The following is a 68,069-nucleotide window of genomic DNA, read 5'->3' on the forward strand; positions in this document are numbered from 1 at the left end:
AGAACTTTTACCTTGATCTAAACGTGTTAACTTGTTGAGCAAAGTACGTTGGTAAGATGGTGGCACAAAACGAGTTCGCATGGCCCGTTTCAAAGCATCCCAAGTAGTGATTGGATTAGCAGCATTAAGACGACAATATTCAGTCCACCATATGGAAGCAAAACTAGTGAACTCACAAGTAGCAGCACTAACACATTTATCCTCGGGATAATTTAAACATGTAAAACGTTGTTGTACTTCTAATTCCCAAGAAAGGTATGCATCAGGATTATATCGACCATCAAACATGGGTATATTCAATTTCAGTTTTGCAACATGGTCATCATCACGTACCAGCGGGTGTGCGTTGCGAACGTAGGGGCGTGGACGGCCACGCGGTTGGTGTAGAACCTCCTCCTCGTTCTCGCGTTCGCCCTCGGAGTCGTCCGCCCCGTAATACTCATCAAGCTGCTCATCGTGGAACATGTCGGCCGTAGTCGAGGATTGGCCTTGGTGAAGGGGAACACTCTGTGCCCGCCCAGCGAACGCTTGCTGATGTGGATCCCGAGTTGTGGTTGGCTGCGGTAAATGCGCCATCAGCTCCCGGAATTTGGCGTCGAGCTGGGTGGTGAAAGATGCCTCGAGGCCCTCGACCCGTTCCATCATATCATTAAAACGTTTGTCAACATCCTGCATGTGGTCGCCCATGAGCTTGGTGAAGTTAGCTTGCAGTTCGGCGCTAGTGGGTTCCTTGGCATCGTCCACACCTATCATGATTAGTACTCAAAAGCACAGCTAGCTATATGGGTGTATATGCTCCAGGCAAGTGGTGGAACACGCGTAATCCTTCAAGCAAACTAAAATTCTTACCCGTTCTTACCCTGCAGAAGGTGGTGACTAGCAACCGTTGTGGTTAAATCTCAGGAAGATTGAGTAGAGCGATTGCCAGGCGGTGTCAACGCACGGTGTAGGAATATGTGGAGCTCTGGGTGCCTGTAATATCTGTAGCAACAATTCAAAACAGCAATGCCACAAGTTGAAAAATAGTTCAATGACGGTACCGTGCTGGTCCTAAGATAAACCGGCTAGAGACGCGAGCCTAGAACACCTACGAGTCACACCGCAGCACCAAAAACAACAGGTATATGATTGTGTTCTGGCTCTTGCTCATTGATAGGCTCAGCACTAGAGCAATGCTTCATAAAAAGAATTTTCATATGCCAGTATATGATTGTGTTCATTGTGATGGATGCCCTCTGGAAACCAGAGATCACCCCGTCTTCAATGTCCTTTTGCCATAATTTGCTGGAATTACATCTGCCCCAACTTCACTCTCTTGCAAAATGTGCACATAAATATTGATCTCCTCAAAAGTTAACTGAAAGTTCCATTCTTCATGGAAATCATCACACTGGTCACGTGGGGCATCTGGAAATCCATGAATAATTTCATCTTTAACCAAAGGAGGCCAAATCTCTATAGATGCAGGCAGATATTCAACGAAGAGCTAAACCTCGTCTTCCACAGGGCGAAAAGAAAGAGCTATTATGGATTTGCTGATTGGATAGAATCTTTTAGATAGTCTTTTTTGTAATCTGGCTCTCTTGCTGATAGGGTAAAGGTGGCCCTATCTTTCGATGAGGAGATAGCTATCGATTTGGGTGGAGGTCGACGTTGGCGAGCCGACTACAAATGTGCGAGACGTTGCGCCTTAGCGATCGCTACACCAACTTCCGAGGTTATTGACCACGCTGGAGCCAGATCAACCTGATCCCAAAGGATCAATTCCTGCAACCAACCAAAGAACCAACAAGAACAATAGATGCAATCAAGATATTGCGAATAAAGATGAAGCTTTATATGTGGGATTCTGCAAGTGCATAGTACAGGAGGTCGATTTGACTCTCGTGCCTATGGTGAAGATTAGCAATGGCTAAGTCTTAAACTAAACAAAATCCGAGTCTAAACGATGACCTAGAAGGGGTTTATATAGAGGGGTATGCGGCCAGCCTTTGGAAGTGGGCCGAACCCTCTATAGGTCGGTTTACATGGGCCTGGCCCAACTTGGGGTGACGCAGCACCATATCTTCACGTGGACGTAAATAGGAATTGGAAACTCTATATGTCGCCCACATCTTCATCTCTCCTTATGGTAGCTTCAAAGTTCTGAAATCTCCCGTTGCGGCATCATCTTGAATCCTCGTACGCTTGCCACCATCTTCTCCATGCGTGATCATGCTCCAGTGCTTGTCCCTCTCATCCATGCTAGGTCCATCATTCCTAAGTGTAACAAACACATCTGATTTAGGCAGCATCATATGCTCATGTATGGAAGGAATCGTTCCAAGAAACGAAAGTACCTGATAGTTAAGTTGGCGTGCACGAGCTCTTGTGAGATGTCCTTGTATTGTAGCTGTAGGTGCAGCGGTTGTATCAACATGGGGGATGTCCTCATCACTTGCCCCTTTGAAATTTTGTACAGTTGACACCATTTAATATATGTCTGTAGGCAGTTTGCCTACAGTCTTTTGCCCTCAAAAAAGTTGAGAAATGGGAGCATTTTAGTCCAAGATGTTGCAAAATAGGAAAATTAGTCCTAAAAGTTGAGGCGCGGGCGTATTTTAGTCCAATTGGTCCGAACTGGACACGTGGCAGCGACATGGGAGTCCCATCAGGCCCGTGGAAATTTCGCAAAAGGCCCCTCGGACTGGAACAATTTGGACATAGGTCCCCGGTACACGCCGAGAGTCCAGTGGGCTGCTCGGTTTCATTCGACTGGGACCGCACTGCCGTCCAGCGTCGTCCACCTCGCCAGTGCCGCCATCTCCTCTGAGGACAGCCTCCTCCAGGGCCTCCTCTTCTCCGAAGTCGATGTTGTTCGCTGATGGCGCCATCTTCTGGAACTTTCTTAATGCCTGGGCCGAGGTCGCGTGCACCGGCCGGCGCTTCCGGTGGAACTTCGCCAACCTCGTCTACGGCGTGAGCGCTGAGGCGGTGCGCGCGCCGAATCTGCTGGCCACGTCTCAGGAGGTCAGCAAGGCGTTTAAAAAAACACAAATTGTCTGGGCGAACTAAATAGGATACATGTCAACGCCTGATTGGTTTAATTGGAGCTCTAAGCAATCCGCATCTCAACTTTTAGGACTAGTTTTCTTCATTTTGCAACTTCTTGGACTAAATTGCTCCTACCTCAAGTTTTCAGGCAATGGTGCTATTAGCTCTTGTAACATCCCAAAATTTCAAACCTTTACATGTGCATTGCATCCATGAGCATCCTGACACAATTGCATGTTTGAATTCAAATTTTGAATCACAAAAGACTTTAAGAGATTTTGTTTACATCCCTGTAACCTTTGGATTTTCAAACCAATAGGGTTGAGGTATAAAAAGGGTTTTAATGCATATATAAGCTATCCCATAATTTTTGGTTAACTAATTGGAGTTGAAAAAGTATTTTATTCAAACAGATATATAGCCCTAAAGTCATTTATAGGGCAAATGTATTTTTATATATTTTATTTTGAAGAGAAACTACTTCCAAAAGTTGTATCATGGTAGAACATGATTTTACAAATTTTCGGGAATTTATTTGGACCAATTTGGAGTTCAAACACAAAAGATATCAAAGAAATGAGAAAAACAGAAAAAGAAAAGGCCTAAAAGAAAAAAAAAAGGGTAAACCGGACCGGCCCGGCCAAAATGGGCCGAACCGGCCCAGTCCGACCGCGCCCGACCGGTCCAGGCCGCCCGGTCCGCGCGCGCGCCCGCAGTCGCTGACAGGTGGGGTCCACCTGTCAGCTGCGTCTTCCCCGAAGGAAAGCGCCGCCGGTCACGCGCGCAAATTCCGGCCGCCGTCCCCGCGCGCCCGCCGTCGCAATCCGCTCCTCCGGCCTTCCATTTTCATGCCCGAGCACTCCTTTATAACCCCCGCGACCTCCTCTCTCTTTCCCCCATGTTTCCTCATCCGATCGCGCCGCCGGGCTGCCCCGATTTCTCGCCGGAACCGACCGCGCCGCCGCCCATCTTCGTCCTCGGCGCCGTCCCCGACCGCGCCCCGTCTCCGCCGTGCCGCGCCGCGCCTCCCCGTGCCTTCACCGTCGCGCCCACGTCGCCGGAGCGTCCCCGCGCCGCCGCGCCCGTGCCCGCGCCGCCGTCCGCCGACCGCACCGCCCGCTCGTCCCGTCCTAGGCGCCGACCCGCGCTGCCCGAGCCCGCGCCGACCGCGTCCCCGAGCTCGCCGTGCCGCGCCGCTCCGTCCCCGCGCCACCCCGTCACGCCAGCCCCGCCGGAGACCCCACCGCCGTCCCCGCCCGCGGCGCCGCCGCCGGAGTTTCCTCGCCGGAACCCTAGGTGAGCCCGAGAGTCCCCGTCCGTCCGATCGTGATCAACGGTCCAGATTAGATCCCGATTTTTTATTTTTTTTCATTTAACCGAACCGGTATGCACCAATGAGATTGCGACACGTGGCACCCGGTTTTATAAAATAAAATGTAATTTTAATCCCCCGGAAATAATAAAAGGCATTTTTGCAGATAGGCCCCTGTAACTTCAAATGATCATAACTTTAAATCTGTTTGGCCAAATTTAATGATCCACACCTTTTTGGAATCCTTAGAAAGTGTAGGATTTTATTAGTTGCATTGTCAGGATTTTTATTGTATCTATGCTAGCTATGATCTGTCCTAGTAGTATAGGATGCCTTTGCCATGACTTCACCATCAATTGCCATCGTAGTAGTAAGAGGCTATGCTATGATAATATACGAGGGTGGTATTGTTACAATGTGATACTGTTGAATTACAATATGATTTTCCTAGTGTATGGCAAAACAAGTAATTCAATGAACCGTCCTGAGTGGGCTGCTTTGAGTTTTCGGATGTCGTGACGTTAGGTCCATTTCTATGGGGCTCGCTGAGTCGTCTCTCCGTGTGATTCGGGAGCGTCCATGGTCGTCTCCCCGTGCGATTCGGGGAGCGCCTGCGTCACAATGTGGGATGCCATCCGGGGTAACCAGAGACTGGACTAGTTTCCTGTTTAGTAGCTTCCAGTACAACCACATGGTATTATGGGCTCTGCCAGGATGGATGTAAGAAATATGAACCCGGATCCGAGGTGACATCGGTATGTAGCAGTGTAGGTGGGGGCGCGTCCCTCAGGTGGTTTGGGGGAATATGTTCTGAAAATTCCTGTAATCGATGCCGTTGCTACTCCACCTGGAGGACAGCAAGGGATTAACACGTCGATTTCTTGTGGGTAAAGTGTACCACCTCTCGAGAGTGTCAAACTAAGTACTTAGCCGTGTCCCCGGTTACGGACAATTATGAGCAACTGGATATCGGAGCTGTAAGGAAAGTCTCACTCATTCCAATTTCTTAATAAAATGAATGGTTTGAACTGGGTAGGAGCATTGATGTTTCTACTCAATGTGCCTAGGTTAATAGGAGCATGGGTGTTTCTACCCCGTGTCCAATAGAATTCAAAACTATTTGTCTAAAAATGATAGGATTTGAATAATGATGCTTTTATGCAAAATAGCCAAACCCCACTTAACCAAACTATGCATGTACTTGGTAGGTCCTTTATAACTCTAGTGAGCTTGCCAATACATTCAAATGTATTGACCACGTAGTGGCTGCAATTAACAATGCAGGTGGATCCGACGATGAGTGAGGCTCGTCGTTTTGTCATGGGTCATGTGCTTACATTCCAACATGCTCTCTCCTCTGGGAGTAGATGAGGCCCTTTTACTCTACTTTTCCGCTGCAGCTTAATGATACATTGTTGTCATGGTTTTGAACATTATTTGTTTATGCTGGCCCAAGAGGTCATGCAAGTTTGTAAGTACAATTTAAGTTCTGGATGATACGATGTAATAAAGTACTTTTGACCTTTGTATCTTGGTATTACATCTTGAACTGTGTGTGCTAGTGAGTCGATCCAGGGACTAGCACAAGTAAGCACAGAGATCGAACCCTTGTGAAGGGGGATCGCTTCAGATGGTATCAGAGCAAAGTGTTGCCTGTAGGAACGTGACCCTAGTTTGGATTAAGATAAGACAAGACCAAAAACCAAACCTTAGGAAATGTTCTCATCCCTTTCTGTTCTATATCTATATACATACATTTTATTCCTTATCCCTATTCATCTAAATCTTTGCATTTATAACTTACATATGCATGACATGTTTATTGTTTTATTCCACATATACACCGAATAATATGTTTATTACCACATATGCATGCTTAATATATTTTACCACAGATGCATATTCGATTTTTACACCATACACCACTATAATCATGTTGCCATGTTGTTCACATGTTAGTATGCATCCAATTTTATATTTACATTTCCACCCTTGATATTAATGTTATCACTTGATTCCTACTCTACCACTTTTATTTTATTTTTACTTACATTCGACCATTTGATCATGTCACTGATACTCCCTTGTCTCCTTCTTTATTTTCTATAGATGGGAAGCCCAACACCGTTCGGCAATGTACCGCCGTTCACCCGCGTCTACTACCCTTCCACGGACGACGACCAGCTGTTCAGTGCCCCTTTGGCGGCACTGTGTGCTTTCCTCGACCTGCCACCACCCAGGTTCAGAGGCCGAGTTGAGATCGCCGCACCCGAGGGATGGCAGCCACGGTGGGAGATCGAGGCGAAGATCCGGGGGCGTGAGATCGCGCCAGCTACACCGGATATCACCTTCATCAGCCGCTACCCCACATTCGAGCAGGGCCTTCAGTTCGCCATGCAGTGCGCCTTCGCACAGGTGTGCCGGGACTATCGGCACGAGTTCCCCGAGGATTCCTCCTTCCTCCTCTTTGGAAGGCGGAACCATGCATGCTCGGCGGTGGCTACGACCAACGACGAGGATGCGACCCCAGTGACGACCCACTTCGAGAACATGGAGATAAACACCGTGGACTTGGAGTCTTGTCTCGAGCACGAGATGATCAGGGCCGACCTCGCCGAGGAGCAGGTTGGTAACCTGATGGGAGAGAAGACCCAGTGGCTTGAGGACAAGGCCGTGTTGGAGAACACTGTCCTCAACATGGGAGACGTCATCGAGCAGCTACAGTATGAGAGGGACCAGGCTCGCTACTACTGCGAGCAGTTCCAGGCGTTCATCACAGCAGCAGCCGCAGCAGCACCAGCTGCCGCACCGGCGCCAGACCAGGTCCCACCTCCACCACAGGATCAGGAGATGGAGGCTCAGGAGGAGGAGCCCCAGGAGGTCCACGAGATGGAAACCCCTGCTACAAACACCCGCTCCAAGATGAAGGCGAACGGGACCACACCGACAGCCACACTCCCTTAGATCTGTTGATGCCTACCAGACTTTATCTTGAAAAATAATTTGTTTTAATAGCCTAAGGGGCCCAAAAGCCATTTTATAGGCAAATGTATTTTTAAATATTTTATTTTGAGGAAATTCTTGTTCCAAAAGTTAGATCATATGAAAATATGATTTTACAAATTTTTGTTACATTTTATTTGGAGTGATTTGGAGCTTCGAATCAACTTTGAGGTTCAAAAACAGAAAATAGATAAAAGAAAAGGAAAAACCGAGAAAACCGGTCAAACTGGACCGAACTGGTCGGACCGGACCGGACCGGACTGAACCGGACCGGCCCGGCCCGAGCCGCCCAGACGCCCCACTGCCAGGCGGGCCCCACGCCCCCCTTTCTTCTCCAACTGCCTCCGCAGTCCATGCCACGCACGTCCGCGAAACCACCGCACGCCTCCACTCCAATTCCTTCGCGCTCGAGCCCCTATCCCCGAGTCCGTTCGCGTCACTCCGAAGCCCTCGAACTCCTCTTCCACTTCCCTCAAACCCCACGTCCATTTTCGCATCGGTTAGGATTTAATTTCTCACCGAAGTTCTTCACGGACGTCGCCGTTCTTCGCGTTTTGCCGTCGTTCCGGTGAGCTTCCGCCCGCGCCGACCCTCTCCCCTTCTTCCTCTCTCCAGCGCGAATGCCGTGACGCGCTCGGCTTCGTGTTTGGGCGCCGCCGGTCGCCGCGCCGCCGTCTTCCCCAAGGCCGGCCGCCACCCGCGATCGCACGCTCCGCGCCCGCGCCCGTGTGCCGCCGCCGCCCGCCTACACGCCGACCGCGCCGCCTGCCCGCGCCCCCGCGCTGCCCCGCGCACGCCGCCCACCGCCCGCGCCGCTCGCCCGCGCCGCCGCGCCGCCGGCCGGAACCCTAGGTCCCGGCCTATCCCGCGCTGCCACGTGGCGAGGTTTTAGTTTTATTTGTTTTATTTTATTTCGGCCGAATTGGATAATGCAATTTTGCAGAAAAGCCCCTACAACTTCAAAACCTTATATCTTTTAAACTGTTTGTCCAAAAATTGTGATCCGCACCTTTCTGGAATTGTCACAACGTGTAGAATATTTTGGCACTGTTTAAATTCAGTTTTGAACAACTTATACAGAAGATATTTACAGAATGGTTGATTATGGTTTAAATTTTAAATGAATTGTTTCAAAATAGTTTTGAACATGTTATCTTGCTGTAAAATTATTTAAACTTGTTCTCTGTCCATTAGGACTAGAAAAGAAATTATTTTGTGTATAATCATGGCATACAAGTTAAATATTGCTCTATGTTGCAAAAGGCGCACAATCTTTTGTTTTAAACTCTATCCATGTATCATGCATATTAATTACCACTTGATGTTGTATAATCTGTCCAAATCATTTGAAAAACTTTTCAAAACAGAAACAAAACTTGTACTTTAGAAGTAACCTTTGTGTGCATCATCATGGCATATGCGTCATGGCATGGCTTTTGTATTGAATGTTGTGTTTATTGTGTGTATGTTTCTTTTATTTTAGATTGTGTGGAGTGTAATTCCTTGTTCTTGTGAAGAGTGCGAGAACTATCACAACCTTGGACAAGGCAAGTTCACTTTGATCATATCCCATTATTATTGTTGTTTTAAAATACTTATGCATTAGTGTTGTTGGTAGAGATGCATTGATAGGACTATTACTCGTACCTCTATGCTAGCTATAAATCCCAGGTAGTATAGTTTACCCTCGCCATTACCTTGCTACCAAATTGCCATCGATTGTAGTTGAATGCTAAGCTATGGTAATATCGTGGGGGAAATAACTACATTATGATATTGTTATGCTTTTGGCGATATGAAATGTTTTGTTAGATGTAAGGCAAAACAATTAATTCAATGAACCGTTTTGGGTGGGCTGCTTTGAAGATTTTGAGGATTAGCGGCGTCATGTCCATTTCTATGGGTCCCTCTGAGTCGAGTTCCTGTGGATTCAGGAATGGATCGTCCATGGACGTCTCTCCCGTGGATTCGGGGAGCGCCTACCTTGCAAATGTGGAATGCCACCTGGGGTAACCGAGACTGGACTAGTTTCCTATTTAGAAGCTTCTAGTACAACCACAATGCTATATGGGCTCTGGTGAGACAAGAGTAAGTTGTATGAACCTAGATCCGAGGAATTGTATTGAGGTAGCCGTGTAGGGGGAGCGTGATTCTCTCGTGGTTTAGGGAATTACCTCTGAAAATCTCATAATCGATGCCGTTGCTATTCTACCTTGAGGACAGCAAGGGATTAACACGTCGGTTTCTTGTGGGGAATGTGTACAAACTCTCGAGAGCGTCAAAACTAAGTACTTAGCCGTGTCCCCGGCAACGGACAATTTGAGCAACTAGATGTGGAGCTGTAAGGAAAGTCTCACTCATTCCAATTTCTTAAATAAAATGAATGGTTTGAATAGGGTAGGAGCACTTGATGAATCCACTTCAATGTGCTCTAGGTTAATAGGAGCATGGGTGTGTCTACCCCGTGTCCAATAGTTAACATTATTATAACATTCCTTTGTAGTAGGCTAATTTATGTTCTGTTTCCACGCAAACAGCCTAAACTCCACCTTGCCAAATACTGCATATACTTGGTAGGTTTTATTATAACTCCTAGTGAATCTTGCCAATACATTCAATGTATTGACCCTAGTGGCTGCATCGTTTAATGATGCAGGAAGCTCCGACGACGAGTAAGATGTACGTTCTCCTTGTTTGGGTTACGGGCTTACATTCCAACACGCTCTCACCGTGGTGTTGATGTGCCCTTGTATCTTCCGTTTTCCGCTGCTAAACAATTGTTTTATTTCTAGCTAACCCGTGAGGTTATGCGAGTTGTAAGTACCCTTTTATATTCTGGATGATACGTTGTAATATTGAGACCTTTGTTCTATGATATTACATCTTGAAACTGTGTGTGCTAGTGAGTCGATCCAGGGACTAGCACTAAAGCACAGAGATCGAACCCGTATACGGGGGCGGTCGCTTCATCCAGCCGGCAGCAGCCCCAAGGGAGGCAAGCTGCAAGAGAGAGGGAGCCGCCTCCATGCCGCCCAAGCGCCGAAGAACTGCCACGCGCATGGCCAGACAGCCGCCACCGCCCGCAACCAGAGCACGCAGGCTGCCTCCGCCCGCACGCGCGCCCCCGTGCAGACCTCTGCCGCCACCAGGATGCGCCGCCCTGACGAGGTCCGGCCGCCGCCAGGGAGCGCCACGGAAACAAGTGACGCCTCGCCGGCCGAGCAGGGCCCCGCCACCGCCACACGGGCTTTGCCTGGTGGCGCGCTCAGGCGGCGGCGAGGGAGGGGATGACGGCGCTAGGGTTTCAAGGAGGGTCAGGCTGAGAGAGTCTCCCCCGGCGCTTTTGTGTGATTCATGGAAGGCAACAAGGAAACTTAGTTCGTAAAAATAAGGGGAAACTTAGCTTCTAAGTAGATGTTGCGCATTTATTTGTTTGACTCCAATATCTCAAGGAAAGAAATGCTGTTTTTTATTCATAGAATTGACACTGTACGTGGAACCACACATTTTTATAGTTTTTTAAGTAATAAGCAACTGATGTATTCAGTTGTCGAAAAAACACTATTGCATTCATTTAGCATGCGGGTCAACGCTTATGGTCATCCAGTTGCATTTTGCCATTTTCCCTTTGTTACAGAGCTTTTTACCAGCCAAGTTTTTCAAGAAAGCAGGCGTACCGGAGTTGATGTATGAACCTTTATGCTATCTTTTTTTAAACTGAATTTTATAATTATGACTAAAGTTTTGGGGGCATCCGCCCATTTAATTTGGCATAAGAAACACATAGGGAGCAAAGCTTCATTGCCTAGCTTTTCCATACGACACACAAAGTTGCTACCGTCACGTAACAAAATTTTCCACCTCCACAGAAATAAAGTTGTCACGTACGACGGGCAAGTTGTTACACAAAAAACGTGGCACGATCGCAGATACTTTTCACCATTGGACGAACAGCAGACCGTTCAATCTAGGAGACTAAAGGGCCCTTATCAATTCCGTTTGACATATTAGTTTCGTCATAAGTTTGGTTTCACTATGTTTATTATTTCAGGATGGACATCTAATGTATTACTATTGATTTCGTATTGCAGATGTCATTATTTTTCTAAACTTAGTCAAATTTTAAAATTTAACTTAGAGCAAATATATCTACTTTTAAGGAACAGAGGGAATATTTGTTAACAAGGACTCTAGTTGTGTCATTTTTTGAATTTTTGGCCATTCAGTGTGATTCATAGTTTCTTCTCCGGCGTGCCAATGGACAGGAGACTGGTATTATAAAATCTACTATTCTCCTCTTAAAAGAGCTAGACTACGCTCCTCCTCAGCTATTCTATCGTGTTGGGCGTCTACGCATCGTCCGATCAGTAGTCGCTGGTAATGCTGGCTGATCCAGAGCGTCTGTTGAGCTTTCTTTTTTGTTACTTCAGCCGGTCTGGTTAGGTGTGGCTGCAGGTGGCCTGGGGCACATGTGGGACGATTGTATCATTAGATGGACGGGCGGAAGTTGAGAGCTTTCTCTTTTTCCTGGTCACTCTCAGTACAATATCTTAAGTGACTAAGGCAGCAACGGCATGATGACAGTGGCGACGACGTGACGATGGTACGACGGCCTGTTGCGTGTCCGAGAGAGAGAGAGAGGAGGGAGGGAGGGAGGGAGGCTTTACCGTTCTCCATTCTCTCAGCGCGTCTCACATTCACTCGATTTTTCTCGCCAGCTTCTCTTACAGGTGTCTAGCGATGGCAATCGCGGCGGAAGACGACATGGGTGGGCGTTGCCGCCTGCCGGGACAGGCGTTCGAGGCCAAAGGTGTGGCGTGGGAGCGGCACACGCTCCGGCAAGCGGTTAGGTCGACCGCGACGCACAGGGTATGGATGGACGGTTGAGATGCACAGTCTCTCGGCACTTGGAGCGAAAAAGAAGCCACACAGGGCCCCTGTCTCCCAGGGCGATGCGATGAAAACTCTGACGGCCGGTGGCGGCGCCCAAGTGGTGGCAGGTATCCTCTTACGGAGCCCTATAAGCATAAACGTAGTTTCCGTACGGCAGATAAAATAGATTTTACAAAAATATAAATAAAAGGACAATTTATCCGCAGAAAAAACACGGATGTGGTGTTGCTATAGAGATCGAAGTTGACTGACTTTTAGTCAGAAAAAACACGGATGTTTTATCGGTGTTGCTATAGAGATCGAAGTTGACTGACTTTTAGTCAGAGATAAGCCGACGTGCTGACCGTTGAATCTTAATCCAACGGCATGATGTGAAGAAACTGGAGATAGATTGAGTGAGAATGATATCAATATTTTAATCCAACGGTTCTAGTGCGAACACCGAGATTTAAAGTTTTGCCGTAAATCAAGATAACACCAATATTTTATTAGTAATAAAAAAATGAAAATAGGTTGGAACTTGGAAGGCAGAAAAGCCTTCGCCCAAAAAGTCGCTCCCACGGTTTCCTCCATGGTATGCGCCGGAAGCTTGCGCTCCTGCTCGCCGCCGCCAATGGCGCCGCGCTCCCTCTCTCCCATACGAAGCAGATTCACGCGCGCCTCCTCCTCGTCTCCCCTTTCATCCCCGACGACGTACGCCTCTTTCTCCTCCGTTCCTATGCTGGGCGAGGGGACTTCGCGTCCGCGCACTGCCTGCTCGACGAAACACCCCGCCCGGTCTCGCCGCTGCTCTACAACGCTGTCATACGTGCCCACGCCCGCCGCCTAGACCTCCCCGCGGCGCTCGCGCTCTTCGCCAGAATGCGACGCTCCGCCACCCCGCCCGACGCCCACACCTTCGCCTGCGTCGTCCGCGCATGCGCAGACTGTTCAAGCCCGGACACAGCCAAGATCGTCCATGGCGTTGCATCTTCTTCCGGCATGTCCTCCCATCCCGTCGTTGGCAGTGCGCTGGTCAGTGCGTATTCAAAGTTTTTGCTCGTGGACAGTGCTCGCCATATGTTCGATGGATTGCCTGACCCGGACTTGGTTCTCTGGAACTCAATGTTGTCTGGGTATGGGTACCGGGAAATGTGGGTAGAAGGGCTTCAACTGTTTTCTGCAATGCGTAGAGCTGGGGAGGAGCCAGATGGATACTCCATGGTCAGCTTAGTCTCGTCCTTTCGGAATCCAGAGGCACTTGATTTTGGTCAAGCAGTTCATGGAGTGTGTATCAAGGGCGGTTATGATTCTGGACACCACGTGAGAAGCGCACTTGTTAGCATGTACTTCAGGTGTGGCTGCATGGAATCTGGCCAAACCTTGTTTGGTAATTTGCTGGATGCGGATTTGGTTACATGGTCTTCACTAATTACAGGGCAGTTGCAGACTGGGAAGTATGAGGAGTCATTCAATCTGTTCCGACAAATGTGCTACTCTGGCAGGAGGCCTGATAGCATATTGATCGCTAGTCTTCTTTCAGCATGTGCTTCTACAGCAACTGTCAGCTGTAGCAGGGAGATCCATTGTTATGCGATCAGGATTGGAGCTGATGCAGACGTTAAAGTCTCATCTTCACTAATGGATGCATATGCAAAATGTGGCTTTGCTGAGCTCGGATATTTGGTGTTCCGCCAAATGCCTAATAAGAACTCAGTCGTGTACAATATGGTCATATCAAACCTTGGTTCTCATGGGTTTGCATTGAAAGCCATTGAAGTCCATGATGAGATGATTTGTGACAAGTATAGGCCTGATGGTGCTACCTTCTCTGCTTTACTTGCTGCTTGTTGTCATGCAGGACTCTTAGACGAGGGATGGAAGTTGTTTAGGAGAATGCAAGATGAGTTTCACATTGTGGTTGAAATGGAGCATTATGTGTACATGGTAAGGCTTCTTGCAACATTTAACCAGCTGAAGGAGGCATATGATCTTATACAGACAATGCCAATGGCACCAGATTGTGGCGTGTGGGGTGCACTGCTTTGGGGGTGTTGTTTTCACCGCAATTCCAGCCTTGGTAGGGTAGTTTCTGAAAAGCTCTTTGAGATTTATCCAGACAAGGCTGCTTACGGGATCATGCTTTCAAACTTGTATGCATCGCAGGACATGTGGTGGGATGCTGAGGAGGTCAGGTCTGAGATATTGAAAGAAGGTATGCACAAGAACACAGGGATCAGTTGGGTTGGTGAAGTAAGAAAATGATGATTGTGTATCCATCATTGAAAACATTTCTGACAACCCTGTATTGTTATGGTCTGATAGAAATGAAATCTTTTGAAACTCCTTGAAACCTTTTTTGTTCAACTTACCTTTTGGCATGTATTATTTTCTTTCTTTTTTTGTCATTTACGTAGGATTATTTGCTGTGTATAGCATTGCTATTTTAGTATGCATCCATGAAATTTTGAGTTCCTAATCGTTATCGTAGTTGTTAATGACGTGGAGTAACATAAACTTCGGAACAGTAGTAATAGCAACAGTAGTAATAGCTGAAGCGCTCTTGATTTGAGTCTGTAGTAATTTTCTTGCTTTGTTCATGTGGCGGCACCCCTTGTTACCTCTATATAGCTGTCATGTTATAGAAGATCACTGATTCTCTGTATCATTGTTGCTTACAACTTCGGTAACCCTGACAGTTTTTAGTTTGCAAAATGTAGTAAAAAAGCATTTTTGGGTGAGGGAATACTCTTTTCTTTGACTTTGTATACTATATCGTTGTTATAATAGTAGAATTTTTAGAACTCTTGGGTGCAGCTTCACTGACAAATTCAAACAGGGTATTACAGTATTTTATCTGCGTCTATCAGTCCCAAATTTAATAATCATTCAACAGACAAAATGCTCTCAGTGTCTCAGAACAAGCAGTCTCTGTCAAGTTGTCCTTTTCGCTGTTATATTTTTTAGGTCTGGAAACATACAATCAAGCTCTAAACCTAGCGAAATAGGCCAAATGTTGCAAGCCAAAGACGAGCTTGGCTCCTCCTTAGCTGGCCAATATTTTAAATATTGGATCGGAGCTGGTGGACATTGTGAGAAGCACCCTGACCTGAATCTTCCATAGTCTATTGATGCCATTTTCCTATATTCCAAACCATTAGAGCTTTTGGGGAAGCGGATTAATCTAGGAACAACAGTACCAAGCTACGTACATCACAGCCGGCCTTGCCTGGCAATTGACATTTTCGCCTCCTAGCTAAGAATTGTCATACAAGCATTAGAAGCTGAAGTCTGGAGCACGGCAGATAAACTACTAGCTCTGCAACCGAATTCGAGTTGCCTCTCCTGTTGCTAGTTCCCCATGGCCAGACATAGTTCCCTCTTCTTCTTCTTCTTCCTTGCTTTGTTTGTGCAGCACCTTCACGCCGTTGTCTCTCTGCCCACTTTACCCAGAAGAAGCTTAGAACCAGCGGCGGAGCAATGGCAGCCCATGCAATGCGCCCCTCAATCCCTGATCCCTTCGTGCAACTCGTACCTCTATGTGACTCCTCAAGGACGCAGCCTGTCCGAGATAGCCTCCGACTTCAAAGGCAACGCGTCTCTCATCCAGCCCATCAAGAGGCTCTCAGGTTCGGAGGACCTGCTGATACCTGTGCCGTGCATGTGCGAGGCGATCAATGCCACCGTGAATGCTCTCTTCCATGACACCGGGTATGAGGCGATACAAAATGACATTTCTGACGACATCAACAGCAATAAGTTCAGTGGGCTTGCGTGGAACTTAACTGCTGGACTGAATAAGGGAGACACAATCACGGTTCACCTTCTATGCGGGTGTTCCTCCACGGCACCAGAGGGGGTGTTGTCATACACGGTCCAGCCGGAAGATACCCTGAGCAACATCGCAACACTGTTCAGTTCAGGCTCCAGGGAGATCCTAAGCTTGAATCCGGCGGTCAGAAATCCTGATTTTATTAAGCCAGGGTGGGTGTTGTTCATCCCGATGGGAGTTGCTGCTTCTTCTAACAAAAGTGAGTCACTTCTACTTATTTTGCATATTTTGAATTTTTTAAACTACATTAAAATGGATTATATAGAATGTTGGTGCCACTGGCATGCTATTACATTGCTAAAATGTGATATGCAGTATATCTTCTTTTGCGTCCAAATCTGCGTTGTTAAACATCATGAAAGTTCCAATGATCTGAAAACTATATTATGTTCCTTATGCTATTTTCCACTCTTTGTTAACTGACCGCTTGACTTTTTTTTTGTTCTTCTCCTTTCTTGATTCAAACATTTAGAGATTGGCGGTTTACCGATCATCATAGCAGTATCCATATCAGCTGCAGTTTCGCTTCTTTGTATGTCCATCATCATACTACGCCTGAAAAGGAGGTCTCCTCTGCCCAGTGTTGAAGCGCCAAAGAATAAGATGGAGAAAGTTCCCAGCAACACAAGCATTGCAATCCTCGAGAGCCGTTACTTTCCATCCAAGAGAATTGATGGTTGTTGTGCATGCTATGTGTAAAATATTTTCGATACGACATACATCATCTTATCTTATTACTCTGAATCAATTGGTTGCAGAAATCGATCCTTTCCAAACGGAGAGGCCTGTGATTTTCAGCTTGAAAGAGGTTGGAGATGCTACAGTTAATTTTGATGAGAAGAGGAAGATCGGTGAGGGAGGATATGGGATGGTCTACCTAGGTTTCATAGGGACACATGTAAGATATTTCTATACTTTCTTGGTTGACTGTAATCTTTTAGTAACATTAGATCCTTGTGATCTTGCACGCAGGAGATTGCAGTTAAGAAGATGAAAGCCAGCAAATCGAAGGAGTTCTTCGCTGAGCTGAAAGTCTTGTGCAAAGTACATCACATAAATGTGGTATGTACTTAGATTGTAGAATCTACCAGGAAACAAACATCAATGATTGCAGATGCAAAGAGAGTTCTTTCTTTTAAACATGTGCAATTAATCATATAGGTTGAGTTGATTGGCTATGCTGCTGGGGAGGATCACCTGTACCTTGTTTACGAGTATGTCCGGAATGGATCGCTTAGTGAGCATCTCCATGATCCTTTGCTGAAAGGTACGAGAAAGGAAGATGATTGTTCAATATTTATTTGCTTCTTTCCAACAGAAATGATATATGTTGCTTTACTGAAAGCTTGTGTAAAGTTTCAATTTCTACAAACTCATGAACCTAAACATTGCCTCGGGTTCATAACTTACAATTACTGAATATCATGAGGAATTTTTAGGCCATCAACCTCTCTCATGGACTGCAAGAACACAGATAGCAATGGATGCAGCACGGGGTATAGAGTACATCCATGACCATACAAAGGCCTGTTATGTGCACCGCGACATCAAAACGAGCAATATTCTGCTAGATGACGGACTAAGAGCTAAAGTGAGCCATTTTATGCCACAAAATTTCAAGTGTTACTTCTCAGATATTCCAATCTGATTATTTTCTGCATAACAGGTTGCGGATTTTGGGCTCGTGAAGCTTGTTGAGCGCAGCGATGAAGATGATTGCCTGGCAACTCGTTTGGTTGGAACACCAGGCTACCTTCCACCAGAGTTAGTTGTAGATTGGATTTGATTTATATTTTCTTCAGTGATGGAGTTTCACATGTAGTATGATATCCAAGCATTAACCCGGCCTGCAGGTCAGTTCTTGAGCTTCACATGACTACCAAGTCCGATGTCTATGCATTTGGAGTAGTTCTAGCAGAGCTAATTACTGGTCTGCATGCACTTGTGCGGGACAATAAGGAAGCTAATAAGACCAAGTCACTTATCTCAATCGTAAGAGCCCTTGAAACTGTTGAGAACTGCTCCATTCTTATAGTTCACATGTCGATGATGTCCACCAATGTTTTCATCACTCTTCAACCAAATCATTAAACATTTTTCCTGCTCTAAACAGATGAGGAGAGCTTTCAAATCAGAATATCTAGAGAGCTCACTGGAGAAAATCATAGATCCCTCCTTGAAAGACAACTACCCAATAGAAGAAGTGTGTAAGGTTAGTTGATTTGAACACCAGCACCCACTCATCGAAACATCTGTTAACTGAATACTGAATATATATTTATTTTCTATATGTAGCTCGCAAACATTTCGATGTGGTGCTTGAGTGAGGATCCGTTGGACCGGCCTGAGATTAGAGAGATTATGCCAGTGCTGTCCCAAATTCATATGACCTCCATAGAGTGGGAGGCGTCACTCGGAGGTGACACCGAAGTCTTTAGCGGAGTTTTCAATGGTAGATGATCACACCTTGTTGCATGCTTTGATCGATGTGGATAAGAAATATGTTCTCATGTTGATTTTATTTGAAGGAGGAGAATGGTTCTTGGTTTGCATTTTGTGAATTTATTTTTTGAGGCGATTGAAAATTTATCTACTTCCTTGCAAACAGGTAATTTGTAGTATGCGACTCTCTTACTCTTTGCCAGATTTGATAACTACAAGGAGTATTATTGACTTTTAGGACACGGCCAAGAAAGAGATGGCTAGCTTTATCTAAACTTGTGCGGCCTGAACTGGAGCTGCCATTTGCTGCTTGTTTGCAGCTATTTGTTCACTTCTCTTCGCGCAAAGAACACAGTACAGGCCTCCAACCATTATCATTCCACCTGTTACACTGCAGGAAAAACTATAAATTCAGCTAAAAAAGAACTCGAATCTTTTCAACAATATGAATGTAGTGAGCTGAACAGCAGGCGGCACCTTCCCAGGGAAACTGATTCTCCTAGGAGAAATGAGGAGAGTGCTATTGTGACAAGCAGAGTTATTGGCATTGTCATGGCCAGGAAGACTGGCCCGCTCTTGTCTATCACCCATACTTGCATGTAATAGCCAACTCCAGAAACAACTATACCCTGCATGCTATTTTGTGTTGGAAGAATGGCAGTGTAAACAAAACAAAAGGGACAATGTAGATGGGAACATATATTCTGCTGACTGGCAGGATAAACGGACGAAACTGTAACAACAAATTTCAATTAGTGTTCATTGTCAGATCAGGAAACCTAATACTAGAACACGCTTTGAAACTTAAGTAATGTACAGTTTCGACTATCGAACAGGACCTAAAATTTTTTCTGGAACTCTGACTTTACGATGTTGCATCACAAAAAGAAAAATAAGACAAATTTTTATCACCTAAACTCTGATGATAACAAGATTGTCGATACTTTATTCTCCTGAAGTAACCAAACAATCTGGACAGATGTCAAACTTACAGTGTAAAGCACAGCAACAAGACATGCATCTGGTCCCAACTTCCATCGTGAAAAATCTCTCTCAACTGCTAAAGCGATGAAGAAAGACTGAATGGTTGCAAAGATAATCTGGAGAGTTGTGTTGAGCAGTTTAGAGGGGTACGCCTCCAACATTGGCCCCTGGGAAGTACTATTCAGGTTAAATTGCATGACCAAGCCTATACCATTCGATTCAGCATTAACGTTTCAAACCGACTCTGCAAAAATTCATATATACCTGGAGTACTGTCCAGAGAGCCCAACATGATGTGGATAAAGTTGTCAAGAAAATTCCTAATACCCAACTTGTTGTAGGATGAGCAGCTACCCCATGATGGGTGGTACTTATGTGGTGAAATAGACGGTGATGGTTCAGAGATTTCAGTTGAGGTCCTTGGTAAAATGCAAGTACGATAACACCGGCAATGCAGAACAACACGCCAGAAACCTTTGCAATCCCGTAGAACCTTTTCAAGTTCAAAAACTCCACCCTGCAAGGTATACAACGAAGAATGTGAAATCTAACTAGCCTCCAAGTTCGTGCAAGAATTACAATCTACCAAATTTGTCCAATTGTGAAATTCCTGGGCTCCCTTAATTCCAGCTGTGTAGAGAGCGCGTTTGCATGGGTGTGTGGTGCTGTGTGAGTGTGTATACATCTCACTTATAATTGAAAAAAAAAAAAGAATGCTGGATGTAGTCCATCAGAATAGACAAATGTGACCACATGAACTTTCTATGAAATAATGCAAGTATAGAAACGAAAACCTTTACCCCAAAAGAAGAGCCAAAAAGAAAGCAACCACCGGTAGAAGGTTCAGTATTGCAGATGACGCTGTTGCTGAAGCATATTTGAGACCAAGGCAAGATATGTTAATCGCGCCAGAAATCCTATGAAAAATGAAAAGGTATATAAAATTATTAATCCAATGCTCTTCATAATAACTTATTTTCGACCAACCCTGCACAGAGGGATCACTATCAGTTAGAAATTGAACATAGGTTTATTTTTGGAACAGATCAACGCTGGATAGACGTTGCTGAAGCTAAGCAATTATGTACTTCACAGCAACAGAAAAAACACAGGAAGAACATGCCTTCTCTCCTGCATGGTTTGGAAAAAGAAAAGAAAAAAGAGGAACAAAAAATTGTGCCCTACACTTTGCCCCAGAAAAGAGAGACTATAACAATATATGGTGCTTTTTTACTTCGAAGAAGGAGAAATGGACAAACAACAGCATGACTGAATGCGGAGACTGAAGAACTAACTCCAAACATAGTTTGTTTCTTTTTTTTTAGCTGATAGATTGTTTGCTTCATAAGGACTTGACAACGAACATTGTGAACCTGAGAAACAAGAATAGCTTCGGTGGTCAGCTAGCGAGGTATGTTGACAGCCCACTAGAGTTCGATCTTCGAAGGTCACACTTTGGTGTCTCACTTTGTAAAAATTATATATCAATATACCGTCAGACTGTGTGAACCTCTTCTAGTTCGGTATAAGGTTCTGAAGTTTTAGTGTTGCTTTATTGCACCCAATGTTTCACCATGGCAGCTATTAACATTTTTCGAGGACAGCTATTATATTTCAGGACAATACCAATCAGATTCATATGGAAAAAAGAACAACTGCAGTATATGAATCACACTTTGACCTACCCATAGAATGCATGCGCAAAAAGTTTGAGAGAGACTTTAAATGACAGTGGTGGAGCTGTTTTCCTGCACAAAGAAACCTTAATCCATGGTTCCAAACTTCCAAAATTGCATATAGGTAAATAAGCAGAGAAACATACATACCTTTCAAGCACAAAAGCAATAGGCACTAAGAACAGAAGAGCAGTTGCATGCCTGTAGAAAACAAACACAGACGTGCTCATGCCTTCATTGAAAGCAAGTTTGGCAACTATTTGCGCGCCTCCATATATGGACCTTATGAGGAACGCAACAACGAAAGCTGCTCTATTGCTCATTACAACAGTCTGAACTGAACTTAGGCAATCATGTTTCACAATGTAGAGAACACTCAGGTTACTCAACTTAGTTATGGATGGCAGATGGCACAGCACCGAGAACTTTCAACCGAAAGCTTGAGCATCTGCTTTTAAATAAAAATAAATTTCACACGACCACACATTTTGTGGCAATGGTGCAATAGAACCAAACTTGTGACCAATTTTCTCACGGAACCACAACTCTCGAGGCAGTGTTTTTCAAATAACCAAATTGTTCCAGTTTAGTGGGTTTGACGGGCCCACTTGTTAGATGTCAAATCAGATCCCACTCGACTCGTTAACTCGGTCATTTCTCCCCTAACTTCCCAACTCCATCTGACCCCCGAATTTCCATGCCAAAGATTGTTTCTACAGAGTCCTCTAGTCTTGTCAGCCCTGCCAGGTAGTTTTGTTGAGCACGCTTGTTATTTGTCTTTTCCTTATAGTTTTGCTGTTTCGGTTTCGTGATTGGATCAATTGGTACACGTTGGTGTTTAACGTGGCTACAGAGTCTCATTCCGTAAACTCTCGTTTTTGAGCTATATGTTACAACTAAGTCTTAGCAAATGATTCATAATCTGAAAATTGTTTTTACGAGTTTAAAAGAAAGAAAAGGTAAAGTGAGACAATTTTATCGCCACAGTCCGTTGTTGTGCAACTGAGTATTATGTCAGTGTCTAATGTTGATTCCCTCGGGGCATGCCTTTTCAGATAATCAGATTACCCCATGGTAGTCCTGCTTTCTCAGCAGCAGCTCAGAAAGAATGGAGGAGGAGACATTGCGCATTTGTTCTAACTAGCTCATGCATACGGCAGGGATGATATCGATCGTCCATAGTGGGGGAATCACATATGATACTCTTATGCGTATCGCTTTGGGAGATGCCGGTTCTCTTTGTAAAACATAGGTGAACAATTTGCGTCGTCCTGGCAGCAAATCTAAACTTGGACCTTACTATTATGCTACGGAGTACTATAAAGGACAATTGATGACCGTGTCACGCACCAAGTCCCTTCTTCCTTAAAAAAAAAATCTCAAGTGGTGTTTTGAAAAATAGAAACAAAAATGTTACGCAAGTTTTTCTTTTAGATGCACTCAAGTTTTTTCTAACTCCCTCTCCCCAAGCAAGCAATCTAGTGGCTATTAAAAACAACGGTGATGCAAAACAAGCCTCACAAAAATCTCATGCCATGCAAAACTATTACTCCTATAGTAGCATTTTTGCATGCTGGCCTGGTCCAATTAGCATTTTTCTTCTTTTTTTATGACTTACAACCCATTTTCGTCAGATTACAACACTATGTAAATAAAAGTATGGTCCCATTTTTCTACGAATAAAAATTGTCGAACACGAGACCACCCCATCAACCATCCATCTGCTAACAACGAACAGACCACGTTAGGTCTTGGTTGGTGTTAGTGTATTTTTTAGTCACTGGTGTTTTAATATTTGAGGGTTTTGGGTGTTCGTCCAAAACACTCAGAAATCCAAAACACTAGTTTGAGAAGTGTTTTAATTTGGTTAAAAATGGAGTGTTTTGTTGGAAAACTAGGAATAATCCCCTCCAAACACTTCCTACCAAACAACCATTTGGGGTTTGTAGTGTTTTTCAATTTGAAATGGATAATACCCTAGAAAACATCCCAAAACTCACTAGTACCAAACAGGGCCTTAGTGTTTCGACCTGTACCAAACAGGGCCTTACTGTTTCGACCTGGTTGCACCGCAAGCCCTTTTTCTCCTATAGTTTGACTTTTTTTTAGCATATCCTATAGTTTGACTTTTGTTTTAACAGTGCGTTTGTCTTAGTGGCCACTAGATCGATCGATCTTCTGTCTGCAACCACCGTACGAGCGCTACCTGGGTTGGGGAATGGGCTCGGATGGGTGGAAAAAAAGAAGACCGCGGAACTACCTGCTGGGCTGGACGGCTTTCATCAGGTCCACCGGGATTCAGGGGACGGGAGCATAGGGCTTCTGTGCCGCGCATGGGCCTGTTCGTGCCAGCCCACTCCCTGAGGGGCCCTGGCCGGGCTAAGCCCGTATAAGTTGGGCGGGCCCAGGCCGACCCGATGGCCAGCTATACTGCCGCTTTGTTGCTCCCTCGTGAGGCCCACCGCCACCTCCGCGGGACCCCTAATCTCCACTCCACGGCGGTTGCTCAAATTGAGTCCACATGGAAACAATCTCCTTCTCCATCTTAGCACCTTCGGTCATGAGGCAAGCTCTATATGTGGGCCGTCCTATATGTGACTACTTCTATATGTATTTGTTCAAACAAATTGATCTCACCTAAAGCAAGGCTATATGCTGCTCATCCTGGGCCGGTGGCTCCGGTCTATTCCTAGAGCATCTCCACTAGCTTACCAATCTTTGTTATCTATACCTAAAAACTGCCGATATACTAAATCAGTGGCAAAAAAAAATGCCCCACCAACTTACTTATCTCATTTGGTATACCTATGTTTTTTAGGTAATTACTTATCTTTCTCTCTCCTCTACTCAAATATAGGTAACGAGAATGCCCTTTGGTAAAACTTCCAACACAGCGCGGGCAGACCCACTGCCATGGGAAAATCTCCCGCTCGTCCTGGTCCGCCGCTGTCAGGCCCAAATCTGGCCGGCCGCCGCCGCCCGCTCCTCCCTGACTTTTGCCGCCCCTCTGCCACCCCGCTTCCGTCCTCTCCCGTCCCTCCCAGAAATGTTTGCCAGCTGCACACTCCACGTGGCCGTCATGTCAGTTTCGACCAGAACCGCAGGCTGCTACTTGATTTTTTAAAGGTTTTTTCAAGGCGATTTAAAATTTATACTCTCTCCGTCCCATAATTCTTGTTGAAATATTACACGTATTTAGACATTTTTTTGGAATACATACATTCATATTTGGGCAAATTTGAGACAAGAATTATGGGACGGAGGGAGTATGTTTCTTTGCAAACAGGTAATTTGTACTCCCTCTGATTGTAAATTCTTGACTCAAATTTGCCCAAATATGAATGTATTTATTTTTAAAAAACGTCTAGATACATGTAATATTTCGACAACAATTTAGAATCGAAGAGAGTAGCTTTTTATATTTTTGACTGAATAATTTGTAGCCTTTTATATGCAAAACTCCTTACTCTTTGCATGATTCGTTAACTACCAGAAGTAGTACTGGTATTAACTTTTGGGACACGGCCAAGAAAAAGCTAGCTAGCTTTATCTAAACTTGTGCGGCCTGGACTGGCGCTGCCATTTTCTGCTTGCTTGCAGCAATTTGTTCACTTCTCTTCGCCCAAAGAACACAGTACAGGCCTCCAACCATTATCACTCCACTTGTTACACTGCAGGCAAAAACTAGAAATTCAGCTAAAAAAACTCGAATCTTTTTAACGAGATGAATGTATAGTAGCTGAATAGACACCGTACCTTCCCAGGGAAACTGATTCTCCTAGGAGAAATGAGGACAGCGCTATTGTGACAAGCAGAGTTATCGGCATTGTCATGGCCAGGAAGACTGGCCCACTCTTGTCTATCACCCATACTTGCATGTAATAGCCAACTCCAGAAAGAAGTATACCCTGCATGTTGGGCTCATTAATCTAAGCGTAAACAAAACAAAAGGGACAATGTACGTAGTAACATGTATTCTAATGAGTGGCAGGATAAACAGAGGAAATTGCAATGACGTACTCCCTCCGTCCCATATTAACTATCAAGTGACTTTCTATTACATGCATCTAGATACATTCATATTTGGACAAATTTGAGTCACTCAGTATGAGACGGAGGGAGTACGTCATTTAGGGCTCAGTGCTCTTTCTATTACATGTATCTAGATACATCTATATTTGGACAAATTTGAGTCACTCAGTATGAGACGGAGGGAGTACGTCATTTAGGGCTCCAAGAAACACGCTTTGAAAGAAGTAAGATTCACTCTCCAGCCGTTAGATCTAATAAAATGGACGGATGAAGAAAAAATACACGCACTGTAGAACTCCTCAAGTAATGTACAGTTCCAAATAGGCCCTAAAAGATATCCTGGAACTCTGACTTAGGTCATTTTTTGAAAAGAATCGTGGCCCGGTTGTTCATTTTTTTTCCATGTCGTCGATGTACAAATGATCATTAAAACGGATGCACCAGGAAGAAATTTTCGCTTGAAACTTTCTTAGTTTCTATATTCTCAAGTGCTGTCGATTTCTCACTGCTACTTTTATAACTCATAAGAGGAAGAATAAAGCAACTTTTATGACCTAAAATCTGATGATAACAAGATTGTCAAAACTTTGTTCTCCTGGATTAATCAAAAAAAATCTGGAGAGGTGTTGAACTTACGGAGTAAAGAACGGCAACAAGACCTGCATCTAGTCCCAGCTTCCATCGTGAAAAATCTCTCTCGACTGCCAAAGCGATGAAGAAAGACTGGATAGTTGCAAAGATCATCTGGAGAGTTGTGTTGAGCAGCTTAGAGGGGTACGCCTCCAACATAGGCCCCTGGGAAGTACTATTCAGGTTAAAATAGCAAGACAACCCCATGTACACCATTTGATTCAGTAGTACTATTAATGTTTCCAAGCGGCTCTGTAAAAAATCATATATACCTGAAGTACTGTCCAGAGAGCCCAAGATGATGTGGATAAAGTTGTCAAGAAAATTCCTAATACCCAACTTGTTTTAGAATGAGCAGCCACATCATGGGTGGAACTTAAGTGGTGAAAGAGACGGTAATGGTTGGGAGGTTTCAATTCAGGTCCTTGGTAAAATGCAAGTACGATAACACCAGCAATGCAGAAGACGATGCCAGAAACCTTTGCAATCCCGTGGAACCTCTTCAAGTTCAAAAACTCCATCCTGCCAGGTAGATGATGTAGATTCTTAAATCTAAGTATCCTCCTTAAGTTCTTAAGGAAATCTGGATATAGTGTAAGTATAAAACGAAACCCTTACCCCAACAGAAGAGCCAAAAAGAAAGCGACCACTGGTAGAAGGTTAAATATTGCAGATGACGCTGTTGCTGAAGCATATTTGAGACCAAGGCAGTATATGTTGATCGCCCCAGAAATCCTAAGACAGAAGAAAAGGCGCATAAAAATATTAATGCATGTACAAATAGAAAACGTAAGTACGTGACTAATTCAAAAGGTAAAATGTTTTAAGAGAACAAACCAATTGCTGCATAAATAACTAATCGTTTCGACCAGCTTCTACAGAGGGACTATCAGTTAGGAAACCTTTATTACGGAATTTAAAATAGATTTTTCTTTGGAACGGCATAGCATAACGCTTGATTGCCCTTACTGAAGCTAATCAGTATGTTCTTTACAGCAACCGAGAGAAGGGTGGATAAAATTTTTGTACCTTGCTCTCTGACAAAGTTGGAGAGCAAAATAACCATCTGTAGTGCATTTTACTAGAAAAAAAAGAAGAGAAACGGACATACGACTGAGTGGGGAAACTGAAGGACTACATGCAAACATAGTTTGTTTGTTCCGATAGATTGTTTGGTCGACAAGGACTTCAAAATGAACATGCTGAACCTCTCCGAGTTCAGTATATGGTTACTAGTGCCACTTTATTACAACCGATGTTTCGCCATGACAGCCATTATGTTCCGGAACAATACAAATCAGACTGATGTGAAAGAAAATAACAAATTTCAGGATATAAATCACAATTTGACGTACCCATAAAATGCATGCGCAAAAAGTTTGAGACAGACTTTGTATGACAGTGGTGGAGCAGTTTTCCTGCACAAAGAAACCTTAATCCGCGCTTCCAAGATTGCATAATCCAGGTAAATAAGCAGAGAAGAGAAACATGCATACCTTTCGAGCACAAACGCAATAGGCACTAAGAACAGAATAGCAGTTGCATGCCTGTAGAAAACGAAGACAGACGTGCTCATGCCTTCATTGAAAGCAACTTTGGCAACTATCTGCGCGCCTCCATATATGGACCTTATGAGGAATGCAACCACGAAAGCTGCTCTATTGCTCATCAGAACAGTCTGATTGAACGTAGGCAATCGTATTTGGTGTAGAGAACACACAGCTTGCCCAACTTAGTTATGGATGGCAGATGGCATAGCAGAAAGAATTTTCAAGTGAAAGCTTGAGCACCTACATTTAAATAAGTGTATCTTGCTGTGGAAACATACTCATTAACCACTACTCTAAAAAGTAAAAAGTGGCCCCGTCTAGAAATGGAAATCGTAATCAAAGAGTAGTGAAGGATAAACAAACAACACAAAGCAGTAAGATAGCTATGCAGTTTTTTGTATGGTTTCGTAGCAGCTATCTCTTCCTTCCTTCCCTTTTGTCTTTGTTTTCTTTGATTTGTATAAGATCCCTCGCCTTCTCAGCAATTCCTTCTAACGAAAATGACACACACTTCGGTGCAGGTTCGAGAACAAAAACATGACGGCAAACACACTCGCTCATAGTCTCAACCATCCTGCCTCATATCTATATATGACGATATATGATGGGAAAATAGACACATGTTTTACATTAACGTCTACTTCCTCCTTTTCACAAAGGTTGGCATATTTGGTTTCGTTAAGATAAGGCTTTGATCAATCACAAACTTTATTAATATGTGTTTAATCATACAAGAAATTTATAGCAATAGATTTATCTTTAAAAGTTCTTGCTAATGATCATGATTTTGTACCATATAAGTTACATATTAATAATGTAATTCTTCATCGAAAACATGTCTTAACAAAACCAAATACGCCAACCTTTATCAAAAAGAGGGAGTAGCTTGTAGGACTTATTTGGACAGTAGCTAAATGTCCGTGCTCTGCTACGAAATTAAGAATTTGTGTTATGCATGAGTTGTTTAAATAATTGTTTAAATTTCTGATAAATAAGAATTATGTCAAAATATTATTTTTGAAAAATGCAATTACTCTTGAAAGTCATGAAAACCAATCAAGCATAGTCAAAAGATCATGATACATATGAAATAAGTGGCAATTAGATGATTCCGTAGCTTTTAAGTGGTAGTCTTGTTAAAGTGAACTCATGACCACCAACTCAGATCTTTATAAGTGTAAAGATAAAGATAACAAGTAAACGTAGAGAAAATATAGGATAATGAACACATAATCTGGAATTACAACTACTTCTTAGCAAATGATTCATAATACAAAACAGTCGGTAATTTTAAACTGATTTTGTAGGGATAAAAGAAATAAAAGGTAATGTGAGACAATTTTGTAGACACGGTCCGTTGTTGTTTGTGCAACTGAGTAGTCAGTGTCTAATGTTGATTCCGTCAGGGCATGCCCTTTCAAAACATTACCCGATATGATAGTCGTGCTTTGTCAGCAGTAGCTCAGAAAGAATGGACAAGAAGACATTTGGCATTTGTTCTGACGCATGCATACACCAGGGTGATATCGACCGTCCATAGTGGGGGAATCACATATAATACTCTTATCCGTTTCAGTTTGGGAGATCGTGATTCCCTTTTAATGAACATTGGTGCACAATTTGCACTATTGCATCAAACCTCCAGTTTGTGGAAGGGCCCCTTGGATAACATTGCACATGCAAAAACCGAACAAGCAGTTAAGCTGCTATGGTTGACTGCCAAGCAAACAGTCTACAGAAATGGAGCAGCTTCCAGTCAGCAGACGAGGAGCGAAAGTACACCTAATGACAGAGCTTGCTGCTCAAAGTTTCAGCTCTTTCATATCTGGTACTGTCTTGATCGAATCTTGCGTTGCTAGAACTGGAGCTGCTCGTTCTTGTTCCTCCAAATCAAAGCATGCTGCATTTTCTCCACGACCTCCTTGCTTGCTGGTAGCTACTTGCTCTATTCTTTTCCCCCAGAGGACATTGTACAGACCACCAACCATCAGCGCTCCACTTATTACACTGTGCATTCAGAAAAGAAATTTCAAGAAAACGGACGCAATGTCTTCTGTCTAAACAGCAAAGCTTAAGAAATAAACCTTCCCAGGGTGACTGCTTCCCCTATGAGAAGTGACAGGATGGCTGTGATAACCAGAGTTAAGGGTACTGTCATGGACAGGAATACTGGACCACTCTTGTCAATTACCCAGATTTGCAGGTAGTTTACAAATGCAGAAACTACTATTCCCTGCAATGTTCAGTAATTTCACAGGGCTCGGTTTTATTTCTTTTGACTTCCACGGCAACAGCATTCTAATGAGTAAATGATTTGCTGCTGTTGTGAGAGATACTTACACAATAGATGATTGCGACAAGACCTACATCCAAGCGCAGCTTCCATCTTGAAAAGTCTCTCTCCATCACTAGAGCCGTAAAAAAACTTTGAACAGTTGCAAACACAACCTGAATTGTTGTGTTAAGCAGCATTGATGGATACTCCTCCAGTACAGGGCCCTGGAAAGCACCATCTAGGTTAAATTTCAGCATGAATAAATTAGCATCTGGACATGCACAAACGCCTGACTGCATAAGCTTGTGCGCGTACAGAGCAATCAATACCTGAAGCACCGTCCAAAGAGCAAACATTGCAGTTGCAAGAGACTGCAAGAGAATTCCCAATATCCAATTCCTTGAGGGATGAGCATCAACTCTACTTATGTGATGAAAAAGGGGGTGATGGATGAAAGATTTCAGCTCAGGTCCTTGGTATAATGCTAGTACAGTAACACCAACAGCACATAGCACTATGCCAGAAACTTTCACAATCCCATGGAACCTCTTTAACTTCAGAGACTCCATCCTATCATATGTTGAACAACAAATCACTCATCGCTCCACGGAATTTTGGACATAAAAGGTCCCACTGTATACAGAGCAAGGCAAGCCTATTTTTTTATTCTCACTATCACTACAGTAAATATTCATCAAAGCACTCCTTTCTTTAACTGAGGCCCTGACATTAAATGTTTTTAACAAAGGAGATATTTACAAGGGGAAGAAGAATGTACAATGTGAGGCAAATAAGGGATCTAGCCAAGTTGATCAGACAGGGGAGTCAAGCCAATCCTTTAAGAGGAGTTTCATATTAACCCCAATCCCGAAAATTTTGAAATTAAATGGTCAGTGATCCATTGGGTACATTTTACTTTACAAAAATGACATTTTAGTATATATTTGAAGGAACATACTCACAAATAATAACAATGGTACCCAATTAGGCATGTCTTCCAGTGTCAAAAGTAGCCCAAAGAAATATAAATTCTCCCTCTGTTCAAAAATATAAGGCATATAACTTTTGCAGCCATGTTAATTAATACAAGCCACATATCAAATTACTTGATACAGCTAGAGAAGTATTATTAGATGTCAAATTTCAGGTGGACTTATAACGGTGACTGGTATTACTCCCAATAAAGAAAATAAAGAACAATAACTATTTGACCACAGCAAAGTTAATTAGAGAAAGAGTTGTCATTCAAAGGTATTAGGTATTATCTCCATTCTTTTATTTAATCTTAAATTCTTAATAAAAGCTGAGCCCAACCATTGCATTGCAAACATCACTCACCTGGTGATATCATCCAGAATAATTAATGCCACTTGTTATGCATTTCTCAGGCCCTGCTTGGCTAGTTTAGGCCAGGGCGGCTAAGTTAGGCAAGCTTGAGCGTAGTTTAGGCATGGACAGGTTGGGTTTGACTAGGCTCAGCCTGGGACTATATACAACTGAATTGATTCTTATATTTCTTTGTTTGAACAATTGTAGTTTCGACTCACAAAAGAAAAGATACTTCTATCCTGTTGTCTAAAAAATGAATAATAATTATTCAAATCATGATATAATCATTTCTTTTGCCTGTAAACATCTCTACACTATAATCTCAATTATGGCCAACACAAGTACTTTATTCTCGTAATCAGAACAGCAACATTTACGCAATCTATACTTCTGTATAATATATAATTCATGCTATTTATGTATGGGTATCAGAAAACCAAATTCACCAAGGTTAGTTTTATGGAACATTTAATTTTAGGCATGATAGTCGCAAGATAAAGGGAAATATGTTCTGGTCTTCTAGGAACTCTTGCAACTACAATTAAAAAACACATACCCCAACATAAGAGCCAAAAAGAAAGTTAAAACCGGCAAGAGATTTAGTACTGCAGAAGCAGATGTTGCTGAAGCATAGTTGAGGCCAATAGATGATATGTTAATAGAAGCAGACAGCCTGGGCAAATGGAACAAAGAAGATAGTCAAAGATTGCATACCTACAAAATAATTAGCTGCATAACATTTATAGAAATAAAATCAACCAGTTAAGCAACCTACAAAAAGGAAACTCCATAGCAGTTTCTACGTAACGTCTCCCATTTATTTTGTACTAAAGAAGAAAAGAATAGGGATAAAAAACCACTGCGCACAAGTGCAAGAGTACACATATATGCACACAACCAAAGAGAAAAGTTACAAGCATGGAATGTCTGTCAAGCACACTTGACACAAATGAAAGCTATTTTTGTCAGGCATACTTGAGGAAATGAGAGCTATGTTTGCAGAGCAAGAAAAATAAAAGGCAAAGAAAAAAAAAAGATACTCTGGGTCTGTTGTAGCCCACAAAAAAGTATGGTAAAATTGTGCACAATAACTACTTTACATAATTATTAGTTCTGCACAACATTTGAAAAGAATGTAAATCAGTTAACCTAATTAAATAACTTATTTTTCCTAGAAAGACAAACCACCATTTCCACAGTTAGATATATTACTGGAAAAATAGATTAAATTTGACCTAAATTTCCTAAATTTAATCATTCATTCTGCAGAAAAGGCCGGCTTGCTACTGATGAAGATGAGTACTATAATGAAAATCAATACAACTGAGGGTAGAATTAACTGAAACAAAAGTAATATTGTGTATTAAAAAGTTATGCATGGTTGGCAAAAAAAAGTATGCATGCATGGACCCAAAAGAACTTCACATATATGAATTTCGACAAGAATTAACAGAATGACACAATTACGTAGAGCAACAATTCTGCCTTGCACTTTGACCTACCCATATAATGCATGCACAAATAGCTTCACACAGACTCTGTATGACAGTCGGGGGGCAGTTTTCCTGCAAAAATAAACCTCATGGTTTCCAAGATGACATACAGATTCAGGAAAATCAGCAACCAAATTGCATACCTTTCAATTGCAAAAGCAATTGGCACTAAGAGTATGGTAGCTACTACATGCCTGTAGAAAACAAGGACAGATGTACTTGTGCCTTGGTTAAAAGCAACTTTGGTAAGTATCTGCATCACTCCATAGATAAACCTTATGAGCAATGAAACAGCGTATGGTGCTATATTGCCCATTCCTCTTGTTTGTTAGAACTTTGAAGATGATTGCTCAAATACTACTACTTGCACATGAAGACAGTCCATCAAACCTTTATAGTGCCTCGCAAAAAAAAAAAAACCTTTATAGTGATGAGGCTTGTTCGATATGACCTCATAGGTATCCACTTAAGCAAATTATACTAGTATTTCACTACATAGAGACCACACAAGTCACTCGCTTTAGTCATGGTTAAAAAAAGATAACAAAAGGTTTTTAGGTCTAACAAGTTGGTTACATCATGCTTTGCAACTAGAATTAACATGGTGTAAGACACCAATTTCGCAACAAACTAGACATCTCATTCCAAGGTGCCTGAATACTTAATGGAAAGCATGATGCATCTGCTTAAAAGCATGTCCGTGTAGATTTGGAGCATCCAGCACTTATTGCCCCAGAACAAATGAAAAGTCGTCTGCACTATCAGTATTATTCATTTCAAGGACATTGATTTTCTAAGGAAAATGAAGTAGGAAATTCAAAGAGCTTGACTTCCAGGTCAAGGTATCAAGAACTACATTAATTTCTCATACATATTTCATTAAACAAGATGGTCATACATCAACCATCATTAGCCTTGTGTAAAAAAGATTTAAGAGAATTATGGTACCACGATTTTAAGTAGAGGTAAGTATTATGTTTCGTCCCCCAACTTTCACGGAAGTATACATTGGTTCCCTTGTGTTTTGTTCGTAGATATTTCGTCCCTCGGCTATCGAAACCGGATACTTTTGGTCCCTCGACCCACCCAAAGCGGTATTGGGGCCAATGTAGAGCGGTTTTGCGTCCGACTTGCAATATGGTTGGCTCCACTGCCGTCTCTCACTCGCGTGCGCCTGCTCCTTGCCTTCCTTGGCACTCTCCAGGGCCCTCTTCCCCTCCTCGGTGTCACCAGCGTCTAGGATCCGCAGTGTGAACGCACATTTGAACCCCGAGGACTGACGTGGTGCCCCCATGTGCTCCCCTGGGGATGGCCATGTGACATGTCAGATGCAAAGCCGTTCCATGTTAGCACCAATACCGTTTTCGATGGGCCAAGGGACCAAAAGTGTCTAGTTTTAACAACTGGGGGATGAAATATCTACAGAAAAATATAAGGGACTAAATGTATACTTTCGTGACAGTTGACGAGGGACAAAAAAAATATATTCTCATTTAAGTAAATTATTCTAAACTGTTAGAAACGCATTGAAGGTAACTGCTGATACTATAATTTGTCGAACATGCACAAGATGTTCAGTTCAAAATTAAAGCTTATGCATATTCCTACAGAAAAAAATGGTTTCAATAGTTCTAACTCTCAAGCGCAAAGGTGACTCAAATGCTTTTCACGTATTCTGTACAAAAGGTGATACTCCATCGAAGTAGGGAAGGGGGGGATTGATCTTTTTTTGAATCAGGCCTTACTGACCAAGTGGTGGTATAAGCTTCATTGTGGATGAAAAGAAGTCCTTGTGAGCGGGGCTACAAAATCCAGGGGCTTCCACTATTTCTTTTCTTGCTTTATTTTACAACAGACAGGAGTCAGAAATTGGTTTCTCAGTATAACTCAACTAAACAAAAGAAGGATGCCCTAAGACCTAATTAGCACACAAGGACCTGTTCTTTCTCACTAACTAGTAGCATTAGGCTTGCCCTTTATATACATATATGTGACCGGGGAATAAATTACTCTTAGGAATTAAAGAAACTGCACTCACGAATAAAAAAGAGGTTATTCGTAAACAAATGAGAGCTTTTCAGTGACTGATATGTACCTTCTCTCTGTTTTTCAATATGAGATTCTTATTACGATTGTTAAAGCAACTCAGTAACAGCTGGACAAGTATAGCATAATGCATTGTTCCACTGATGGAAACGAAGGTCCCAGATGTAAAAGGAAGAACAAGTTTTTGGCAGGAAAAACAAAGTGAAGGGAACAATGAGCAGAAATTTTTGAAACTACACTTGAAATACATTTGATAAAACTTGGCCCTATTTTTTACATTAATTATTTCAACTTTGTTTATCATGCAGGAAAATAGTACTCCCTCCGATCCATAATAAATCCCTCCGAGCCATAGTAAGTGTAGGAGATTTAGTACAAACTTAGTACAACTTTTTACTAAATCCTCGACACTTATTATAGATCGGAGGGAGTAGTTTTTTAATACAGTAGCAACTTAACAGCTGGAATTAGCATCATGACAAAGCTATCTTCTCTAAGCACATCAGCAAGTATGTAATTCATGGGTGCAATTTTGTTCACCAGGCATGAAAATTGCAGATAGCAACCAACTGGCTAGAATTAATAAAAATACCACAGAGCATTTAACTCTAAGAAGCAAGAACACACTCAAGGGGAAATTTTAGTAAATGGTGGTGAATTACTGAATTGCATGTAAACACAAAAAACATACAAATCTCCATAGTGTGGTGGACATCATGTAAAACATTATGCTAGCCATTTTGATTTAACCACAGAAGCACATCAGCTACTGAACATCCTTGCCGATGCCAAACAAAACAGAGGATGTCCACATACTGCTTAGATTAAAAAGGCCGGCTTGATTTCTTCTTCCCAAAGATCACCTCCCAAACAACCGGTGTGAAAGGCCCTTTCTTGTCCAAATGTTCCCGGATGGACTTCTCATCAATGGCAAAGTTCCTATCCTGGAAGCTCTTCACAAGCTTCTCACCCTCCTCAACCCCCTTCGACTTGCATACTGCATCAACCAAGCCCACAAAAGTTGCAGCATTCGGCGAGTGCCCAGCCTCAAACATCTCCACACAGAAACCAACCGCATCATCCAGCCTGTTGCCCTTGTACAACCCCTGTATAATCAACCAGTAGCTGAAGGCGTTTGGTATGACCCCATTGCCCTGCATCTTCCTGAAGATCCTCACAGCATCATCCAGCTTGGCTGCCTTGCAAAACGCCTCAACAACGGCGGTGTAGATGACGACCTCTGGGATGGCGCCCTTCTCACGCATCAGACCAAACAGCTTCATAGCCTCCTGCACGAGCCCGCTCTTGCAGAGCCCATCTAGCATGGCGACAGCGTTGGGTATCAGCCCCGTCTCTTTCATCTTCCGGAAGATCTCGTCCACGTCCTCCGACTGCTGTGGCTGCCCTGGTGCGTTCTCAGCCTGCTGCCCCTCGGCAGTGTTTCCCGCTGAGGCGGCAGCAGTGGTGGCATCGCCCAGCTTAAGCTTCTCCATCAGCGACTCCCCGATGGCTTTCTGAGGGCTCCCTTCCGGAGGCGGCTGCTGCTTCCGGCCGGCACGTCTGAGGATGTCAGTAGGGAAGGGGGCGGAGGAGGAGTCGGGGGCTCCCCCTTCGCGTCTCGGCGGTGGGGGTAGGGGGTTGTTCTCCGGGTCAGCCCCGAAGTTGAGGGTGCGGAGGAAGGCCTCGTCCTCTTCCTCATCCCGGGCCTCGCGGATCATCCGGCGACGACGGTCGCCGGTGGAATAGGGCCGCCGTATCCCGGATTCTCCGCCCAGCAGGAGGAATAGGCGGAGGCCGCGCGATCTCGCCGGAATCTGCAGGCTCATCATCTCTCTCTCCCTCTCTCGTGGCGGCGGTGGAGCACGGGGGTAGCCGCAGAAGATGGGGAATGGGGTTTATGCTGCGTGTCGGGCCCACATGTCATGCGCACAACTCGGAAGGGTTTCGGTTTGAAGGAGGCGAAGGGGAAAAGGGTCTCTGCAATATCATGTGCCTCGCCAAGTCGCCATGTCCAAGGCCGTGTCACGCATTCCGTCGAGCACCCTGGCCTCCCTCCTCCCACGCGCCCTGAACCCGCACGTCACCGTCGTTGACCTCGTCACGGCCCACCTCACCGCCGCCGTAGACTCTGATCCCGAAGATGAGGCCGCCAAACCCATCAACCTCGCCGGCCTCCTCCCCTACCTCGGCCACGAGGAACTCACCGCCGTCGTGCTCCGCGCCGGCCACTCCCACCCGCTCCCCACCCTCCGCTTCCTCATCGCGCTACCGCCGCCGCTGCAACCGTCTCCTCCCCACCTCGCGTTCCTCGCGCATTCCCTCGCCACCACCCGCTTCTTCTCCCACGCACTCGACGCGCTCTCCCACCTGCTCCGCCTCCACCCAAGCCACGACGCCCTCCCCACGCTCCTCCTCTCCTCCCAGACCGCGCCCCACCCCTCCCTCCCGGGTCTCCTCGTCAAGGCGCTCCTCCGCCACGCCCGCCTCCGCGACGCATTCCGCGCCGCCCACCGCGCGGCCGCTGCTGGCGCCCCTCCCGACACCGTCGCCTTCAACGCTCTCCTCGCCGCGCTCTCTCGCGCGGGGCGTTTCGATGAACTATGGGCCGCACGAGCCGTCATGGCGCGCGCCGAGGTGCGACCCAACACGCATACCTTCAACATCCTTGTCACAGCGCTCTGCCGTGGGGAGGATGCCGAGCGCGCGCAGGGGTTCTTAGAGGAGCTGGAGGAGCAAGGGTTCGAGCCGGACGTGGTCACCTACAACACCCTCCTTTCTGGTTACTGCCGCAGGGGGAAGCTTCAGGACGCACTACACCTGTTCGGCGTTATGCCACCCAGGGGTGTTGAGCCGGATTTGGTGTCACATACTGTTTTGATGGACGGGCTGTGCAAGGCCGGGAGGTTGAACGACGCTCGCCGCATGTTTGACAGGATGGTGCACAGTGGGGTGAGCCCCGATGCCATTGCTTATAGTGTTCTTATCGCAGGGTATTGTAACGAGCAGAGAGTCAGGGAGGCAAGGTTGCTGCTGATGGAGATGGTGGGGAGTGGGCTCTCCTCTGAAGGATTCGCTCTCAGGGCTGTGATTGAGAGCCATGTAAAAGTTGGGAAGCTGCTCACTTGCCTGAATCTTGTGTCACCTTTAAGGAAATATGGCGTTGTCATCCCATTGGAGAGTTACAATTGCTTGATTGGTGCGCTGTGTGAGGACATGCGCCCTCATGCTGCCAGGGGTTTGTTCAAGTGGATGGTAGAGGATGGGCATAGTCCTAGCTTGGAGATGTACAATATGATTCTGGACTGCTTATGCCAATGTGACAGTGTGGACGATGCTTTAGATGTCAAGGTTGAGATGAGCTCTAGAGAAGTGAGACCAGACTTTCATACTTACCAGGCCCTAGTAACCTGCCTTTGTAGGTTGGGGAAGAGCTTGGACGGCAAATCAGTAATGGCAGAGATGATTGAGTCAGGTCTCCAGCCGAATGAAGCTATTTGCACTGCCTTGGTTTGTGGGTTCTGCAAAGAAGGATATCTTGATAGGGCAGAATTGATCCTCAAGGCTTTCGTTCTCGATTTCCAGCTCCACTGCAATGAGAGCTATAATGCTCTAATGAGAGCTTACTGTATGACCAGGAGCACCTCAGAGTCGCTAGAATTGCAGAACAGGATGTTAGATTTGGGCTTTGTCCCAAGCAGCGAGACATGCCGATCTCTCATCTATGGGCTCTCAAGAAGCATTGCTTAGATGGTTAACCTGTATTACTTAGCATGTGAATTCCAACCATCTTAAATTCGTAATGAATGGTCTATAGAACTGCTTAAGGATGATTAAAGCACCGATGAATTGAGCCATGGGTGATGAGCCAGAACATTTGTGAAAGGGCTGTGGAAGATGGATTGTCTATCTGAAAGATGTTTGATATGGTATGGGTTTACGCAATGCTCCTCTTACATGGATTTGCTGTCTGAACTGAAGCAAATTGTAGTCTGCATGATTAAACTGGTGAATAGTGAGCAGACATATGCATTGATCAACTCTCTTCTGATTGCTTAGTGGGCAATAGCAACGCTGAGACCCAAGATATGCTGATTGATGGCCATGTATACTCCTCACCATACTGTTTGCTTTGGACTGAAGAAACCTTTGTAAAGCCTTCCATGAGAACTTTGCCGACTTATGCCAAAAAGGTTGCGGTATGTCTGACAGCCGCTGGGAAGAAGAATGGTAGTCTACAAGAGGGAGCTTGTGTGGGGAAGAAGCATGGGAATCTGCTGAGCTGAATTCCAATCCCCCGGGATCCTGGTAACAGTCGCTTTGGCGAACTGCTCTGGGTTTTGACCTTGTGGCACCATGGATCATGGTCTGACGGCAAAGGCACAAAGTTTGACAATTCGGAAAATGCAGAAGCTTGTGAACCTGTATAGCTTTCTCATCGCAGTTTCTGCAGTTTGCTAGGTCAAGGCCACAACACAATCTTCCTATCTTGCACAGTTACCATGCACACTAGAGAACCAATGCTTATAGAAATAGTGATCAAGACCGGTATCTTCGGCAGTTTCTCCAAATCTGGTTCCCTATATGACGGGATTCTTTGTAAAAGATTTCTCCTCCAAATATCTCTCTCCTCTGGAGCAGAATCCTCGAAGTTCATACTGTATATTTCACTCTTTTATATTTTATTTTTATTAATAGTCTACAGTAAACAATGTATTTATAACACAATTAAGCATACTAATGGTATCACAGCACGATCAAAACATCAGTTAACATTATACTCCCTCATTTTCAGTCTGCCTATCTCAAAAATCTCGCACTTTTATTTTATAAACCCATTTGCTTGAAAAAAACGATAATTAATTACATCTACACCATTACTTCTATCTTAAGGTTGGTTGGTTGGTTGGTTTCTTAATGTGAAACCAACCAACCCATGAAGGGAATTGGTCTGCATACATACTTCATTAATAATCCCTCCTTCCATTTGAGAAATCTTGGAATGGACTTCTCAAGGACCCATCAATTTAGTTTCAACAAAAATATTAAGGTAGAAGGTATGTGTTGAAGGATAGAAGTGGATGCTCGAAACATTACTGAGTGAGAAAAGTTTGTTTTCAACCCTGTACTCGTAGACGAAGTTCGAGATGAACCTTGACTTCTTAATCCCTGAAATCGGGACCCTGACCTTGTTAATCTCGGTCAATTATGACCTTAATTAAAGTTGTTTGGCACACTAGGAAAAGGATGATCCCGGTCGGGATTTATACTTTAAACCTTGATCTTTTAGGCAAAGTCTGAATCGGACCCTAACCTCTTAATTCTTGGATTGCGAATCCTAACCTTACCAATCCTGATTAATTAAAATCTTTATTCCTAGAAAATCTATTTTCTGGACTGGTCAGGATTGCTAAGTAACCACCACTCATGCATCTTTGTCTTATTAGGAGTCACGGTTGTCTTCTTCGACGTCACTGACCTATGACATGACCAGCCCATGTGGTCATCCAAGCTATTCGATCTGCACAACACGGTGATATGATGATGGCAAGAGATCGTCACATTGTAAAAATTATCTTCACATGTGCTAAGTCGAGAATGTATCAAGCTAAACAGACAAACATAGTAAGCCCATCGTCAACATAGACGCAAATCACGAGAATTTGTAAGCTTTCTGGGATTAATGGTCTTAATTAATCGGGATCAATAAGTTCAGGGTTCGAAATCCATGGATTGGAATTTGTTAAGGTTCGATTCAGACTTTGTCTTTACTTGAGTGGAGGTCAGAAGCTGTGAGCTTTTTTGTTTGCACACACCAGAAGGTGTGAGTTAAGTCATTTGACGATGTCAGCAGGCATACACGCTTGGACTTGGGTTTGGCTGAATGCAGGAAGGAAGGAATCTGCGATCAAACTAAATCGTCGTAAAAAGATCGTACGTAGAACGTCGTATGTAGAGCAGTTTCATTTTTTTTAATCCGTAGCCACGCAGTGGTGTGGTGCTGGTAGCTAAAGAACGATCGAGTGCATGCTCAAAACGCGAATTCAAATCCGTGACATGGCTGGCTATATTCAGAAATCCTGATGACGCGAATTCCAATCCTTGACATGGCTAGCCATCCGGAAATCCTGATAATGCGTGTCATTGTCCGGTACACGCCCTCACGTGCAGCGGACCAGCGGTGCAGGTATACGGATTCCGAGTTCGAATCGTGAACCCAAGTCCGTGGGTGAGTCCGACTCGAACTAGCAGTAGAGCAAAGGTCTTTCGCGTTCGGCCGAGCCTATATATATGAGGACGCAGTAACAAACTGGTCGCCCCACCACGCACCAAGGCTTCACGCATTTTCTCGTACAGAGGAGAGCGCACAAGAGGTTGCCCTAATTCACTAGTTCCCGGCCGGCCGGCCGCCTTGATCAAGAAGACCCGGGACTGCCACATGGGGTACGTCGTCAACCCGTTCGCGTGCGTGGGCCTCGGCGGCGGCAACAAGTCGGGCAGCAAGCGCGCCGCGAAGAAGAAGAAAGCGGATGATGATCATCCTGCAGCACCGGCGCCGGTCGTCGTCGACCAGAGCGCGGCCGCGGCCGCTGCGTCGCCGCCAGTCGGTAAGACGAAAGCAAGAGGCAAGAAACGTGGTGGCCGCGGGGGCGAGGGAGAAGCTGCTGCGGCGCGCGGTTGTGGTTGGTCCGCCGCATCGGCCGCTGTATAGCTACAACACCGACGTCCTCGCCAGTACCATGTACATCTACGGCAGCGTCGCCGGGATCATGTGTTAAGGAGTAGTTAACTTTGGGACACAGACTAGCTCTAGTTGATTGTACCCCATCAAAGTCCATGACCCTTAGTCGTACTCGGCTAGCTGCTTGCCTTTTGCTGCTGGCGCTAGCTAGTTCACTTGTATGTGCAACGTGTAATTTTGACTATTGTGAATCTCATGAAATTAGCAAGAAAAATTGCATATAAGGTTCCATGTATGTCACAAAGGTAAAATGTGAAATTAACCAGTAATAAAGTTTACTTGTATGTACAACGTGTATTTTAGTTTTGATGATTGTGAATTGTGTACAACGGCGCGGAGCTGATCTCACCATACCTAGCCGCCGGATGTCTTCCGACGTGCCACACACGTGAAGGAGTTCATAAAGGTAGACGATTCGATGGATTTACTGAATAAATGGAGGCTAGAAGGGGTTCTACCAATGATTTTGATATAACGCTTTCTGGAAATGAAGGCAAAAGCTTTGCCTATTTTATCGATTAATTAAGCAGAGTAACAAGGAGAACAATTAAAGGCACTACACGCGGGCACTATACACACGTTTTCATAGCGTACGTGATTTGATATAGTAGAGGTTAATACTTTTACTATAATTTGGTCAAAATTCAGAAGTTTGATAGCCAACAAAACTCATACGCATATAGTTTGAAAAGGAAGGAGTATGTCGTTGAAGCTTTTTAGCGACCACGTTATGGAACACCATCAAAGAAGGATTCGGCTCAATTTATGGTTGTTTCTTAAATTATACCATAATCTATAGCCAAAAAATAATCACGGGATCAAGAAAATTAAAAACTGACTAAAAGTATCATAATCTAGCAAAGAGCAATCTTATATGAGACAACACTGCATGAGCCGCATAACTAAAGCGGCCAAGCAGGTGGCTGTTTAGTATTTTTTTTGCAGCTTAAACAAATCCATGCCAGTCACACCCTACCACTTAAACAAAATTACAAGGAAACTGCCGCTCCGACACCGGCCCGAGGGCATGTACAATGGTTGATAAGACGGCCTTATCTTAGGTGTTCCACGCCATTTAGAAAAAACAACAAAACATGTTGTACAATGAGTTATCTCTTAGTGTTATATCTTAGAATTAATGCTTAGATGAATAAAATTAACTAAATAAATGCTAAGAAAAGGCAAAATCTAGTACAATGAGAAATTTGCCTTATCATTCTTGTGAAGAGATCATCTCTTAGTTAAGAGAATGCTTGTGCATTTTCTTCATTTCTCTCTCTTCCACGTCAGATTTTATCCTATATGGCATCGCTAAGAAAAGGCTGACGTCACCCCATTATACACGCCCTTAATGAATACACATTGTATTGGATGTAATAGATTTTTTTTTCAAAAAGAGAAGGATCTCCGGCTTCTGCACCTTTTTTATTGCGAAGTTCACAAGATCATGCAAATCACTTACCAGAGGTCGTGGATAGAAAAATGAGACAGCAAATATCAAACATATTGAGTCTATACATTTAGCAATCGACTGGTACACCACCAGCCAGCCCGGTCGAAAATATCCCGAGAGACCATTTTCAAACGCATCCAATATCTGAAGATTCCCGCTGATGCACAGGGAGCAAAAAAGATCATAGGAGAATCCAGGGCTTTGGATGCAATAGATGGAGAAGGAGTTCGATAAATGTGACGAGAACGAGGACTATATGTCAGGAGAGATTGCAGGTACCGTACCATTGCAACCTTGCAAGTAGCCTCATGTTCACTTGATGGGGTCAATATGAAACACCTTTCGTGATGCAATTGAGAGAAGAATAACTTTCTTTGTTATGCAATTGCTAACTCTATAAATGTAAGATATGTCTCAACAAGTGATGTCTTTTTGTGAATGTCTACTACTAGACATGTAGTGAACGTGTACGACTTCCGATGACTTTTGTTAGTTCCATCAATTTTGTATAAGGAATCAATCATTTTGTTCAATGCATCGTTATTTATGGTCTACTAGCCAAAATTCATCTAACTAGAAAAAAAATACACATACATTTTCATGGTATGAGAAAAAAGAAGTTACTTACATTCTCAAGACACACCAATATGAGTTGAATGGTATTATCAATTTCTTAGCAAGGGTATTTCAGACATTTGATTCCACAGCCACAGCTGAACAGACAGTTTGCTGAACAGCTTTACAGGTTGCCCAAGGCAGACAACCCAGAGCTTTTTTTTTTTTGAGAACCTCACAACTGCTCACAAACTAACCAAATGGTGCATAAGAGCAAAGCAAGTAGCAAACTTGTCTGTGAAGTTGACCGGTTTATAGAACTGATTGTTAATATCACTTCACTTATTATAAGTTGACCAATTTGATTGTTGTATTTCTAAAAAAGAAAAGAAATATGATTATCATATGACAGCTTTTTTTAAAAGAATATTATCATATGACAGCTATATATGATCTCATACATCACCACAGCTACAAATTACTCGAAGAATCTTTTGTTGTGACAGGATTACTCGAAGCCTAGTTAATTACCAGAATCATTACGAAAACTAGCAGGATTTCGTTTTGCCACGTTCGTACTAAAAAGACGAGTATACCGGCCAAATATCCAACAGGCCAAGGAAGGGCCTAGGCTCCACTGCAAAACGCCGCCCCAGCGAAAGAGCAGAGAAACTAGGCCCTCGCTTCCTCGCTGGACCAGATGGAAGGCGGCGGCGGCCGCCGCGGCGCCGGTGCCGGCAGACGCGTGAAGGTGGTGGGGCAAGTAGAGCGGGTGGACGGGCGGTCGCTGACCTACCCGGAATTCGTCGAGCGCTTCATGAAGCCAAACCTTCCCGTCGTCCTCACGGGCCTCACCTCCTTCTGGCGATCCTGCGAGGACTGGACACTTGCCACTCCCGACGACCGCTGCCGCCCCAACCTCGCCTTCTTCGCCCAAAACTTCCCCTCCCCCCTTGTTCAGGTACCCGCTACCGGCTTCTCCCTCCTCATCCTCGACGCATCGTCACACTAGCTTAGATGAATAATTTTATGATTAGCAGCGTACGTGTTGGTTTCGCAGGTTGCCGACTGTTCCTCCAGGGAGTTCACTGACCAGAAGCGGCTCGAGATGTCCATGCAAGAATTTGTGGACCACTGGGTTGGCAAATTTTGCAATGGTTCAACCAACGGTGATTCTGAAGGTTCCCTGCTTTACCTGAAGGATTGGCATTTTGTTAAGGTCTGTCCTGATTCCAGAGTACGCTCTTTTCTCGACCTTACTATTAAAGATATGGTATTGCAGGAGAGATTAGTAGTACTAATCACGTTTCTACAAAATCGACCCACTGTTTTGTAACATATTTTCTGTACTTTCAGTTGAAGATGTAACGTTGGCAGTATGATAAACTGAGATTTTTAGTGTTATTTATTTTGGTTTCCAGTGATCAAGAGTCATAGCCAGTGCAACACTTGTCAGATTTATGTTTACTAAATTTATTCTTTTGCTACAACATGGAACATTGTTTTCAAACACATGCTATTTGATAATTTGTATATCAAATTGTCACCCGTTTGGTAATTGTTTAGACTTGACTGTGATGCATTTTACTTTTTGGATGATATGTGCGTATGGCTCCTGAAGAGTGAGCTCCAACCCTCTGCTATCTCAAACATTTGAATGCATCTTTTCAAGCTGATATCTCATCTCCTGCTCAATGTGGTTGTCATTACATTTTTGTCTTGATCTTTCAGGAGTACCCTGATTATGTTGCATACACCACACCAACATTCTTTGTTGATGATTGGCTCAACATGTATCTTGACAGTCATCCCATGCATAGAGATCCTGACATTGCCAATCATAAGAATGAAATAAACTGTGCTGACTATCGTTTTGTTTACATGGGAGCAAAAGGTAACTTCTGATTGAACATCTGCCTTTATGTTCTATTTAGCTTCTGCTTATGTGTTTTTACAGCCTTTGCATTATGTGTTTCTGCAAGTCCCCATATGTTACACGTTCAATGAGATTGCTCGTAATTAATTAATCTGATCTTTAGGGACTTGGACTCCTCTTCATGCTGATGTTTTTAGGTCATACAGCTGGTCGGCAAATGTGTGTGGGAGAAAACTATGGCTGTTTCTACCGCCATCACAAAGTCATCGTATTTTTGATAGGTACTTTGATGTTGGATACTCCTTATGCATTATATTCTTTAGGACTTCTACGGCATGGAATGTAGCATCAGACAAGAACAGAATACGTAACCTTTATGAGACTATATGAGCTGCCAATAAGAGGAAAATCGATTCACATTGTGCTCTCTTCTCCTTGATTCTTTTCTTTTTTGCAAGGTGCTCTCTGTTCGTCATTAACTGGAAAGTTAGAGACACTAGTGAGTCCGATTGCTATTTTGATATGTTCTTTGATGCTCCATAGGGCAGGCACCTCGCTTTGTTATTTCAGAGGTTGAGTTGACTCTGCTTAGAAATTTGTTTGCTTATTTTTCATTCAGTTACTTATGCTTGCTCTTACTAGTGTATCTTGTTTTCACGAAAATCTTAAATTAAGGCTAAACTTGGGCAGCTTATTTTGCAAATGAAATGGGATGTACTCTTAGGACTTCATTTTTGTTTTACTGAAAACTGTAGGTGAGGCTCCAGCAGTAAATGAAACATAATTACAAGTAGGGGAATTAATCGAGCCAGGCCTCAAGTGGAGCATCAAACTCCTCCTTTAATCTAAAATAACGCAGGAATATATCCTTCTTGAAAAGCAAAAGCCGAGAGCCTATACTAGGGGTCACATTGTCGAAAATCTTCCCATTTCGCTCCTTCCAGAGATGCCAGGCTGCCATGACGAGAACCTCCATGAAGAAGGGCTCATTGAAGTTTGATTTCACGCCAGCAACTCAGAGCTCCACATCATTGTCAGCTATTAAGGGAATACCATTGCGGGACCAGCAAGCTTTGCTGAATGAGCAGTCCCAGACGAACTTTACATTCATTTAAAGTCACAACTTCCTGTTGCAGTATAACAGTCTCTGCTAGGTCATCCAAAAGGATGTTTAGTTCTAAATCATACGACCTAAATGTTCAGAAATAACTTATGCTATGTTAATTTCCAGATTACATGACAATTGTCTTGTGTTCTGATCTATGAATGAATTCTTCTTGGTCTATCTGTGTCCTCTTTGAGCACAAGGCAAATATGATGTAACTTGTTAGTACGATTTGTTTCTAAGTGATTCCTTATGCCAATTGGGGTAACTTTCGCATTTGACCCAAGGGAGGATCAAATCAGAATTGCACCTTTTGATGGAGCTTTTTTTCTCTCTTTAAATGCACAAGGCAACAATTTGTTGTTTCTTGTTAAGCGATTTCCGTATGCCAATTGATGTTACCTTAGCAGTTGATCTATTTTTTGTTTATTCAACTCTGTGCTGTCTAATTTTCTGCCGTGGAAAATTTTCTGCTGTTACTTAATCAGTGATTTGTAGGAACCTACGATCATCGGTCTATGACATAAATGATGATGTTTCTGGAAAGCAGTTTCCTGAATTCAATAAGGTACTGCATCCCTCCACCCTGCCCCACACACCACCTCCCTCCCTCCTTATATGCACAATACTCATTTTACTATCATTCTTTTGCAGACTGAATGGCTAGAGTGCATACAAGAGCAGAATGAAATTATTTTTGTGCCCAGTGGGTGGTACCACCAAGTCCATAATCTAGTAAGTGTTTCCATCTCCACTACATGTTTATGCATTTATTGTTTGAACATTAAGGTTCAATGTTAGCATGTTACAGTGGGTAGATATTATGTATTTGATCAAATATGTATGGCAAATGAGAATCACCTTTAAGTATATGAGAATGAGAAGTGGCAATCCTGATCATTGGATCAGATCTTGGTTGTTAAGATTAAACATTAAAAGCAACTGATATCTTTTGAGTAGTTATATTGTACAATTAGTCTCACACCCTTCAAGTTATCAAGTGAATCATGATGTGATCAATCTGTCTTCGTATATACCATCTTAGTTTGATCCAACACTTGAGAATTTCTGATTCTCCTATTTTAAGTGCGGTTTCTAGTTTCTACTAGATGCACCCTGCACACAACTGATCGGATGCTATTTTTCCTTGTTCTAGTTTGAGCCATTGTAGTTAACTACTACCGAGCTGAAATATTATATGGCTGAATCTCTGTGCATCAATTCATCATTGAAGCGAGTATTCTTAGCTTCTATCACATTTCAGAGCTTCAATCATATTTATCTTCCCTGTGACATGAAAATGGTGAATGAATTACCACTCACAAGTCACAACCTGAACAACTTTTTGCTCCGATTAACTAAATTACGGGCATCATGTTAGAAGCACGTACTCACCCTGAACAACCTATCAAATATCAATGAAGACACTCATGTCTGTCTATTCTTACACCTTCCTGTTTAACATTCTTCTAAACGTTTTCTAATTGACATTGATAAGCAGCAAGCTGCTGATGTCCTGTTCTTTTTTCCTTGTTTACCACAGGAGGATACTATATCTATCAACCATAATTGGTTCAATGCATACAACCTTCATTGGGTGGTCAGTACTGAGTACACGTATTTATAGCAACTTTATTTTGACGACTTAACATTAAATTCTTGGTACATTGTACAAATTCAGTGGAACTTGCTGCATGAAGACTACAAAGTTGCAAAAGAATATATTGAAGACATCCGCGATATATGTGACGATTTTGAGGGGCTTTGTCAACGCAACTTGGCAGCAAATACAGGTAGCATTTGGTCTGTTGATTAACCACATGAACAATGAAATCACATATTTATCTTCTCTGATTTTCTCTCTGCTAACATCCAGTTGTTTTCTCTTTTCAGGCATGAACTTCTATGATTTCTTCATTTTTATAACACGGTTTGTTTTAGCCAATGTAATTGAGCTTTACCATATCCAAAAGCCAGAAGATGCCAAATTTAATTCATCAGAAACCACTCACCCTTTTGTGTATAACCTTATGTCAATTCGAGATGTTGCATCTGAAATGATATCTACAGAGGCTTTCAGTACTGAGAACCTTTGTATTATATCAAAAGAAAACAGGAGTGCTGTCTCAGATGTTACAAAAATATTAGAAGAATATGGTTTTAGAAGGCTATGGATGTCATTGTCAGAGGCATATGAACACATTAGCAGGGGGCAAAGAAATTGTCATGAAATCAGGTATTTAAATCAGAAAGGCTGTCTGTCAGTGGCCTGCTTGAAATCTGATTGTACTGTTGTTGATCACATTACTTCTTTGGTATGTGAAATTCATGGACCTGAGGATCTGGTGAGGCTAATTGATACTGCTCTATATGATGGTTAGTTGTAAGCGCATAATGGATGTGTAAACTTGCTTGAAGTACTGTACCACTGTTTGATTTTCATAGATTGTCCAATTTGGAAGGACACTATGCATGGTATTCCCATCAGTTACCAAAATCATGGTTCTCATTGGTGCTATAACTGACCAATGTTGAAGTATACTTATTTTACTTGTGCATAAAAGGGAAGTCAAAAATACTGTACCATTTGATAGCAGTCATATTGTGGGAATCTTGCAATGAACAACAAGATGATAGTTAACGTGGATGGACCAAGTGACACTGCTTAACCATTCAGATGATAGCTTAAAATTCTCACTATGGTCAACCGGTCACTGATGGTAAGGGCACATACGACAGAAACAAGAACCTTTTTTTATCATGTTTGGTATGGATGATTTTTCATTTGCACTAAAAGTGAGATCTTTTGTTTGCTGTTTTTCCTCCTACAAAACAGGTAAAATTCCTGCTAAAATATGTCTGGAATAATCTACTGGACATACCTTAAGAGGCCATAATGATTGATGCAGATAGTAGCGTTGGGTGTATTTCTTGTAGATTAGTATGCTATAAAGAGTAATCCGATGGAGGCTGAGAAAAAATTATGATCTCTACATTTGCCCGCTTTCTCATTTCCTGTCTAATTTTTCATATGTACAACTCGTAGTCACAAAAGAATTGACCTTGTAGGGCACACATGAAAATGATACATGTAAATTTGTCATCTAAACTTTGCTAATCTGCATCTTTATTCTCCTGACCGACGTGAATGGGGTTGTAAACCTGCTAGACCCAGTCTATTATATAGACACGCAGGACAGAATGAGTACGTCTTGTAAATATAGGTCGTTTCATATTTGATTGGAATGTTGCTCTTGGCTCGATCTGCCTGCTGTACCAGGAAGAAACCTTGTCAGCGGGACGGCTGATTGCACCGGGTGCGCAGCAAATTATTGCCTGGCAGATCCATCTAGGGACTAAGTAGCAGCAGCAGCAGCAACGGGAGGAGAAAGAAACATACAAGCAAGCAAACAAACGACCACAAGAGCAGCATCCAGTTCCAGTCTGCTTGTTTTTGTCTGCACTGTGTGCCAACTGCTACTCATGTCTCCTCTTTGGACTGCCGTCCTGCTCAGCTTTACGCTGCGGCATTTATGCCTTTGTCCGCTAGATTGTTAACCAGTACTGCAGGATCCTGTATATCGTCCAAGCTGTTAAATGTTTATGTACCGTGTGTCCAATGAAAACCATCTCTAACTACATAAAAATAATTGGAGAAAATTCATAAGAAAGTTGCATATGCTAGGGAAGTGGTGTTTAACATATGTGCACAATTTCAAGTTCAAACTTAATTGTGTTTAGGAGCAATATAAAAACAACATATAATGATATTTCACTGTTTCATACTATTCATTTGCACATCTCTCATTTTAATTCTTTTCATACGTAATTAAGTTTGGACTTGAAATTTTGCACGTTTGTAGAATATTACACGTCCAACACATGCTACATGGTTTGTATAAAGTTTGCATCATAAGATGGCTTTTACTTGATATTTTACCAATGTCTGTGACACGATAACATTTAGACTTGTGTCAAGAAGCAGAGGATCGTACGAACATCAAAGTATATATATTGCACACACATTGCAAGTGGTTCTCACTCGTCGGAGGTCTCCGACATTAATTCTTTGCCGTCCCGTCGCAGCTAGCTGACTCGTAGTTGCTGTCTGCGTGGATCTCCACTCTTGTGTGCTTTCGGTGGCCATGTTTTCTCCTGGAGCGATGGTAGCAGAGACTAGAGACTTGTGTGGTAAACCACCGGATGATGACCTACCAGCGAACGGGCCGGGTCGTGTGGTCCAAGTGGGAGGCTGGAAAAAACGGATGTGATGAATCGGTCTGTATGTAGATGCTTGTGCTTTACTGCAATGCAACATGGACGGAAACTTCAACGTCAAGAAAGTGGGACAAGTAATACGATGGGGGCCAAAAAGAGATCAAGTTTATAGCGGATACTATACGGATTTAGCGTACTGATTCCCATCATACCCATCGTCTGCCGCAATCGATTTGTTTCCCGATGGAGGTGTGCGTGGTATCTTAACCCTGATTGCTTCTTGCTTCAAATGTTGGTGCGGGGATCTCTAACAGATCGATGCATGCGCCAGGGGCCAGCATTGCTTGGCGTTGAAGCGTGATCCATGTGTGTTCTTTTCCCCAAAACGACGTTCTTTCCTTTTTTCTGTTCCTATTAACTAACCGGTAGAGTCAGACACAAGGAAGAACACGAGTAAATATAACTGCGAGGCCATGACATGGTAATAATAAACAATTGAACACGAGTATGCGGTAACAAAAAAGAAGAAGAAGAATCGAGTGATGATGCATGCATGTATGTACTGCTACTGACTTGACTGGCTTTCCTACATTGTTGAGAACCACTTTTACAACGATCGATCCACTTGGCTAAGCTAGTTTACACGGATTCCCTTTTGAGAATTGGACCTTTAAATTTGGAAAAGAAACAAATTATGAAAAAAAAGATCGACCAGCAAACGCTGATACATCCTTCAATTCCGAAAAAGAAAAGTAAAATTGAATAAAAAAGAGACAGTATCATCCTCCTCCTTGGCTTCGATGACCGATCCATCAATTTCTCTGGCTTTTAGCTTAGCTGAGCTAGACGCACCTGACGTTCCTCCCCGGTCCACCGTAGTAGAAGTAGTTCCCCCAGACGGCATTGACCCCGCCCTGGATGTCATAGCAGGCCGGGTGATCAGCGGTGACATGGAACGTGGTGAGCGGGATCAAGCTATTATCCCAGTCCACGACCTCCAGGTTCCTGAAGTAGGAGGAGCGGCCGAAGCCTTCCCCGGGGAAATGGCCGCTCCCCATCTGCGTGGCCGTGTGGGATCCCTCGGCGCGGGTGTCCACCACCTCGCCCCCGAACTGCACCATGCTGGCGTGCGACGCCAGGTGGCTGAAGAGCACCGACGGCCAGTAACCCACCAGCTCCCCGTTCCCGAACTCCAGCCACCAGTTGCCGTGGTTCGGGTCTTTCCAGATGAGCAGGCTGATGTCGAATTGGCCTCCTTTGTAGCCTGAGGTTGGGGAGATGGCCGCGCCCATGGCGATCCGGCTGTTGGTCTGCACGAAGCCGGAACAGAGCAGGTTGTAGCACCCCGTCGTCTGGTACGCGTCCGTCTGCATGAATTGTTTCAGAACATCACTACTAATCTCGATTAAGGCTCTTGATTTGATTTTCAGTTCAGTCAAACCGAGCTTACCGTCCAGTAAGTGAAGAACCTGGGCGAGTTGTCCCCATACAGCTGCGGGCTCACCTGTCGGACAGACAGACAGAGAAGCAAGCATGACAGCAACTGTTAACTGCATTGTCCCGAAAAACTGAGACCAGAGAGGGGAACGAACGGAACGGAATGGGCCAAATGGTAACGTAGGTACCTGCCATCCGGCTTCGATGGTGTTGAGGTCGTTGCCGAAGGAGCCGGCGATGACCCAGATCTGCGACAGGCTGAACTCAGAGGGGGTGCTCACCTTGGGCGCCCACACGTTGATGCTCGCCCGCGCGCCGTAGTACTCCTCGCCGGCAACGTACCCCACCGCGTGCTGCAACCACCAAGACTTACCACGATTAACTCTTTGCCAACACTCCAACGTACACTAATGATGTCGCATCAATCAATCTGCACCCAACAGTACTAACTAGAGCTACAGGGATTGAATGTAGATGCAGGAGCCAGGAGGTGACAGTCGGATCAATGCTCCCTGCGGATGTTAGCTCGGAGCAGTAAAAGCGAACAAAGTGACAAAGCCAATCAATTCCAGTCAAATCCACGAGGTTAAAAGCTGTGCGCTGATGCACGGCGTCCTTGGAATGAATGGCATCATGGCACTGCTGGATTTGACGTTTCTATCCGACCGATGACGCGCCTCTCTTTTCAGACGCGGGGTGTTCCGTTTCATGACAACAAACACCAGTGCGAAAGAAACCGGTTTCACCCACCGATAGCTTGACATTCTTGCTTGACTGAATTCTAGATTTCTAGCCGTGCTCACAAAATGACGATGCTAATGCCCGAATTAATGGGGGATAATAGGATAGACGAGAGGAATGAAGAATAGTTTTACGGACCTCGTGGCCGCCGGCGACGGTGTCGCGCCGTATCCTGGCCGTGGGCACCCTGCCGAACCTCCTCACGGAGCTGGCCCGGAGGACGTCCGCCTCCTTCACTCTCCGCACAGGGACGGACCCCTCCTGGCACGTCGCGCCGGACGCCGCCCACAGCTGCGCGCCGGCGTCCGCCGTGTCATTGGGCCGGCGGCGGTGCCCCTTGGGCCGCGCCGGCGGACCCTGCAAGAATCCATCCAAGCAGAGGCACTTGGTTAATTACACATTTCCCTTCGGTTTCAAGACAATGTGCGCGCGTGAAGGCCTGAAGAATCTGGAAATGCATTACGTACGTACCAGTGGCCTCTGGCCGCGCAGCCTCGGGTGGTCGAAGGCCGGCTGCAGGTGCGCCGGCACGCAGTCGATCAGGTCGCCGTCGGGGCTCTGCAGCCATCAACCGTTAATCTCTTTCAGCCACACGCACGAGCACGACGGACACGATCACCGAACCACAACAAAGACTGAAGAATTAAACATGCCTGAAACGTCCGGAGAGACGGCTTGTTGAGCCTCTTGAGGAGCGCCTGGACCCGCCTGTACTTCCGGAGCTCGTGTCCCGGCCGGAACGTCACGTTCGCCGCCGCCGCCGCCTCACAGTTGCCAAGAAGGGCGACATGAAGCAGCAGGAACAGGACAATGGCGGCTGTAGCCATCAGTGGGGGATTATTCTGGGCCTGCACGGCGGCGTATTCTCGCTGCTGCGCCGGTGCCAGGAATACATTGGCTGGCTGGCTGGCTGGCTGGCTGGTGGCCTGCCGCGCTTGCTTGCTTCAGAGTTGGGACTGCCAGTATTCGGCCACAAAATTAAACCTGTCCACTCCACTAGCACTGCCACTGGCAGTGGCACAGTTCAGCTCAGCTTTGAGCGAAGCGAGCGCGCTCTCCTTTCCTTTGCACGCAATCCCTCCCGGCCGGCTTTTTTCCCAAAGAAGAAGAAGATGGAGGAGAAGAAGCACTCGTCCTACCTCTACGCAAAGATCTCTCCCTCCAAGGCCCTGCAAGGTGAGTAGCACACGGAGCTATATATCCATCGCTGGCTACTAGGCGCCGATTGCCCCTGCTTTGCTTAAGGTTAGGAGGGATTAGAGAGGGAGCGGGCAGAGATCGAGGGAGGCCAGGCAGGGCCAGTGGTGTTGGGATTAACTGGGGGGCCGGGCCGACAAAGCATGAGGCTTTGCAGCATGAGGCAATTGAGTTGCGAGGCGGGGGAAGAATAATTTACTTGGGGCCGGCAGGGGGGTTTGCTTTTGGGAAAGGCAGGGGGCGCCCTGCCCAAGTGGAGTGGCGCCATGCAATGGAGTGCTGCTAGCTGCGTTTGGGCTCCGTAATGAGTAGCACCAGCGAGCAGAGTCCCCGGCGGATGTGTTGTGTTTGCAAGGAAAGCGGCGTTGCGCTGGACTGGACGAAATTCATGCCATGTGTTCCGCTTTCACGTAAAGCAGTACGTGTGTAGAGCATACGGGATGAGTATGTATGCTAAAGAGGCGTACATGCGTCTTTGAGTATTTTGCGTCCGTGTTTTCCTTTCATTTTGACCGGTGATAGATTGACAACGATGTGTTCGCATTTGGATACCCATGAGGTTACCCTTTTGGCCTCCACGTCATAGGATGGACCATGAATGTACTAGTACGAATTTCGGGCCACACGCCAAAATATAGTGTGTGACAGGCCTCTTAAAAAAAACATGCAAAACCGTGGCCACTCCCCAAATTGGAATATAAATCTCTAGGCAATTAACTTCAACTTCATAGCTTATGTCATTCTAAAGGTGTGTTGTTTGTAATGTAACCAAAAATCGGGTAGCTAGATTATTGGCGGCGACCTTTTGCTTGTGCATGACTCCGCCAATTTTGAAATAAAAAATAAAATGAAGTTGGCTAAAGAAGATTTGCATTATAATATTCCGTCGTGCTCTACAAGCACGGCAAAATGTTGATATAGCATACTTTGACAACAATCAAAACATACTATAAAGACCATGACATCAACCATTTGATACGTAAGAATGAGTCTAACAAACGGCATCCCGTGTCGTTCATGTGGCTCACCACTGTTGACTCCTATCTCTGTCGGTGCCGTGAGCCGCCTGCCTCCAAAGGAGATGGGTGGCCTCTTGATGGTTTCCATCCCAACCGTTTCTCAGTTGCGCGGGTGTGTGTGGCAGTGTAGGTCCTCCAACGCAGGGTCGGACTTCTGTTGGCTTTTCGATCCATTTGTCCCATCATGAGGTGTTGCCGGACTGCACGGCAATCGAGCAGGGCACACTGTCCCGATCTAGATTAGGCGAAGGGGTTGCTCGATGTAGCGTAGTTTCCTCGTGTCAGATCCAACAATATTTGTTCCTGAGTAATGTACAACAGTGGATCTAAGATGGTAGCACACAAGATAAAGATTTAGACAGGTTTCAGGCCCTCGGGCTCGAGGCAATATCCAACTCATGTGTTTGGTGGTTGTATTGATCTTGCCTCAAAGTGCTAGCGCGATACGAGAGACCAAATCTCTCGTGGTCGCTATGAACTGTGTGGAATGTATAGTACGAACGGGTAAAGTTACTAAGTTCTCAAGTCAGTTACAAAGAAAAGATTCCCTATACAAAAGACTTGTGTGACCCTAAAATATCAGGACCTTTCTTGATTAGGGAAAGGGGTGGCTCGATGTAGCGTAGTTTCCTGGTGTCAGATTCAACAATATTTGTTCCTAGGTAGTGTATGGAAGTGGATCTAAGATGGTAGCACACGAGACAAAGATTTAGACAGGTTCAGCCCTTGAGATCAAGGCAATACCCTACTCATATGTTTGGTGGTTGTATTGATCTTGCCTCAAAGTGCTCGAGCGATACGAGAGAGCGGATCTCTCAAGGTCGCTATGAACTGTGCAGAATGTATAATACGGCCGGGTTAGGGTTACAAAGTTACAAAGTTCTCAAGTCAGTTACAAAGAAAAGATTTCTTATACAAAAGATTTGTGTGCCCCTAAAACATCAGGAGCTTTTCCTCACTCCTCCAAGTCATTGTGGCCCCCTGGGTTGAGGTCGAACTCCTTCGAGAAGGTTAGACCCACCCTATGGTTGTTGGGCCGAGTCGGTCTGCGCTGACCGTACCTGGGTGCCATGACATCGTCACCTGGTATTGCTAGACGATAATGGTGAGCAATGGTGGTGCTAGTGGCAGGATGCAAGGTGTGTGACTGCGGTAGTCAACGGGTTATGGCACCTGCTTTTCACGGCATCCAGTCTAGGCTTCTAGTGTCGGAGGCTAGGTCCGTGATAATTTTGAGGTGTGTCGGCCTTTGTGGATGGCTAGATACGGTTTTTCCACAAGCGATGAGCTCTATGGAAAGATGCATCCTAACCCGTGAAAGATGACTTTTGAGTGCGTATTGTGACTTGTGCAGCAATTACGTACGTGACAAGTGGAACTGCGCCATGACATTTCCTTTTTCATAGACCTTTTGGGTTTGTCTTTAATGGTCGAAGTGACTATTGCCGATGATGATGCCACCGTGGCAGATTCCCTAGGTGCCTCTTGCAGCACGATGGTGGCGGTTCATCGTGAACGGTGGTGTCAAGTTTAGCATTGGCTGGTCTTGTTTCGTGTGACTATTGCAGTGATTGCTATGCTGATTGTCATTTGCAGTAAGTTGAAGTCGATATCTTTGGAGTGATGGGTGATGACAATGACATTTACATGTAATCTCGACGATGGTCTTCTTCCAGCTAGCATATGTCGAGTGTGCGTCCATAGCAAAATGGTGCAATGGATGTTGTGATGTTCAATAACGAGTTGTGGATGTATTCTAATAGTTTTTATGTTGTTTTACACCCACTAATTAACTCTACTTCAAAATTTCTTCTTTCTTATTAAGACGATGCAAATCTTGTGACTCTCTTTCCAAAAATAATACGAGCTGATATTTTTTATTGCAAAAAGCAATACTATTATTTAATCATCGCCATGTCAACCAACACAAATCTATATTTGTATCGCGCCCGTGCAAAGTTATGCTTGTGAGACCCGGCTTAATCTTGCTTGCCACACCTGATAATTGGAAATTGTTACGGATGCGTAATAGATGCGACCTTTGTGGAGTCGGTTCTGGTTTCGTAACTCGAACCAACCCTTGTCGGCGTTGCTATATATTGAGCCGACTCCATCCCTTGAAACTTATCATACCAAACCAAGTTAAGGTTTTGCCTCCTCTTGCTGTTGTGCCGCCATCATAGTCTAATTTATCCCGAGCGTTAGTGTGCACCGACGAATGGGATAGCAAGTCTCCGGAACTTGTCACCTTCATGACCTTGTACGGGGAAAGCGCTCAGCGTGACTTCAAGCTTCCTTCATCACGGGTCGTCTACCACCTCGGGCGGGCGGGCGGTTGCCTGACTCACTCCTGTCTTCAACGCCATCTGTTTTGAGTGACAAGAGCCAACACCGCAGCAATCACGTTTACCTCCTCTACAAGCTAATAGTACGTGAATTGTGTTCTAATCTACTTCTTAGTCATGTTCTACGAGTACATGCTACTGTTCGTCATGTTGTATAATGCATCCAGTTGAGTTATATTCTTAAATTAATTATAAATTTGTTAATCACGAAATTGCTTAATATTCCAGCAAGGTGTACCACGAGGAGGAAAAGTAGTAATAGACTGTTCAACAAATTTTCACTTTCACTTAATTAAGTTATCAAATAACCTTTTGACCAGCATATCTAGGAAAAACTTTTTTTTTGAGAGATAAACATAAGCTTTCAGAAGTGTTTGGGTCAAAATTAACCCTGAGATTATTGCCAAGAGCATTTTACTTTAACTAGACCCAAAATTGTCAAGTCGAATGAGCAGTACCCATTTTGAAACAATCAAGCTACGATGCTATAATAAACTTTTTACCCACAGGCTTGGTCAAAAAAAAAAAACTTTTTACCCACAGGAATGCTCGCTCCAAGCCTGTAACTGAGGCAGGAGAAGATACGCCCCAGCATAAATATTCAAGAGCTCAACAACATTTTGCTTGCCTTTTGCGGGTAATATGGTATAAAATGTGGGTACTGACTACTGAGATCTACCATCAAGCCAGGGCCAGACATCATTCCAAAATCTTACCTCCGTTCTACGTTTATCTTGAAAAGAAACAGACTGGAAGAAGTGGAGGCTTCTAGTCAAAAAAGATGCGAAAAAGAGAGCCCCCAATTTAGCTTTGCTTTGTGTGACAATGATGCACCCCTCGCAAACTTATTTCTGAGAAGATCCTGCTATACACCTTTCTAACTAAAAGGCACTTGCTCAACAAATACTAGTTTTTCAACTCCAAATCGTGTACACGTTTGTAACATCTCAAATTTTCAAAACCCTTCATATACATTGCATTTCATAAGCATCATGCCACCCTTGCATTTAATCACATTCAAAACCCTAAAGTTTAACCCAGAAACACCTTTAACAAAAGTGGTTTTATTTGAATCTGGCTCTTTTCTTGCTTTTGGTTAATAGCATTTTGACCCATGAGGGTTTTGGCATAAAAAGGGGTTTAATGCATTTATAAAGCTACCCCATATCTTGACTTGTGAATTGGATTTGAATTCCTAATTATTTTAATAGCTAGAAAGCCCTAAAGGCTAAATTATAGGCAAAAGTATTTTTAAATATTTTATTTTGAGGGAGTTCTTGTCCCAAAAGTTGAATCATATGAAGATATGATATTACAATTTTTGTTGCAATTTATTTGGTGTGATTTGGAGTCTTGAATCAAAAGTTGTGTTCAAAAACAGAAAATGGAAAAAGAAAAAGAAAAAAAAAAGAGAAACGGCCGGCCCGGCCAAATGGGCCGAACCGGCCCACTTGCCTCCGCGTCCGACCGAGCCAACCAACCGACCGAGCCCGAGCGGTGCCGCTGCCAGGTGGGCCCCACTGTCAGCCGTCGTCTTCCTCCAACTGCCGCCCGAGTCTCCCGGTCGCGCACGAGTCCGCGCCCACGACGCCTCCACCTCCGATTTCTCCGCGCACAAGACCCCATCTTCGATTCTGAGCGCGTCACATCGAAGCCCACGACCCCCTCTCTCTTTTCCCCCTCCACTCTCGCTCGATTTCGCCTCGAAACCACCCCAATTGCTCGCCGTTTTTCGCCACTGCCGCCGCCTTCTCAAGCTCGCTGCCGGCGAACCAAGAGGTTCGAGACGCCGCTGCCTACTCCTTTCTCCTCCTCTCTCTCTGGCGCTTCTTTTGACACGTTTATTTTCGTTTTTGGAGCGCTGCAGCCCGTCGCCCCAAACCGCCCGAGCTCCACCGCCGGCCCCCCGTTTCCGTCGCCCTAGACGTCACCGCCGACGCCCCCGAGCTTCGCCGCCGTCATCTTCGTCTCCGTCTCGCCGAGCCACGCAACGCCGTCGTCTTTCCGAGCCAGCAGGCTCGCCGGACCGCCCGCGCCGCCGCTTCCCGAGTCGCCGCCGGCGTCAATCTCGCCGGAGGAGAAGCCCTAGCCGCCGGTAAGCCCCCAACCCCATCTCATCCGTTGGATCTAGATTAGACGGTTAGGATTAGACCACTTTACCGAACCGGTACCGGAAAATAGGATAGCGCCACATGTCGCCCTTTTAAAATTAAAACTTAATTCTCGGCCGAATTAATTGGTAATTTGCAAAAAAGCCCCTAGAACTTCAAACCATCATATCTTTTAAACCGTTTGACCAAATTTGAAGTTCTATACCTTTCTGGAATCCTCACAACATGTAAAATATTTTGGCATAGTTTAATTTTGAATTTGAACAACTTTGACAGAAGCAAATTGCAGAATCCTTAATTATGGTTTAAAATTCATATGAATTATTTCAAACTAGTTTTCAACTTGTTAGCATGTTGAAAAATGTTTTGAGTATACTCTCTGTCCATTAGGACCAGAGGGGAAATTATTTTGTAAATAATATTGCCACACAAATTTAATCTTGCTCCATGCTTTACAAAAGTCAATTAAGCTTTTAATTAAAGCTCATCTTTGTTTCATACAAAGTAATTACCTCTTTATTGTATAATCTGTCCAAATATTTTGTGAAGCTCTTTAAAAGAGAAACTAAACATGTTGCATTTAGAACCAACCTAAGAGTGCATCATCATGACAACTGCATCATAGCATGTTTTTGTATTGAATAGCATGTTTATTGTGTGTGTTTTCTTTTATTTTAGATTGTGTGGATTGTGAAGTTTGGTGTTGCGAAAAGTGCGAGAACTATCACAACCTTGGATAAGGCAAGTTCACTTTGATCATTTTCTAAATATTTTTACTATGCACTAGTTATTTTATCAGTTGCATTAGGAATATTACATGTACCTCTATGCTAGCTATAAATCCCAGGTAGTGTAGTTTACCCTTGCCATTACCTTGCTACCAAATTGCCATCGATTGTAGTTGAATGGTAGGCTATGGTAGTATCGTGGGAGAAATTACTACATTATGATATTGTTATGCCTATGGAGAAATGAAATGCTTATTAGAGTAAGGCAAAACAATTAATTCAATGAACCATCCGGGGTGGGCGGCTTTGAGAATTTTGAGGTTATGCGACGTCAGGTCCATTTCTATGAGTCGTCTCTCCATGTCTATGGGAGCGCCTGCGTCGCAAATGTGGAATGCCACCTGGGGTAACCGAAACTGAACTAGTTTCCTATTTGGTAGCTTTCAGTAGAACCACAATGCTAAATGGGCTCTGGCGAGAACAGAGTATGTTGTATGAATCTAGACCCGAGGAATTGTACTAAGGTAGCCTGTGTAGGGGGAGCGTGATTCTCTCGTGATTTAGAGAATTACCTCTGAAAATCTCGTAATCGACGCTGTTGCTACTCTACCCTGAGGATAGAAAGGGATTAACACGTCGGTTTCTTGTGGGGAATGTGTACAAACTCTCGAGAGCGTCAAAACTAAGTACTTAGCCGTGTCCCCGGTTATGAACAATTATGAGCAACTGGATGTAGAGTTGTAAGGAAAGTCTCACTCATTCTAATTTCTTAATAAAATGAATGGTTTGAACTTGGGTCTAGGAGCATTGATGTGTCTACTTAATGTCCTTAGTTTAATAGGAGCATGGGTGTGTCTACCCCATGTCAAGTAGTGATAAAATTTATTTGATTAAAAGATAGGACAAAACAATTAAGTTTTTATGCAAATAGCCTTGAACCCCACTTTGTCACATTATGCATATACTTGGTAGGTTCTGATATAACTCCTAGTGATCTTACCAGTACATTCAATGTATTGACCCTAGTGGTTGCATCGTTTAATGATGCAGGAAGCTCCGACGAAGAGTAAAAGTACGTTCTACTTGTTTGGGTTATGTGCCTATATTCTAACACGCTCTCACCGTGGTGTTGATGTAGCCCTTTTATCTTCCGTTTTCCGCTGTTAAACAATTGTTTTATTTCCAGCTAACCCATGGGATCATGCGAGTTTGTAAGTACTTTTAAATTCTGGATGATGCGTTGTAATACTTGAGATTTTTGTTCTATGATATTACATCTCGAAATTATGTGTGCTAGTGAGTCGATTCAGCGACTAGTACTAAAAGCACAGAGATCGAACCCGTGTACGGGGACGGTCGCTTCAACATTTTTCACAATCTATCGCATCTCCATATTATATTTAGTTGTGCTACTATGTTATTTTTAGATGATAATTACATCCATGAACTTTTCTATATCATATAAAAATAGCGAACTCAACCAGACTAGAAACATCTTATGTTTAGTACGAGAGATAGTAATACTTATTACTTCTTCCGTTCTGAAATAAGTGACGTGAATTTGTTGCATGGACAAATGTTCAAAAAGAGGAAGGAGATACAGATAACAATGCATCCGCATGTCTCTCCCAATATGCTTGCTTGATCAATTTAAAACTGGACAATTCAATAGTGAGCTGGATGTGTTTTCATCGGAGCAGAGGGGGAACCATGGTGCAAAAGCTAATTAAGCTAGCAGCGCTCTCAGGCGGCGATGAGGGCAGCAGGGTCCACTGGCTTTGGGTTGGGCCCCCTTTTCCTTCCACCTCTCTTCTTTTGATCTTCCTTCTCTCTCTCTTTCCTTTTTTTCATTGGGTTTTGCAATTTGCATAAGCATGCTTGCTCTTGCTCCCATACTACTGCTACAACTACACTGTTATTCTTCTTCTGCTGCTGCTGAGCCGCTTGGTCCTCTCCTAGTCCTCATCTACAATGAGGGGAATGGAACGAATGGAATTAGGCTCTGGTGGATTTGTGGGTCTCCGTGGTCCTCCTCCATGTCGTTGCTTTCACTGCTTCCTAGGACCTCTACAATACTACAAGGAACTTGTTTTTACATGGGGAAAAAAGGCTTCTTCGAAGTTTGTTTTGCAGCGCTCCAAACAAACCCCATTCCTTTCTTGCCAACATTTCACTTTTTGTGGCTCGTAGCGGCAAGGCGTGTCGGGTTCCAGGGACATGAACAGTAGTCGAGCAGTTTTGTGCTTACAAGCCTTCCTAGCCAACTAGAAGCATAGCGAGGATACACCGGTTAGAACAGATTCTGAAAACTTGTTCCAGCATTGGCAGGTGCAGCTGGTAAACGAGAGCGTTTCCTAAAATTCCCTCGGCCGTGCATCCGAGTGGCCGGGATCATGCAGATCTTTGCTTGTACAGACTGATGTGCCTCTTCTCCAGCAGCCATGCAGGTACACGCGTGAACAGACAAGCTTGGGTCCCGTTTCAGTCTGTCAGCAGAGTTCAGGCCTGCAGCGTATCAAGCAAATCGATCGATTCCCGTTTCTGCCATGTACATGTAGCTGTGCCGCACCGTGCATGAAAAGCCATAGCTTTACTTCTACTACTAGGATCTGCATTGTTTACTTTTTACCTTTTGATAATGCCTTCCTAGATGTGGCTGTGTTTAGTAGTGATCTCCGACTCGTCTACTCCAGTAATCATGCTCCTGTTGCTCTGCAGCTGCAAACCATTTTTCAAAGCTCTTTGAGCAGCTCATGTGGGGCCAAGCCGTATCTCATTGTCCAGGATTTTGAGAGCATTTTTCTATCTTTTTTTTTGTATACATTTCTTCTTTAGTTACTACGGTATTGTGCTATCGCGGCCGGTGTCGTTGAGGCTTGTGTGGATTCAGAGTAAAGGAACAGGGGCGTAATTAGTTAAGCTGGGTTTAATTATGTGCATGGGCATGGCTGCCGCTTTCAACCGTGCAATCAGTAATCTATGTGCACAATCTCATACTTGACATGCGGGCATGTGGTGGTAATGATGCACTCACACCCGATAAACAAGGGGAGCCAGCCATCCATGTACTGATTATATGTACTAGTACTGTACCTGCATTGCAAGTGATTAATTAAGGCTTGCGGAAACCTTCGGCTGGGCAGCTCGCGCCGATCGTAGAGAAGATTGAGAAACGGCTCCAAACGTGGTCTGCGCCCATGTTCTCCTCGGGTGGGCGGCTAACGCTTGTTCGGTACACACTTTGTGCCATGCCGATCTATGCGATGATATCGCTTGATCTTCCGGTGAAGACTGTTTCAGCTATTGAGAAACTTTGCCGAGGATTTTTGTGGAAGGGGAGGAAGGAGGTCCGCGGTGGTAATTGTCTTGTCTCGTGGCAAGCGGTCTGCTCGCCAAGGGAGCTCGGGGGCTTGGGTATCCCCAACCTCAAGGTGCTCAATGTGGCTTTGCAGGCTAGATGGAGCTGGCTTCAACAAATGGATCCATCAAGGCCGTGGGCGGAGTTTGATATTCAGATTCCCCCTGCCTCCCGCGAGTTGTGTAAGGCGGCTACCTCCATCATTGTGGGGAACGGCCGGCGTGTGAGATTCTGGACAGATGCTTGGCTTGATGGTGTGGCTCTGTGTGACCTAGCGCAAATCTTTTCATGAGGGTCGCTGGACAGGGCCGGAAAATCTTTGTTGCGGAGGCCTTGGTTGACCGGGCTTGTGTCAAGGGGATCAAGCCGGATCTGTCTTCCTTGGCCATCGACGAGTTCTTGCTCATTTGGGACGTCGTTGAAGGTTGGGTCCTTTTGGATGAGGAGGATGTGCTTCGTTGGAAGTGGGAAGGGAGTGGCTCGTATTCAACGTCATCGTCGTATGCGGCCCTTTTTGGGGAGCGTACATGCATGCCAGGAGCTGCTGAGGTGTGGGGCTCTAGGGCTCCGAGTAGATGCAAATTCTTTCTTTGGCTTGCACTGAAGGAGCGTTGTTGGACGGCGGACCGCCTTCGTCGACGTGCGATGCCTCACCCTCCTCGCTGCCCTTTGTATGACCAGGATGAGGAGAGCATCAATCACTTACTCTTGGGATGTATGGTCGCCCGGCAGGTGTGGCTCGCTGTCCTTGGGCGTTGGCAGAAGCAGGATTGGGTTCCTAGTGTGCTTGACCATTTGGAGACTTGGTGGCCGGGTCCGAAGGTTGTGGCTAGGAAGGATCGGAGGAACCTACATACTGCCGTTAGCCTTGTTTGCTGGTGTATTTGGAAGCACAGGAACGTGGTGGTCTTCGATGGGGTGACGCCAAGTGCTACTCACATTATTAGGGAGATTGGTCGTGAGGGGGATGCATGGCGACGCGTGGGACTGTTTGATGGTTCCCTTCTCTTTTCCGATTTTGGTCTAGTGGACGTGATGTGGATCTTGCGTGAGTAATTGTAATTGTATTTTGAACTTGCCGCGTCACGGTCTTCTTCTTTAATGCATGATATATCCGCCGAGGTATATTCTAGAATTTTTTTTTAAGGAACTACAGTTAAACACTTAAATGGATGGTAATGTGCCTCTCTCTTTCCATAAAAAAAATTGTGCCCCTCTCTCTCTCCCCCCCTCTTTAGGCGAGACCTCATGTACCCTTGATAAACCTAAACCGTTGTATATATGCCTCACATCCACAGGTTGATATCAATTGTTTCATACTTTTCGCCATAGTTCGCATGTAAGAAAACAATAGCTCTGCCATGAAAGAGGGAATTTTAGATTCACCCTTCAGAATTTTCATAAATGTTCAAATATCACTTGAAATTTCAAGGTTCCAAATCTAACACGTGCATGCTTACAAATTTATCACTATCGTCAGCTGAACATTTGTTGACGTCAAGTCTACTAAAAGATGATTTTACCCCTAGCTATATATATGTGTTGATTTTCCCTTTATGACTAATCATTTCAGAAAAAAAATCACTCCAAAATTTCGACATGAAAGTAACACAAGCTCAGAACAAATTTCAATAAAAAGATAGCAAAAAACAAAATAATGTTATTCCAATTTTCTTGAAAATTCAGCAACATATTTCATATTTAGTGTGAGAGATGGCGAGCGAATGAGGGACGAGTACGGCTCTGACGTAGGGTTGTCACTGAGAGGTATCTTTTTCCTTCCGATAAACAAAGGGTATATATGGGTTAATACTCAAAAATCCTGGCCATGTTTCAGGTCTTGTACACGGTCAATGATTGATGTGCTGCCCGTAATGGTTAATTGGTACGCAGTGCAAAAATTAACGGTAAATCTGAAAGCCGAAAAATCCATATGTATAATCTCGCGTCTCCGTATGCTACAATAAGCACAGAATACGGATCGAGTTGATGGCAACGCGGATAATCTACCAAAAAGAAACTAGAAGTTCTCTCTTAATTTATGAAAAACAATTTTTTTTTCTGATAATTCCAACCTCATACTCCCGCTAAAATCTGGACCTTAAGTTTTTTTTTTGGGTCTGGACCCTTAAGTTGTCTATCCATCCCCGACTCGGGCACGTCTATTTCTCAGTCGCTTATGAAATAGTTATTTCCCGTTCGACAATCGTAACAATCCAATGAAGATTTTTTTATGCATCAAACCTACATTAATCTTACACGAATCTTAATGATTGAATCAGAAGGTTGTAATCATCGACTAAGAAATACTCACTCCGTTACATAATTCTTGTCGAAATATTACATGTATCCGACACTTTTTAGGAATAGATACATCCATATTTAGGCAAATTTGAGACAAGAATTATGGAATGGAGGGAATAGTTATTTCTCAGTCTCTTAAGAAATAGCAAAACAGATTGTTAAAATATCTTATATGTACAAGTACCACACAAAGATCGTAACCTTGAGTGGTACTCAGAACCGAGTTTAGTTAGTCCTTCTAAGAGCATCTTCAACAGTAGCCCTTATATCAAGGCCCCTAAATGTTGTTTAGGGGCTTTCCTCTAAATTTTTTAGCCCTCGTTTCAATTCCATCTTCAGCGGGAGCCCTTATATTCCAGCCTCTATTCTATTTTTCCATTACACTGACATATGGGTCCCTCCTGTGAGTGACAGGACACACCTTTCTTCTTTCTATTGTCTTCCTCCCCGAGCCCTTCTTCCCCATGGAGGCCGGCGGCCAAAAGGAGGTGGCAGACGCGAAGACCTCGGGCGTCGGCGGGCCGTCCATGGGCGGCAGGTCGGTCGGCGAGGAGGCGGCGGCGTGGTGGCCGGCGGCGAGGGGGCGCGGTGGCGGTGGAGAGACAAAGGGAGAGGAGTGAGGAGATTGCTGACGTGTCATGTGCGGGAAGGGAATAGGGGCCTCCCTGGGGAGCCCTGAAAATGGGGGTTTGGGAGGTGTTTACAGGGGCCTCCCTAGAACAATAGGGGCTCTAGTAGGACTTTACTGAAGAGCTTTTTTTTTTTGCTTCACGCCCTTAAAACGGGACAGGGGCTCTGTTTAGAGTCCTGCTGAAAATGCTCTACGATAGTGCTAAGCTCAAACATGTAGGCTAGATTGATCCATGTCGAGTTTTTTTTTTTTTTTTTTTGGCGGTGTTATAATAGCTCGAGCTTTTTGAGAGCCCCAATCTTGAGAGATCACCTGTGCTTGTCTTTTCAGAAAATTTGACCGACTTATCGATCAAATGATGTAACATGAAATGCTTTTCCTGTCACGAAGAGGGCATTAAAATTTAAAACTATATTTATTTTAACAAATCGCCTAGGATATCCTACTTTTCACTTCAAATTGACCCCCCCTTTTCCAGTTATTCTTCCCTCGAAAAGAAGGGGATGGCCGGTAATTTGTGTGATATACAATCGATTGCGTCATCAATGTGCTAGGTAAGCATGCTTGGCTAAAGAGACCAAATGATGGAGCAGACGTACACAGATCGAATCGACCCTTGGCCATATGTACTGTTGGATCGTGGGGAAAACTAAAAGAAGTTTTTGGCTGTTGGTGAAACATCCCGTCGACAAAGGAATTACATCCATCTTTTACGTCCTCGAGATTCATTGACCTCGATCTGGTCAGTAACAGACAGTACAACCGGTCGACGGTCGAGAATAGATAGAGATAGATGGAGTGAGATCCGATCAGCGGCTTTAGCTTTCTCCAGGGCATGCAGCAGCGTCTGATCCTGTCTTGATCTCTTTTTTCACAAGTTTCAACAAGTCTCACTACTGTTGGAGTCGCCGAGCGATCGATTGGGGTGGCTTTTAGAACTCGGAAGGGCGGACCAGTACATGGTCGATCGATTGGTCCGGCTGTACTACGTCTGAACCTCAACGTTCTTTGGGAACATTTCTGACCAAAGGATCGATTAGCTGCAAGTCTCACATGTTTGTGATCGTGTGATATGATGCGCCCATGCAACCTGCGACCACCTCATACATTCCAATTTTGATTTCCAAACTCTAGCTAAGCATTCCAATTTTGATTTCCAAATTAAGATTCATCAAATTATCCGTCCATCGTCCTCGAAGAAGACAGACATCACTACACCCCCATTAAATCATTAATACACACCTACTTAATTATCATGATTTACATGGCATGATCCTCCTGTAAAGCTAGCAGCTAGCTAAGTATAGTAACTAAGAGTAATGGCAGGCACGCAGATGCATGGATTAGCTAGCACTACTTAATTGGTTTTGGGTAGGTAAAGCAGACAACAATTAGAATGTTTTTGTGGGGCAGCAATCTGGTCCCTCGGGTGCCAAACATGGAATCATCTTCTGGACATAGATGGAGGCTTAGGTGTATAGCCAGGCAGGCATGGAGATGTAATTGTTGATTGGCTAGGCAAAATGAGAGGATGAGGAAGGAGCCAGCAGCATCTGCCGGTCGGACAAACCTGCCCTTTCCCCCTCCAAAGATGCTATTCACGTCCTGGCTGGCCCTCGCAACTCATTAAAAACATCTTATTCAACTATGTCTTCATCCCACAATACTTTCGTTTTTGGGGAATAACCGTCATCACACAGTACAATATAGTACTCATTAATTTCTGATTTTATTTCATAAAAT

At 44.2% G+C, this 68,069-nt stretch overlaps 9 protein-coding genes across 16 annotated transcripts; 4 read left to right on the plus strand and 5 right to left on the minus strand.

Annotated features, from left to right (window-relative positions):
- The first annotated feature begins 12,766 nt into the window (after positions 1-12,766).
- LOC100822028 (putative pentatricopeptide repeat-containing protein At1g64310) lies at positions 12,767-14,608 on the plus strand. The gene has a single exon (XM_024458901.1). The coding sequence runs from the start codon at positions 12,818-12,820 to the stop codon at positions 14,483-14,485; it is 1,668 nt and encodes a 555-aa protein (XP_024314669.1). The 5' UTR covers positions 12,767-12,817; the 3' UTR covers positions 14,486-14,608.
- On the plus strand, positions 14,025-18,639 carry LOC100845787 (lysM domain receptor-like kinase 3). 5 transcript variants are annotated; one of them, XM_014897999.2, is made up of 13 exons: positions 14,025-14,167; positions 14,241-14,300; positions 14,387-14,435; positions 15,665-16,251; positions 16,525-16,728; positions 16,811-16,950; positions 17,025-17,114; positions 17,214-17,319; positions 17,492-17,643; positions 17,719-17,816; positions 17,906-18,044; positions 18,166-18,264; positions 18,348-18,639. In XM_014897999.2, exons 4-13 carry the CDS (start codon positions 15,711-15,713, stop codon positions 18,510-18,512), a joined length of 1,734 nt encoding a protein of 577 aa, XP_014753485.1. In that variant the 5' UTR covers positions 14,025-14,167; positions 14,241-14,300; positions 14,387-14,435; positions 15,665-15,710; the 3' UTR covers positions 18,513-18,639. The 5 variants fall into 5 exon arrangements, with proteins under 5 accessions (XP_014753485.1, XP_024314666.1, XP_024314668.1 ...); XM_024458898.1 differs by having other exon boundaries at positions 15,674-16,251; XM_024458900.1 differs by lacking the exon at positions 14,241-14,300 and having other exon boundaries at positions 14,038-14,167; positions 15,674-16,251.
- Positions 18,631-21,585, minus strand: LOC100822332 (WAT1-related protein At5g64700). 4 transcript variants are annotated; one of them, XM_014898000.2, is made up of 7 exons: positions 21,305-21,585; positions 21,164-21,226; positions 20,279-20,395; positions 19,743-19,995; positions 19,487-19,645; positions 18,972-19,130; positions 18,631-18,885 (listed from the first exon to the last, which is right to left on the minus strand). In XM_014898000.2, exons 1-7 carry the CDS (start codon positions 21,475-21,477, stop codon positions 18,823-18,825), a joined length of 987 nt encoding a protein of 328 aa, XP_014753486.1. In that variant the 5' UTR covers positions 21,478-21,585; the 3' UTR covers positions 18,631-18,822. The 4 variants fall into 4 exon arrangements, with proteins under 4 accessions (XP_014753486.1, XP_003569173.1, XP_014753487.1 ...); XM_003569125.4 differs by having other exon boundaries at positions 18,972-19,123; positions 21,305-21,583; XM_014898001.2 differs by lacking the exon at positions 21,164-21,226 and having other exon boundaries at positions 18,972-19,123; positions 21,305-21,584.
- A 2,961-nt stretch (positions 21,586-24,546) lies between these two features.
- Positions 24,547-27,607, minus strand: LOC106865422 (WAT1-related protein At5g64700). The gene is made up of 7 exons (XM_014898861.2): positions 27,313-27,607; positions 27,172-27,234; positions 26,435-26,551; positions 26,089-26,338; positions 25,823-25,981; positions 24,911-25,062; positions 24,547-24,825 (listed from the first exon to the last, which is right to left on the minus strand). Exons 1-7 carry the CDS (start codon positions 27,483-27,485, stop codon positions 24,705-24,707), a joined length of 1,035 nt encoding a protein of 344 aa, XP_014754347.1. The 5' UTR covers positions 27,486-27,607; the 3' UTR covers positions 24,547-24,704.
- Positions 27,608-28,838: 1,231 nt separating this feature from the next.
- LOC100822642 (WAT1-related protein At5g64700) lies at positions 28,839-34,985 on the minus strand. Its single transcript, XM_014898461.2, has 8 exons — positions 33,412-34,985; positions 32,607-32,853; positions 32,473-32,535; positions 31,527-31,643; positions 29,971-30,211; positions 29,707-29,865; positions 29,451-29,599; positions 28,839-29,373 (listed from the first exon to the last, which is right to left on the minus strand). The coding sequence occupies exons 2-8, from the start codon at positions 32,777-32,779 to the stop codon at positions 29,169-29,171; spliced, it is 1,107 nt and encodes a 368-aa protein (XP_014753947.1). The 5' UTR covers positions 32,780-32,853; positions 33,412-34,985; the 3' UTR covers positions 28,839-29,168.
- Positions 34,986-35,136: 151 nt separating this feature from the next.
- Positions 35,137-36,371, minus strand: LOC100822957 (pentatricopeptide repeat-containing protein At4g38150). The gene has a single exon (XM_010233593.3). It carries the CDS (start codon positions 36,336-36,338, stop codon positions 35,334-35,336), a length of 1,005 nt encoding a protein of 334 aa, XP_010231895.1. The 5' UTR covers positions 36,339-36,371; the 3' UTR covers positions 35,137-35,333.
- A 145-nt stretch (positions 36,372-36,516) lies between these two features.
- LOC100846395 (pentatricopeptide repeat-containing protein At5g40400) lies at positions 36,517-38,256 on the plus strand. Its single transcript, XM_003566712.3, has one exon. It carries the CDS (start codon positions 36,517-36,519, stop codon positions 38,254-38,256), a length of 1,740 nt encoding a protein of 579 aa, XP_003566760.1.
- A 5,602-nt stretch (positions 38,257-43,858) lies between these two features.
- LOC100846702 (jmjC domain-containing protein 4) lies at positions 43,859-48,734 on the plus strand. The gene is made up of 9 exons (XM_003566713.4): positions 43,859-44,217; positions 44,317-44,475; positions 44,988-45,150; positions 45,296-45,413; positions 46,736-46,805; positions 46,892-46,972; positions 47,781-47,837; positions 47,919-48,030; positions 48,131-48,734. Exons 1-9 carry the CDS (start codon positions 43,957-43,959, stop codon positions 48,616-48,618), a joined length of 1,509 nt encoding a protein of 502 aa, XP_003566761.1. The 5' UTR covers positions 43,859-43,956; the 3' UTR covers positions 48,619-48,734.
- Positions 48,735-50,978: 2,244 nt separating this feature from the next.
- On the minus strand, positions 50,979-54,015 carry LOC100820895. The gene is made up of 6 exons (XM_003566714.4): positions 53,287-54,015; positions 53,105-53,191; positions 52,772-52,990; positions 52,081-52,245; positions 51,906-51,959; positions 50,979-51,822 (listed from the first exon to the last, which is right to left on the minus strand). Exons 1-6 carry the CDS (start codon positions 53,458-53,460, stop codon positions 51,298-51,300), a joined length of 1,224 nt encoding a protein of 407 aa, XP_003566762.1. The 5' UTR covers positions 53,461-54,015; the 3' UTR covers positions 50,979-51,297.
- Between the last annotated feature and the right edge of the window lie 14,054 nt (positions 54,016-68,069).

Source organism: Brachypodium distachyon, chromosome 2 (assembly GCF_000005505.3).
Source record: "Brachypodium distachyon strain Bd21 chromosome 2, Brachypodium_distachyon_v3.0, whole genome shotgun sequence".
Taxonomy (NCBI): Eukaryota; Viridiplantae; Streptophyta; class Magnoliopsida; order Poales; family Poaceae; genus Brachypodium; species Brachypodium distachyon.

What these genes read in the sequence shown, in the direction of transcription:
- LOC106865422 (XM_014898861.2), bottom strand. Translation starts at nt 27,485, where the DNA reads ATGAGCAATAGAGCAGCTTTCGTGGTTGCATTCCTCATAAGGTCCATA. An exon ending in ATTGCGTTTGTGCTCGAAAG is followed by an intron (nt 27,235 to 27,312) that starts GTATGCATGTTT and finishes TTCTTTGTGCAG; the next exon opens with GAAAACTGCTCCACCACTGT. An exon ending in TTTGCGCATGCATTTTATGG is followed by an intron (nt 26,552 to 27,171) that starts GTACGTCAAATT and finishes CTTCTGTCTTAG; the next exon opens with GATTTCTGGGGCGATCAACA.
- LOC100822028 (XM_024458901.1), top strand. Translation starts at nt 12,818, where the DNA reads ATGCGCCGGAAGCTTGCGCTCCTGCTCGCCGCCGCCAATGGCGCCGCG.
- LOC100845787 (XM_010235114.3), top strand. Translation starts at nt 15,582, where the DNA reads ATGGCCAGACATAGTTCCCTCTTCTTCTTCTTCTTCCTTGCTTTGTTT. An exon ending in AAGTACATCACATAAATGTG is followed by an intron (nt 17,115 to 17,213) that starts GTATGTACTTAG and finishes TTAATCATATAG; the next exon opens with GTTGAGTTGATTGGCTATGC. An exon ending in CCAAGTCACTTATCTCAATC is followed by an intron (nt 18,045 to 18,165) that starts GTAAGAGCCCTT and finishes TGCTCTAAACAG; the next exon opens with ATGAGGAGAGCTTTCAAATC.
- LOC100846702 (XM_003566713.4), top strand. Translation starts at nt 43,957, where the DNA reads ATGGAAGGCGGCGGCGGCCGCCGCGGCGCCGGTGCCGGCAGACGCGTG. An exon ending in TGTTTACATGGGAGCAAAAG is followed by an intron (nt 45,151 to 45,295) that starts GTAACTTCTGAT and finishes TCTGATCTTTAG; the next exon opens with GGACTTGGACTCCTCTTCAT. An exon ending in AGTCATCGTATTTTTGATAG is followed by an intron (nt 45,414 to 46,735) that starts GTACTTTGATGT and finishes AGTGATTTGTAG; the next exon opens with GAACCTACGATCATCGGTCT.
- LOC100822332 (XM_003569125.4), bottom strand. Translation starts at nt 21,477, where the DNA reads ATGAGCAATAGAGCAGCTTTCGTTGTTGCGTTCCTCATAAGGTCCATA. An exon ending in TTTGCGCATGCATTCTATGG is followed by an intron (nt 20,396 to 21,163) that starts GTAGGTCAAAGT and finishes CATTTTTCATAG; the next exon opens with GATTTCTGGCGCGATTAACA. An exon ending in CTCTCTGGACAGTACTCCAG is followed by an intron (nt 19,646 to 19,742) that starts GTATATATGAAT and finishes AGTACTTCCCAG; the next exon opens with GGGCCAATGTTGGAGGCGTA.
- LOC100822642 (XM_014898461.2), bottom strand. Translation starts at nt 32,779, where the DNA reads ATGGGCAATATAGCACCATACGCTGTTTCATTGCTCATAAGGTTTATC. An exon ending in ATTGCTTTTGCAATTGAAAG is followed by an intron (nt 32,536 to 32,606) that starts GTATGCAATTTG and finishes TTATTTTTGCAG; the next exon opens with GAAAACTGCCCCCCGACTGT. An exon ending in TTTGTGCATGCATTATATGG is followed by an intron (nt 31,644 to 32,472) that starts GTAGGTCAAAGT and finishes CCATTTGCCCAG; the next exon opens with GCTGTCTGCTTCTATTAACA.
- LOC100820895 (XM_003566714.4), bottom strand. Translation starts at nt 53,460, where the DNA reads ATGGCTACAGCCGCCATTGTCCTGTTCCTGCTGCTTCATGTCGCCCTT. An exon ending in TGCGCGGCCAGAGGCCACTG is followed by an intron (nt 52,991 to 53,104) that starts GTACGTACGTAA and finishes GGATTCTTGCAG; the next exon opens with GGTCCGCCGGCGCGGCCCAA. An exon ending in CCGTCGCCGGCGGCCACGAG is followed by an intron (nt 52,246 to 52,771) that starts GTCCGTAAAACT and finishes TGGTGGTTGCAG; the next exon opens with CACGCGGTGGGGTACGTTGC.
- LOC100822957 (XM_010233593.3), bottom strand. Translation starts at nt 36,338, where the DNA reads ATGATGAGCCTGCAGATTCCGGCGAGATCGCGCGGCCTCCGCCTATTC.
- LOC100846395 (XM_003566712.3), top strand. Translation starts at nt 36,517, where the DNA reads ATGTCCAAGGCCGTGTCACGCATTCCGTCGAGCACCCTGGCCTCCCTC.